At 36.7% G+C, this 72089-nt stretch overlaps 1 protein-coding gene across 8 annotated transcripts; it reads left to right on the forward strand.

The window, feature by feature from the left end:
- The first annotated feature begins 25881 nt into the window (after window positions 1-25881).
- On the forward strand, window positions 25882-50038 carry LOC141439310 (synaptic vesicle glycoprotein 2B-like). 8 transcript variants are annotated; one of them, XM_074103575.1, is made up of 11 exons: window positions 25882-25970; window positions 29644-29866; window positions 30932-31150; window positions 33981-34143; window positions 35811-35992; window positions 38120-38304; window positions 42923-43083; window positions 43904-44078; window positions 45351-45625; window positions 47512-47639; window positions 49902-50038. In XM_074103575.1, exons 2-11 carry the CDS (start codon window positions 29839-29841, stop codon window positions 49967-49969), a joined length of 1584 nt encoding a protein of 527 aa, XP_073959676.1. In that variant the 5' UTR covers window positions 25882-25970; window positions 29644-29838; the 3' UTR covers window positions 49970-50038. The 8 variants fall into 8 exon arrangements, with proteins under 8 accessions (XP_073959676.1, XP_073959680.1, XP_073959679.1 ...); XM_074103579.1 differs by having other exon boundaries at window positions 25887-25970; window positions 29708-29866; XM_074103578.1 differs by having other exon boundaries at window positions 25892-25920.
- The last annotated feature ends 22051 nt before the right edge of the window (window positions 50039-72089 follow it).

A 72089-nucleotide genomic window follows, 5' to 3' on the forward strand; every position in this document is an offset into this window, starting at 1 on the left:
GCTATTAGATTATTACGGAGTTTGGTTTTGTATCCGGGTTTTACTATGTACCTTTACTACATTTATATTTGTGTTTACTTTGCCCAGGTCTTCGCGTATTTGGGTAAGGTTGGGTGAAGGCTCTAGACTAGAAGAATGTGATATTTTATTCATCATATCGGCACTGCAGTATGACGTCCACTGCAGGACATTAGGCGTCCACCATATACCACCAGTTACTTCAATTGGAAGCAGCATCTACCGTAAACCTGCGGCAGCGTTCATTTATAAACAAATTAAAATAGAAAAAGTCGACATAGTTAAGAGCGTTTATACCTGCTGAGCTGGCAACGTTGCATTTTTGTTAGTTTTTCTCGATTATTCCATAAAAAAATAATGAAAATTAAAAATGTGGTCTGATAGAACTGTTCTTAATATAAAAGTTAATATGTCTACTCCAATAATTATTCGTGACAGACTTTTATATTCTTTAAAAACGAAAAAATGTTTATTAACAGTTTTTAAAGAAAATAAAAGTCTATCACGCATAATTATTGGAGTACACAAATGCAACGTTGCCAGTATAGCAGTTTATACCTTAATGAGAAATGAGAAAATATTTACCAGAATATCAATATTCGTATGGGATATGAAAAACCTTAAGGTCAAGGCATTTTTTAATACCTGACAAAAAACATTGCAGCAATTAGGCCTAGGGTTGAAGTGGGCAAGTTTGATTAGATATCGACGTCAAACGACGAAGTCGACTGGGAAGAAATGATTTTTTTGGCCATCATAATGTTACTTTACACACAGTGCCAGAGAAAAAAAATACATCTTCGTCATAGTCATATATACATACATATCCAACCCTAACTAATGAAAAAAACGAAAGGAGAAAACTATATTATTACCTCGTAGCGTATAACATATTATAATAGTTAAATTGGATAACCGGTATCACATAACTCACATATGGAAAAAACTGATTCAATATTCAAACTAAATTGATCAACAGGGTTTATTCGATTTAAATCGAGAAAAGCGATCTAGGAGCAATTATGGATCGACGCCTGCGGTTTTCTGATAAATTATGGGTGTAATTGCCAAGGAAATGGCCCACAGTCTGTGCTAATTGGCCCATTAACACTTTGGGCCAAATTACGATCTCCTTCGAGTGTTGTAATGTGGCCTAGTGCGGGGCTCGGCCGTAATGTAAGCTAAGCGAGTATTTTAGACGAGTCTATTTTTCACCGTAAAAATACTACATAATTATACATACATAAAATCACGCCTCTTTCCCAACGGGGTAGGCAGAGACTACATCCTTCCACTTGCTACGATCTTGGCATACAACTCTCGCTTCCTGTACATTCATCAATCTCTGTGAGTGCGGGGAAGAGGAACAGACAATGGAACACATCATCATACGCTGCCCCTTACACTCCTATCCTGGACCCGCCGAAGACTTGGATGCACTAACGCCTGATGCAGTCGCGTGGCTTAGTAGTTTAAGTGTTTTGCTCTAATACCTATATTTATAAAATGCCATACGATTAAATAAATCAATCTTTTCATGCATGCACGTCGGTTTAGAGTACTCCTGACCCGACCTTTTTTCAGAACGTCCTCGATTTGATCGTGGTACGTTCGTCTAGTTCTTCCTCTTCCAACGTTCCCATTCACACTTCTCTTATAGATCTGCCTAGTCAAATCTGTTTTCATTCATTCTCTCAACATGCCCAAATCATCCAAGCATCCCTATCTCAATCCGTGTGACTATACCTTTATTTACACCACAGCGTTCCCTTATCGCACTATTTTTAATTCTTTCACTCAATTTCACACCTAACATACTTCTTAACGCTCTCAATTCTACCGCATTTATTCTACTCTGATGCCTTTCCTGCCACACCCAACTTTCACTTCCATACATGTACATTAATGACGTGAGACGACCGGCTGACCAAGTGGTTAGAGAATCTGACTACGAAGCTTGAGGTCCCGGGTCGATTGCCGGCCGGGGCAGATATTTTTATGAATGTTTGTTCTCGGGTCTGTATGTATTTGAATATGTATTTATTTACATAAGTATGTTTATCCGTTACCTATAGTATTCATAATACAAGCTTTACTTAGTTTGGGACTAGGTCAAGTGTGTTTTATTTCTTTATACATATATTTATAACGGCTCGGTCACAAATAGACGTGATAAGCATTGAAATATTCTTATTGCTGTTTTCGTTTTATATATTTATCGTATAACATAAAAACCTCAAATTTGAAAAGATTAAAATATATAATGTAGGAGTGTCTTAAAAGTGCTCGCCGCGGTACCGGTCGCGCGTTGTCATGGCCATGCCGAAATATCGATCCATTTCGTAGAGTTAGTGGTTAGTGTTCGAGGGTTTGGAATGCTCGCTTTGAATTGTGACCGGGGCTTTATTTGTGACGCGAATTGCTTCATCTAATGACCTCTGACTAATCTCTTATTTATAACGCTTTATCGTCTTTGAATAAGCTTTATGGGCTATTGAATTATTTATTTTTCATTTAAAGGATTCTAAAGTAAACGCGTTTTGAGAGGAAGCATCTGTCCAGCATTTGGACGAATTTCATCATCATATCAGACGAAGGACGTCCACTGTTAGACATAAGCTTCCCCAAACTCCACTTGCTTCGGTCGGCACTGTGAACCGTGGCTTTAACCAGGTCATTTGTCCATCTTGTTGGTGGTTGTCCTTACGCTGCGCTTGCCTATCGGCGGTCTCTATAGAGAACATTTCGGTCCCAACAGCAATCTGCGCATATTTGGGCGAATTTAGGCCGGAGATAAAAGATGAAAGAGAAATTTCTATGAAGCAATTATGAAAACTAATTCATCTCCATACCCAGGACATCAAAAACGATCAAACATTGAATTAAAATTACTGAATAACAACTGTTCTGTTCAAGCAAAATCAATATTATCACGATCCCAAAACTTATTCAGATGTACGTTTGCATAACAGAAAGATTTTCCTTCGGTTGCCTGACTGTTGATTCAGGTAAAAGATTGGTTCAGCTGTTCTGGATAAAGTTGAACGTTTATTTCTGAACAAGTATCTTTATTAACACGCCCGGATCGGGTCAATTAAGCTGCTTTTGTTCTATATCGTATTGCGTAATTAAGAAGGCGTTACTTACGTAGGTACATTAATTAACTAAGTATTTTTTAATATAAAGAACAAAATAGTTCAGTAAAAATATTAAGCAATAATTTAATAATTTTATAATTTAATTTAATTTGACGACCAGAGGGCCTAGTGGTTAGAGAATCTGACTACGAAGCTTGAGGTCCCGGGTTCGATTCCCGTGTCGGGGCAGATATTTGTATGAAAAATACGAATGTTTGTTCTCGGGTCTTGGGTGTTTAATATGTATTTAAGTATGTATCTATCTATATAATTATATTTATCCATTGCTTAGTACCCATAACACGAGCTTTGCTAAGCTTACTTTGGGACTAGGTTAATTGGTGTGAATTGTCCCGTGATATTTATTTATTTATTTATTTAATAATAAGTAGTAGTGAGTAATGATAGTAAGTAACTATATTTACTTAGGTACTAAAGTGTTAGTTCTAATTTATACTCTTAAAGTTCGTAGATTTTCCATTTTACGGTTTATAAGTTTTATCATTTATTAGCTATCGCCCGTGACCTAGACAATCAACCTATTTTAGTTAAAATGCCGCTAAAATTCGTTTGTCCTTATCTGTCACTTCGACATTTGTATTTGTTAGAAAGGGACAAAGCATGTTAACTTTTAAATAAGGTCTATGGCCCTCAGGAATAAAATTGACCTATGTTAACTGGAATAGCGTTTGAACTTTTGTGTGGTCTATCTTAGTGACAGATCATTTAAAATAAGTTATTCCCAAAATGACCCCCTTTGAACAAAAAAACCATAAACAACAAAATTTACCTTTTTACCAAATTATTATTATTAATAAATTTGATACTTTATACATTTTTATCTATAAAAAGCTTTGCGTATTGAAATATTATTTCGAAAAATGTTGTTATTTTATAGTCTATTTATTTTTAATAATATGTTATTGTACTTATTGTAAACGCGAAAATGATAATGTATGTTTGTTTGTTATGCTGTAACGCTTTAACTAGTGAACTGATTGTAAAAACTTTGATATATGGAAATAGTTTAAGATCCTGAGAAGAACATCAGGTAGCTTTCCCTCCTTGGAAAATAGTGTTATAGATCCCGCGGGCGCGCAACAAAAAAATTCTTCATAGAAAATGTCGTCAGCAACAGTTAGTTTTACTATGTACTTTTTAATATTATTTTTTTAGCTTCTATAATATAGTTTTGTGAATTCGATTCATTTAATAATTTACATACTTCATTCTAATATTATTGTTCATCCTGAAAAAATATTATATTGTCGTCTACATAACTAATAAAACGTAAAAAAATTGAAATCGAAGGAGTCACCTCCGCAAATTATTTATATTACGCCTAAACAAAATAAAGTCGCAGTCAAGAGTGCAAATATTAAATAAACAAGTCACAAAAGACTCGTTATGAAAATTTAATGTTGTTTTCTTATTTCTCATCCCAGTCATGCTTTGTGCCAAACTTGAAGAGTTGTCTGAATGCAAAGTAGCCGCTTTATTGCATTTCACTGAAGAAAGGAATGTTAGAGAGACTTTAATAATGTGTTGTATGTATAAGAATGAATGAAAGGTTCGGTTCACATGTGTGAATATTGCTTTTCAGAAAGACGCGTGATATGTACAGTCAATGTAACTGAATCGGTACCAGTGGATAGTTTGTGCTACACTGGTGTCATATTGTCATTTCATATAACTGCCAAAGAAATCTTAGTGAAATTGGCTATTGAAGAACTATGGAGGACCACCCTGATACGCGATTCATTTTCCTCGTACAGTCACGGAATGTCATCTTAAAGTCTTCTGTTTGTAGACAAGTTGGTGACGTCAAGAAATTTGATTCATGTATACCTTCCGCCTGAAATCTAAATTCGACATTCAAATTTTAGTCATTAGCGAATAAGTTTTGTCATTTCGTTTATTAGAGATTATAATGGCAAGTCAAACTAATATAAAGGTTTTCGCTCTGGCATTGATAGTGTTGGCATGGCCCCCGCCCTTTACCACAGCATACCACACTGTGTACATTAGGCTTTATTTTTTTTAGGCTCTGCTAGCACTGGACCTAAAAAATGTAGACCTGGTTGCGTCAGTTCGATTTGGACTTGGCTGGTTTTGTTTTCACTATTATTCATAAAAAAAACTCAGCATTATTATTATTTGTATTGTGTGAAAGTGTCGAGCTTCAATCAATGATCTTACAAGGCAATTTCTCAATATTATAGTCAATAGACTTGAGATTGTGTACTCACTCAGACTAGCAAAAAGGATATTAAATATCGGGGTTGACTCAGTAAGTTGTTTGCACGAGCAAGTCACAGGAGTAACACGAGTATAAGAAGGAAAAAGGGTTGAACGGAAACAAATAACAAGACGGTTTCTGTTATAGTTAATGAATTATCTTAATTCTTAATGGATACATAGATATAAATAAAAAGGAGTAGATTGAAGTGTAATGCCCACTACTGGTCTTAGTAACTCGGTCTAGGGCGTAAATGTTACACGTCGGATACCTAGGTACTGTTAAACAGACAATTGAAAAACGACATTCAAAAGTAGGTATTTATGAGGCGCACAAATAGCTACAGACCAAAAACAACGCCCATCGTATAAATTTCCAATCGTAAGCATATCAAAATTAAAAATTTCTAACAATTTGTACAATTAAGATTGGTTTTTGGAATCTTTTTATTTTTTTTATTTCAATTCTAAATTTTTTGTTACTTTTACGGTCATCCCGTGAAACCCATATCGAAAATACAAACTGAAATATAGATGCATAGAAAATCAAGAAAAATAAGACCAGCGTTGCGAATCGAACCCAGGTCCTCGGTATTCCGTGCCACGTGCTATACCACTGCACCACCACTGGAACAAAAAATTTGGAATTGAAAAAAAAAAAAAACCAAGCTTAATTTGATTGCTTAATAACGACATCTCTTGTCCGCGGTTAGTTCCAATGGGGTGCTGAAAGTTTCTCGATTTCTCCTACAGCATAGATGTCGCTAGTGTCGCTGCTTAAGTGACTAAATAAGAAAACAAACAGGCTGAGATATGTGATTCATAGGAGAAATTCGTGTCTGTATCACTGTCCAGTGGTGGTGTAGTGGCATGCACGTGGCACGGAATGTCGAGGACCTGGGTTCGATTCCCAGCGCTGGTCTTATTTTGTCCAGTGGTGGTGTAGTGGTATAGCACGTGGCACGGAATGCCGAGGACCTGGGTATTATTCCCAGCGCTGGTCTTATTTTTCTGGTTTTTTTATGCATCTATATTCAGTTTGTATTTTCGAAATTTGTACAATATTATAATTATAGTCATACTCTTTTCTTCAAGATCCCGATGTTTTTTTTTACGGCAAAGATTTTTTCCTCATACATATTACTTTTGGTATCTTGATGGGCAGTAACAATAAAGTTTAGATTTGTAAGCGTAAAAAGTTTTTATGTCACAAAGAGTCGCAGCAAAAGCAATTAATCAGATTGCGATGTCAAATTTTGCAGTTTAATTTTGAAAACAAGGTGAACATTATCATGTTGCTTTGATTATTTATATGCCATTAAGGATGTTAATTAATTTGCAAACCAACACCATGACTGCATCAATATAATTTCAATCACTTAATATTGATCAATTTTACTACTGAAACCCGATTTGCTAAAATTACTGACAAATCATTGAGCAAAATTACCATTAGTAACAGTCTGCTGAACAAATTTCTACCAATTTCATGAATTGTAGTTTGAAATTCGTGTTGATTTGGTTGAGATATTATTATCCAATGAGCGTGTTTATTCTAAAGTAAAATTCTATAAATAATCTTATCTGGTTTTCGGGATGGCCTCTTATCAGATGGCCAGTCTCTTGATCAGTTATTGGCTAAATTATAATGAAGGCTAAGGGGCTTTCACCACTTGATATCTGTGATGCCGTCTCTGTTTATTTTGTCCGAATAAACAGAGATAGCATCATATTTATCCGTCACGTAAAATTTACCAATGAATGGTGAAACAGTGTAGATGAAATTCCAATAGAAAATTGCTAAACTCCTGGATTTTTTTGAACTATTTGAAAGCTACAAGTGAGGCTTAATAAAAAAAATCAACGGTATTATTTAGGACCACGGTAGTTGTAGTTTGGACAGTACATATTATAGGTACTCTACAAAAATGTGTAACTACGTCGCACAGATTTCACTCATGCAATAAAGAATAATGCAAGCGTTTTTTATTTTCCAAATATAATCTTCATTGTTTAACAAACCGAGTTGGAAAAGATGATTTAAATATATTAAAGAGAGAAAGATAGGCCTCGACCACATCGCTGCTTAAAAAACGGTGACGGTACGGAATCGCAGTGACGCATCATAATGCGCACCGTTTTTATTGCATGCTCTCCACACCGCTACTTAAAATACGCAAACGGTGCGGAATCGCAGTGACGTGCCGTAAACGTCTGGACTTTACCGCATGCTCTCTACCAATAGTCGTGACGTTTACAGCACGTCACTGATTCCGCACCGTTTGCGTATTTTGAGCAGCGGTGTGGAGGGGATACGATAAAAACGGTGCGCATACGATGCGTCACTGTGATTCAATCAGCTCTCTTACATCAATCATTCGAATAAAAATTCACCTTATTTATATTATTATTTACCGCTCTGCTCCTCCGTGTTACCGCTCTGCCATAGAGTAATTTGCGCGCATTGCGTGATTTGCAGCAGCCGTCGTGGCGTGTGATCCCAGAGGAAGGGCTACTTTTACATGTTGAGCTAAACTCGACTTAAGATGTGAGGTACCGGGTTTATTTCACTAAATATGAGTGAGTCTCACGGCAGTTTCATGTTCAAATTCACCATCATTCCCACGTTTATGTAAAAATGTGCACGTAGTTAATTCCATCTTGTCGTTACATGCAACACTCATACTTCGTGCTACAGTCTACAGTGTAGACTCTACACCATCAATAACGCCATCAACACGAGCCATTACGATACTCCGAATGGATTTACGAGTACCACGCCATCTAGTGGTTAAACGGCGGTAAATCAAAGCTCGAGGCATTCACAGATGGCCGGACACAGTCGAGTGCAGGCGGGAATCCACGCGGAAAGATCTGGATACTACAATATGGTCGTGATTTGCGGCTCTATTTCTGATTGGACTAGGAAACTTTCAAACTGATTGTATTGGAATTTATTTTGTTCTTGAAAATTTTCTACGAAACGGGCTTAGGTTTGACATAAATTTCATGTTTTAATAATTTATTGAATCAGGCGTTACTTTGCGGAGGTCCATTTCAATCAACTAAAAGGTCGCGGTATTTAGGTATTAAGGTCGCGGGTGAGCAAATAAATTCTTTTAGTTCGTTTCTTGATAAACTTTCGTTTTTAATACAATGTTTTTTGATGACTGTCTTTTTGTTAACAGCAACTGTACTTGCATTGTCATCTAACATCCTACTACTGGGAATGAGGCAAAATTAGCTGATTTAAAGCAAAATGAAAGCTTGTATAAATGACTAAGAAACAAGCTTTAATGATATAAAACTCGAGTGTCTTAACTTTAAAAGCACGAGTATTTATATGAATGAGAGACAATTAAAAATAATCTTTTGAATATAACTATCTTAGTGTAGATGTGACTCTATATGTCCATTATGGTTTCGCCGGAAAACCAGCGCTGAGTCCATCCGAGAAGTCTGCATTTTATGCTGAGGCGGGACCATTTCAGGCACACAACATAGTTTCACTTTGTAGGTTACTTTATTATTTTTACCCTTTTTATTTATTTTTATTTTGATATTTTGCCTCGAATATTTTTTTTCATTTTCATTTCATATATGATACCGATTGTGATGCACTAAACTAAGGAACAAATGCGATTTACTCTCTCTCTCTTTCCTTCTCTATATCTATCTACTTTTATTTAAGTTAACAAATTACTTCATAATATAGCCAAACTATTTTGGAAGGGCGAATAGAAGGCAGGCGAGGCAGGGGAAGGCCGAGACGGTCTTTTATAGATCAAGCCAAGGAAAAAGTCAATGTCATGTCGTATCAGAAGCTGAAAACGCTGGCAGAGAACCGAAAAGAGTGGCGATTACTCCACCGACAAGAGCTAAGCTCTTAAATTAATGATGATGATGATAGCCAAAGCAACAAAACTGCAGTTCAGCTGGTACTCGCTGCAACTAGTACCACATTTTCTTGGACAAACTGCTCGTATAATGGCCATATTGGCGACTCATAAGGATCTCTATAGGATTAACGGTTGTTTTATCTCTTTCAAGAAAATGCCGCTCTCAAACTTTTCAACCACAAAAAATATATATTATTTGAACTACCGCGGGAATGCTATCAGCCTTAGCGCCACTCTTTCGTAGGGAAACGACATAAAAGAGTAGGTACTCTAATACTCTTCAGATTTTTTAGGGCAGAAATTAAAGATAAAATCAATTATAACTTGAAAACTGTAAACATCAAAATCTGAACGTAAATTTCCGACTTTGATAGCAGCCACTCCTTTTAGGTTTGTTTTTTGTTCTTGGTTCTGATAACTTATACAACGAATCACAAGGCAATGAGGGTTTTCACAGAGGCGAAATATCGCTAGATGGCGTTAGTGTCATGAGGTCCGTTTGTATTGTAACTCTTTATTGTACATAAAACATATGAAAAAAATTACAATCAACAAGACGTTTGACGTTTATTCGTGATTGGTAAAATAAATAAATGAGCCAATCGCAAGCAAACGTCAAACATCAAACGGACTTAACGATACTAACGCCATCTAGTGATATTTCGCCTCTGTGAAACCCTCATTAATACAAAATTAAAGTAGTCCCTTTCCAAGGTTTAAGATTCTTTATTCCCGAGAACTTAATGCTATTTAATACATTACTGTTTTATGGAATGAGCAAAAAAAAAACAAAGAGGGTAATTTAACAAAAGTAACAAATATCTGCCGATACACTTCAACGTAAACAAGGTGAGGAAAGCTTCTATTAGTAGTTAAAATAAATATATGGTTCAAGACACGGGACAAGGTGGATACAGGCCGCAACCAACCGAAACAACAGAAGGTCTATGGGGCAGGCCTATGTCAAACAGTGGACTTCCTACGGCTGATAATGATGATGATAATGAAATAATCATAGCGCCCTGACGGAATGTCGTTGATACCCTGGAAGACTGGCCGTGCGCTGGTGTGGGACGCTACCTGTACAGATACCCTGGCGGCGTCCTACCTACCAGCAACTACCAAATGTGCGGGGGCGGCGGCAGACGCCCGGGAACGCCTCAAGGTCACAAAATATAGCTGTCTCTACGCCCAATATCATTTCTTTGCTTTCGGCGTCGAGACTAGGTCCTTGGGGTAAGGGAGCTCAGCAATAGGTTAAGGGAGGCAAGCCTCGCGCCGGCAGCTTCCTCGCGCAAAGAATCTCAATCGCAGTTCAACGCGGGAATGCTGCCAGCGTGATGGGCACCATGCCAAGAGGCCCGCCTCTCTTTTTTAATTAAAGTTTTAGCTTTAGTTATTTTAATTTAATAGTAGTTTTAGTGCTATGGATATTTTGTATTTTCTTAATATTTTCTTAATAAATCATACCGTTGAGTAATTATAATTATAAAATATACCTAGCGTTTATTAGAGAAACATCAATTAAAATCCTAAATTAATACACTAAGGGAAACAAAGCAACTTCCCAGAAAGTTATATTTGAAACGTACGCTAATAATAATTAGGAATTCACGAAATGAGAATATTTTTCTCGATAAAGTCGTTAAAGAGCGCTAACAGGTTTCATTAAATTTGCATAGCGTCATGGATTGTTCGGTATACAATGTTTCAGAGTACGGAACTGAAAGAATACTCTGACCATTTATATACAGACTCTAATGCACTAGTGGTCACTGGTCGGTCATAATGGAGCTGAATTTCACCTCAGTCAACGTATCAGCGACATAATCAATTTCAAGGTTGTATTTAGTATCACCAATATCTGACGAAACCAAGGGTTCATAAATATCTGATACGACTCCATTTCTAGTCAGTCAGTAGGACGTGTCTATTTTGCACCGTTTGCTGTGGCAGATCTTAATGTAGGTGATAGTTCAAAAATGAGATTGAGATATCTTCTTTTAAGTCGCCATATTCTTGACGGAGTGGGCGTGTTCGTCGGTCGAGCATCAGTTGCAGCTGTGAACCTTAACAAGGACTGTCTTGGGAAAATAGTGTGGTATTGATTTCCACACCACAATGCGCCCACTGCCCACTTTCACATCAGAGGTTGTATAACGCGCAGGCTCTTGCCATTACTTTCACCATCTCTTTCTGTTAACATCTTACACCATTAGATAGAAATAAATAATGAATGCGATAGCAAGCGTCCGTGCGGAGACAATATAAAATGACAGTTCTTGTATGCGAAATCTGTCATTTGATTGCGATCGCGAGCGCCAGAAACGTAAGGTAATATGGTCTATGGTCCCTTAGTCGCCTTTTATTATACCGATGCGTTGGTTCGGCAAGCGATGACTCTGTCCTATTCTATAACATGACGCATTTCCCTTCTGAACAGACTTGACAGCTATAAAAGACAGTAATGTTTTTAAATAAAAGTAGATGAATAAATAGTCTTAATTTAGTGTTCGTAATCATTTCCACAATTAAATCTCAATACTGAAACCAATTTGTGTATTTCAAAGCTCGTTCGTAGAGCGGAGCAAATTGAAATTTTAAATTCAATTGGCATCGCCAGGCTTAAGGATAGAAGAGAAAAATGATTAAATTGGACTCGATTCAGTTAAACGGTAAAACCATAAAAACAACTAAAAGTTGATGAAACTGATTGAGTTTCGGAGGTAAAAAACGCTCAGTAGGTACCTACCTTGTCATCATAGTCATCATCAGCCAGAAGGCGTTCACAGTTCAATAGAGGTGTCCTTAGAACGACAGCCGTCCAACTATCCCTACGGTTGCCATCCGCCATCTTAAAAAAAAAGTTGCAAATGGCGCCGCCGTATTGTACGAATTCTCGCAAGTGGCATGCTTTCTGACAGATAACCAACCAAAAATAGAAAATTGTAGAAAAAAATATAACTCAATAAATAGTAGGTATTCATTCTGCAATTTAATAGTTTTTACGTATTAAATAGCAATAAAAACCATGCCTTCTACGGGAATTTTGCTGGTCTTGATTAAATCTCGGATGAAGCGCTATATGTTCCGGTGCGAAGTTGCTACTCGACAAACCTTTTTTTTTCTTTTTTTTATATGATCCCTAACTTTTCAATGATTTTGATTTTCACCCTTTGCCACACTTCTGACTTCCACTAGCTTACAGTGGTCCGTAGTCGGATCAACTTGAAATTTAGTATACGTTGTAAGTTGCATGAAAAGTACAGTCAGTAAAAAATACAATACCCACAATACAATGACTCTTTATTGTACACCAGAAATAGTAAGCGATACAGAAAATAAAAAATAATCTAAAAAAAATAATTGAAAAATCTTGTAAGTATTAAAAATTATTTTTTAATATAAACTTATCTATCACTGTATTCGTCTAGCATTGACTGAGCTCAAAATATTAATTTTGAATCACGTAAAATACTTCACCTGTATACAGCGTGAAAGTGCACTCTCAAACAGTTTGATGTTTCATTTTTATTGAACCCCTAAAAAGCGGACACGAAACAGAAAGGGCCCGAAAGCCTTTTAACGAAGCCTTCCACCCATTATGCTAGTTCTTTGTTACATTTTGTCCATTCAGTGGCCCGTTTCGGCACTGTCATTCATCATTATCCTCTATTGAATTTGTTTGCAATATGTTTTTAGCTTTTATTATGTGTTTAAAAGGTATTTACAGAAGCAAGACCCTTTTATAGACCGTCTTTGATGTGTGTACCTACAGGTCCCCATACATACGGTACATACGGATTTTGTCGTATTTGAATAGTGATTTAAAGACAGAACTACGAAACGTCACGCGAGCTAAATGTGCGAGGCACCTATCTGTCTCAAAAGCCAGATATTTAGCGTTTATATTAATTAGTTAGCATGATGATAATACTCCTCATTCAAACAACTATTGCTTTGCTCACCCGCGAACTTATAGCTAGGTCTATGCAACAAGTGCGTGTTCATGCAGTTCCTCCATCTCATTCCAATCACACAAACCAAACCATCTCCACCACCACACTACACTGACGCGTTTCGAACTCAACCAGAGCTCATCCACAGAGCAACACTACTTTCCCCATCCTACCAGATGTTAGTCTAACATGATGTTTGAGGAAACAGACAGAACGGTCCTCCTCCGGTACCTCCTCCTTTTGTTAAGTCGTTAAAAAATACTAGCAAGCACGCTAGCAAGGGTAGAAAGCCTGTGACATCGAAGTTTCTCGACAAGGTTACAGAAACACTTAAAAAGCGGCATCGTAAAAAACTCATTGGCATTTCCTATCGCAAGCACGTCTTTCTCGTACCACAATAGCATTTAATTTACCCCAAAAAATACCTAAAAAACTGGCGACAAAAAATAACTTTCCGAACAAGTCAACGTTGATATTATCATAATTTTTGACCTCGGCAATAACGGGCTGCTTGAAATTCAGCCGTGGCTCTAACTTTTACAAGTCCCCGCTTGGACTGAATGAGAAATAAGGCGACTTAACGAATGGTAGCTATTACAGTAGGCAGACAAGTTTCCCATTATAAGTGCAAGTTTTAGGGTTTCATCACACGCGTGGTTTTTTTATATAAGAAGGGGAAAGCGAGCATGCGGGTAGGCAATCCCGGCTGCCCATGGACACCTGCCAACTCGAGGGGTATCACAGGTGCGTTTCCAGCTCTTTGAGAGATTGATAGGCTCGTTTTTTAAAGATCCCTAAGCTGTACTGCTCCGGAAACACTGTCCCAGAAAACTGGTTTCATATTTAAGTCGTGCCTGGAAAGAAGTTTCGCTTAAAGCGCACGGTGCTAGATTGCCATTCATCAAGGTGATGAGGATGAAATGAACTGACGCCTGCGCGAAGTACGGTAGTGAAACCTACTTAGCTGCAGATCTCCGACCTCTTGGTCTCTGATATGCGCGTTCTGTTGCCAGTGATGACATATTATATGGATCCGAGACGTAGACACTTTTGAATTGGCTCAGAGATGCTCAGCGAGCTATAGTAATAATAAATAAATATCATGGGACATTTGACACCAACTTGCCTTAGTCCCAAAGTAAGCAAAATTTGTGTTAAAGGTAAATAGACCCATACCTGAATACAATGTTAAACACACAAGACTCGAGAGCTTCTTGCCGGATTCTTCTCAACAGAGGTTTTAAGGCATAACTGCTTGTTATAGCCTAAATTGAATAAAGATATTTTGAATTTGACTTTTGACTTTGAGAGAATATTTGCATCGCCCAGGGATCAAACCCGGGACTTCGGGTTAGTATCATTTCGTCTAAAAAGCAGTTGGTCTATGTAGCAAATTAGCAATTGGTCTAAGTAGGAAGTGGCCTAAGAAGCAACTGGACTAAGTAGCAACATGTCTAAGTGTCAAGTGGTCTAAAATTCTTTAACTCAGAGTCGACAGAGCTCCGCAAAGCGGAGCTCCTACTCCGCGTGGCTGAGGCGCTTCGCGCCTTGACGCAACTCAAAGCTAGCCTAACTTACCTATGCCTTTTCAAGTTTACGACAAAAACAGATTAGGACCAATTGCTTTTTAGACCACTTGCTACTTAGACCAGTTGCTTCTTTGACCACTTGCTACTTAGACCAGCTGCTTTTTTAGATGAAATGATACTAGCCCGAACCTCAAGCTTTGTAGTCAGGTTCTCTAACCACTGGGCTAAGTGGCAGGCCATGCACGTAGAACGGTATTGGCGTTGGAACCGAAAAGTTCTCATATGGAGACCGCTGATCGGCAAGCGCAGGCAACGCAGCCTAGGACGGATGTGCTGGCTAAAGCCGCAGATTGAATGTGGATGCAGGCCGCTTCCAACCGAAGCTACTAGAGGTCTATGTGGACCGCCTACGGCTGACATGATGATGATGGTGATGTGATCTAATGAGCGAAATAAGCAGAAACGTGATTGTAAACCTCAGTTTAGACCTGCCAGAAATCGCGCAAGTTGCATTAAATTGTGAAGCTGGAAAAGCAACGAGTTTTACGTGATCAAGCGAGCGCGGTAAGCCGTGGTGGCCGAGTGGTTTGACCTATGGCCTCTCAAGCAGAGGATCGTGGGTTCAAACCCCGTCTCGCACCTCTAGGTTTATCGAAATTCATGTGCGGAATTACATTTGAAATTTACCACGAGCTTTACGGTGAAGGAAAACATCGTGAGGAAACCTGCACAAACCTGCGAAGCATTTCAACGGTGTGTGTGAAGTTGCCAATCCGCACTGGGCCCGCGTGGGAACTACTGCCCAAGCATTCTGAGAGGAGGTCTCTGCCCAACAGTGGGACGTATATAGGCTGGGATGAGGATGATGAAGCGAGCGCGGCAACTTGCACGTTTTTGGAGATCTAAATTGAACATAAGTAAAAAAGTGGTTCAAGAAAGAGCACAACTAGGCTTAGTGTGCTATTATTTTCAAGTTAAAAAAAAGAGATCCATAGAGGGGTTTTCTTATGATCACATAATAGAAACGTGCTATTATTGTTTCAATTATCTTAGTAATAAATAAACAAAAGGTATATTCAAAACATCAAATATTAATTCATATTCCAATGCAGTATCAATTGCGTGCAATTATTGCATGGGTACGAAGACAATCATTCTAAATTGTATTTGTCACGTAAAAGATTGTTCGTTATTATTAAGCCGCGTATCCATTAGAGCAGCCTCAGGCCGAGCACCGCGAGGCGAGCCATATTTTGTCGGTTTTTTGGCCGTGCTCAAAGGAGCCTCAGTCTGAGCCGTGCCTTTGGCAGCGTCTCCACTTGCGCGGCCTCGGAGCGAGGCAGCCGCTCGGCCCGAGGCTGCCTCTAGTGGATACGCGGCTAAACGATTTTGTTTTTTCCTTTCAAGTTTAGAAAGCCAACTACTGTATCAATAACTGTATCAATTAATACAAACAAGCTAACTTGCTTAATCCATACTAATCAATACTAATATTATAAATGCGAAAATGTGATTGTTTGTTTGTGTGTTTGTCCGTCTTTCACGCCGTAACGGAGCGACGGATCGACGTGATTTTTGGCATAGAGATAGTTTATGGGCCCGAGAGTGACATAGGCTACTTTTTATCCCGAAAAAATGCACAGTTCCCTAAGGAAAAGCGCGCGATAACCGAATACCACGCGGGCGGAGCCGCGGGCAAAAAGCTAGTAAAATCATGAAAAGGTTCCCACAAAACCTCACACCGTAAACATACTAAAACATAGCCCCTAACATCCCTAAAAACGCAGATCACGTATCCGTGGACGTTTTTAAAACCCCCGCGGGAATAATTGAAGGCCCAGTGGCTACCAATAATTTAGTGGTCGCAAATCTACTTGAGACTTTTGGGGACGACCTTTATGTTTGAATGGTGCTTGACCGTTCCCTAATCCGATCTTAATGAGAATTTTTTCATTACGTTTTTATAAAATGCTGGCTGGAAATGATTGAGTTTTATGAGAAAATTTTGAATAGGTATCTAGTTTTGTGTATCAGAGATACGTTTAAGAGTCATTGAAGGAAAGACAGTGATCATCATTATTTCCTATACGAGGTATTTTGAAATTAATACTCAATATTTCAACAGGTTGTGTTAGTTTATTTAAACACCACCGTAAAAGAGGGGTGCGATTTCAATGTAATTTTATAATTTTCAAAAGGCATAATGTAATTTGGCATAATTTTTTAGTTATAATTTTTTTCCGCTGTAAACAAATAAATGTTCTTTCTGTAGAGCTGTACAAGTCAGGTTAGGTTTGTTTTATAAAGGTGTGAAAAATTAATGGATTCATAGAAAGAGTTATTATGACAAACAATACATTATGACAAACATAAAATTATGACTTTAAACAATTTTATTATGCGAGCCAATATGGACCCCTGTAAAGCTTTTCGATCAGAATTTTTGATTTAAATGTAAACTAAGTATTATACAAAAAACATACATATTTTCCAAACATTGAGTTACTTGTACAAGGGCTAACTTATCCCTTCAATACCAGTCAACTTTTAGGTGGATGAAAGGAGCATTCAATTCAGACCAAACGACAGAAGACCAAAAGAGAGAGCAAACCTCAAAATGACATCATCGAACCGTAATCAACACATGACGTTGCAGAAAAATAGTTGAAAACATCAAACTTGAAATTTCACAACTATTCGCTACAAATGAAAAGATAAGTACGTGACTGCTGAAAAGTATTACCAGTTTAATTCAATTAGAGCAATGCGCTTTATGAAGACAAAGTACGCGGAGACCGAAGCTTGGACAACTTGTTTCTTGCCGCGGCACTTGCAATGAAACATTGAACGTGACGGAGAAGTTATACAAATAAAATGTTATTTGAAAGAAAGAAAGAGAGAAAAACATTTATTCGTGACATTTTTTACAAATAAAGAAAAAGAAAAAAGGAAATAAATTTTGTCACGAAATGGTCCCATCCCAACTCAGCATGATGTCAACCTTGCGGCCATTTTTGCGGCGGTATTTTTACTTCTCATGGCTGTTAATTTTGCACTTGTGCTGAATCTAAGCGATATAAAATGTTTTTTGTGGTCTAGTGCATAAAGAAAATTTTTCGTCTAAAACCAAGGCCATCAAGTACGCATAAAAAGTTTACAAAAATCTTTTTTTTCTCATAACAATTCGTGTTTTTGTTAAATTCAAAGTTAACGCAATGAAAACGAACAGCCATTAAAAAGTTCATACCAGTTTTCCTAAAACCTTGACGTTTGCTATGAAATGAGCTCTTATAGTATAACCTAACCAACAAAAAGTTGAAAAACCCCCGACTATGTCCAAAGCTCAATATCTCAAAAACGGCTAAACCGATTTTGATGAAACATGTCTAAAAACCATTGCTAGAAAACCTGATTTCAAATTAAAAAAAACTGCATTCAAATCGGTCCACCCGTTTCGAGCTACGGTGCCACAGACAAACACACATAGCGGTCAAACTTATAACACCCCTCTTTTGGCATCGGGAGTTAAAAACTTATAACACCCCTCTTTTTGCGTCGGGGGTTCAAAACCAGGTACGATTGAGGTGAACTAAACAGTAAACTAATTATATTTGACTGTTAAACCCGCATTCATGATTGAATATTGTAGTCTTTTATCGGTCCACATTCATGGTCCTAATGAGTATGGGTCAAAGACGATTCTGCTGGTTTATTTGCTCCGTGGCAACCGCGATAATTAAACCGTTTCACTCGTCATCCGGGACAAACTCGGGCCTTGTAATTAATGACCGATCCTAGACCTTTTGGTGACTGAACGAGGTTCCATTGTGAGAGACGCAACGGACGAAGTAAAGCGAATTCCAGAAAATTAAGTTAGCAAAAATCCATACTAGGTATATATTATGCATTATAAATTAGAAAGTGTGTGTGTGTGTTTGTATGTTTTTGTTTGTATATTGTTTTTTGTCGAAACGGAGCGACGGATCGACGTGATTTTTGGCATAGAGATAGTTTATGGGCCAGAGTGACATAGGCTACTTTTTATCCTGGAAAATGCACAGTTCCCGAGGGAACAGCGCGCGATAACGGAATTCCACGCGGGCGAAGCCGCGGGCAAAAGCTAGTAATAGGAATAAAAAAACATCAGACGCACTCATATTAAATGAAATTAATTCGGATAACTCACGCCTTAAATCGAGATTCGTAATCGCACGAGCTAAACTCGATTTATGACGTGAGTTATTCGGAATAATTTAATTATAAAAGAAGCAGTATTCAGTAAGTCTTAAAATAAAAAGTATGATACTTAACTGATTGCAGTAATGTCCAGGGTTGTACTTTTTACAAACTTTTATTTAATTTTTAATGTTCAGTCAAGGTCGTAACTATAAATGTACAGTCGAATAAATTGAATCATTACCAGGGTAGAGAACCTTTGTGCTACTCGTACTAATGTCATTTTGACATCCTGTACTTTTGTCAAGGAAATCATAGTGCTATTGCAAACCCGCTGCGCGCTCACCTCAATTTCAATTCGTCCGCCAATCCCCAGTAGTGTAATATGGTTTCGCCAGAAGACCAGCGCTGACTCCATCCGAGGATTCAGCATTTATGCTGAGGCGGGACCATTTCGGGCACACAACGTAGTTTTACTTTGTATCTCACCCTTTTTCTTTTTGTATTTTGATATTATTTTTTGTCTCGAATAAATTTATTTCATTTATTCATTTTTATCAGTCATTCATTTTTTTCAGTCATTCATTCATTTCATTCATTCATTCATAAGACTAAGGATACAATGAAAACGCACACAGTAATGCGGGCGGTGCCATCTTGAATCATTCTATTCCATTTGTTATGTACGAGTTACGCAAAACAGTTCCCGCTTCCAAACAAAAACTCGTTTCGCTCTAATTCTTCGAAAATTCCCTTTCTTAAGTCAACGTAGAAAATTCCAGGCTCTACTCCAGCCAATTCTTTAAGAAATCGATGTTTACAAAGAATTTATTATCCCAAAAAAGCAAGAAAATTTAACATTTTCATGGATGATATGAATAATTTGCTTTCGGTCTGCTTTCGATGCAAATTACGGAAGACTTGTTGTTTCACAGAATCAATTTGGGAATTTCAACTCAATTTTAACTTCTTACACCAATCCCAAGGGTGTTCCTTTAAAACTCGGTAGCGATACTGAATTTTTGCTCACAATTTCGTTATCCCTGTTTGTATCTTTCAAACACGCCGACTTTTTGCTGAGTAAATTAATTGGGTGGGATTGTTTTTCTGACCGAAGTCAGCTTAGTAGATGGATGGCTTATATATCGATAGAGGATGAATGTGTCGCCCACTAGCCTTTGGCTGTGGTTTTGTTCAGTTTAACCATTGGATATGGCATTTAAGTTAAAAACAGCGCGGGAATTCGCTGAAATCACTACGTATCTACCCTTAGTTTTTTTTTAATGTAGCCCGTTATATGTCCCACTGCTGAGCAAAGGCCTCCCCTTTCCTCCGCCACCCTTCCCTATCCTGAGCATGCACTTGCCAATCGAGCTGAAATGCGCTCAGGTTGTGGGTCGCCTCTTGGGTTTGCCTCTCCGCACCTTTGGCCATCCCTCGGATCCCGTTCGGTAACGATTCGTGCCCATCAGTCCGGATGCATGCGGTAGATATGCCCAGCCTAGTCTCACTTCAGCTTGGCGGTCTTCATTAATTTTAATGAACTAAAAGAATTTCTTTGCTCAACCGTGACCTTATGTATGATAGCCACGTTTATGCAAGATATGCGTGTTCATGCAGTTCCTTCACTTCCTCACACTGTAAAAACACACACAAATCACACAAACCCATCTATCATCACCACCACACTAAACTGACGCGTTTCGAACTCAAACCAGAGCTCATCTTCAGAGCAACACAACCGTACACCATGCTACCAGATGTTAGTTCATTTATTTTCATAACTTAGCCGTTAACATTTCGGAATTTTATCCCAATCCCGTGGGAATATCGGGAGAAAACCGGTGTTCGTGAAATTTAATTTGCCTTTTTCTAATCTTGATCATTAGTGATTACTAATTCAAATAAAAAGTGTATTATGTGAATGTACCTACCTATTTGAGATTAACATTTTTGACTTTGTATTACTTGAATGAATTATGTATTTATATTTTTACCAGTTCTTCTTTTACCTCCTCCTCCGCCTCCGTATACCTCTGCATCGATCACCGCCTCCGCTAAAAAGTCCTCCGTCGCGACTCTAATTTCAACTAATGCAATTAATCAATCCGCTACAATACAATTCTATGGAAGCGCACTTTAATATCGCCAAGTGTTACTTTTGCCATAAGAACCAAAATGGCTGGAGATTTAGTTATCAAAATGTTGCTTCAAATTAATCTGCACTTTTACAACCACATACCAAACGCACGCTGAATCTCAATTTTTTAGAGTGCTGGTCCTATACTACGAAGTGCAAAATTCGACCTTCGTATCTTGCCGTCTCTCGCTGACGCTTATATTATTTAATACAAGAGTGAGAGGGACGGTACGATACGAACTTCGACTATTGAATTTCGTATATAGTAGCCCCCCAGTGCAACGATGAAAAATCAAGCCAAACGTTTCTCTTTTGTACTTTTTTCGTGTGAACGTTTATTTCTTATTTTACGGATGAAGGATTTTATATGGACACTATTTTTTTTATTCGTTTTTTAGTAGTATGCGGGATGTACAATCATCGTTTTTAAGGCATTGTTACGAGTTGTTTACAAAACTTTCATAAACTAACTGTTGCCGTGTTGATTAGTTAGGTTATTTTGCAAATAAAATTTGACTTGTTTCAAATGATGAGATTGACTTGAAATTTGCTATTAACTACGTAGAATGTACAATACAGACAGCAGAAGAGCTTGCTAGTCCTGCTGCCAAGCAGGATTGCCTTCATGGAGAGTTAGACAGGTGGTAAAATTACAGGTCCATGAGTTTTTCGTTTTAGAACTCTAGGCGGGCAATGCATATCAGCAATTGTCTGTTGTTGCGGGTATCCATTTGCCATATAACTCAAAGCAGAAGTTTTTGTCCAAAAAATATTTTTAGTTAATAGAATTTTTGTTATGTTAATGCTGGACGTACTCGTAAATAGACACACTACATTTTATTACGATTTTTGAAATGATTCCAATAACATAATCGTATAAAAATCATCACCATCATCATTTCGCTCGCTTATTTCCGCGTTTGCATATTTATTGCAGTTTTGATTGAGTGTTTCCAATCCTGCTTCTTTGTTTGCTTCTTTCCATGTTTGTAGCTTTGCTTGTTTTCATGCTTACAGCTTCGCTTGTTTTGATGTTTACAGCTACTTTCGCTTATTTTCATGCTTGCATTTTTATTTACAACTTCGCTTGCTTGTTTTCATGTAGTAGGTTGCCTGGAAGAGATCGCTCTTAAGCGATAAGGCCGCCTATTGCTCACCTTGTATTTTTTTCTCTGTGTATCTGTTTTCTGTATCGCTTACTGTCTGGTGTACAATAAAGAGTCTTTGTATTGTATTGTATTGTAGTTCGTCCGAGTGTAGCCGCGGGTAAAAGCTACTTGTTTTTTTTTTACATTTTGACAAGTTGTGAGGTAAAGGTTTAAATATTAATATAAACTTCGAATAGGTGCCTAAAAGAAGTTTTGTATTTCCGCGGCCTGTAGAAACAAAATTAAGTTAAATTAAAATACTTTTTCGAGTCCGCAATTTAGATTTTGGCCTTAATTATTTTTGCTTGTTCAGCTTCAGTTTCGGGAAATGAAATTAATTTGTAAACCTTCTTTATTTGGATGGTTTTGTTTAAAAATAACTAAACCATATTATAAATATGCTTAGGGAATAATATAAGGTGACGTGTGCCCATTAGGGCAGGCCACATAGGTCAAAGAACAAAGAATTTCTTTATGGTGATCTTCTCTTCTATACAAAATTTTATCTTAGTCGGTTCGGCGGTTTAATCGTGAAATGGTAACGGACAGACAGACGTACTTGCTTTTCTATTTAAAATATTAGTATCTTTACTAATATTATTTATTTATTTTATGTTTGTGTGTCTGTCTGTCTGTTATTTTAAGGATAATAGACGTAAGGAACGGATAAGGTAGAATGGGGATGGGATCATCGTAATTTTTGGGAAATCTCATAGGTTTTTTTGTAAAATTTCGAAATAGCCTAAAAGCCGAATGGTTTACGCGAACAAAGTCACGGATAGAGGCTAGTTAATAATAAAACAATAGTTATCTCTATTACGATTTCTGCTCAAAGGATTTACCCAAAGCTTTCATAACATCTAAAACATCGTGGAAAATGTAAACCAATTTCGGTACTGCTTTTATTAAATTTGAATAATACAATTTTGCAGGCAAATGCAGGGCGGCATGATAATACTAAGCATAACTTTGCATTTGCATTTGTGGACTAGGTTTGCAGGAAATACGAACAGTTGTCTAAAATTGTCCAGCTGAGAATTTTAGCTTCAAGATTACTTACGTTAAAGCAGGAATTAGTTGGGTAAAGTCAATCAATAGCCTTAGCTATTTTTAAGGCACAATCATCACAACTTTTGCATTTAAAAAGCTACAGCTAGACACTAAATTCTCGCTTTTATTTAATTGTTTTTAGTTTTTAATTTTTTTCGAGATGCTTTGTGGGAAATGAGGGTGTGCAGTCGGGAAAAATCCATCATGGACTAATCGGAGGGGAGAGTCACGACAGTGCCGGACTCACACCAGCTAAAAACCGTGGCGCACGTTGACAATCCAGTTGTTAGGTGGAGATTACTACAGGGAGGAGAGGGTCAGGGAAGTTTCTTATCTATCCACGGAGTCTTGCTTCAGCCATTTGCTCAAGCATCATCGACGGCCCTCGCGAACAAACATGTACAGTTAATAGCTCTTACACAATTTTTTTTAATGCTGAATGACGTTCTTTTAGCTACTACGGACTATCTGAATTTTATTCAAGTAAGTAATAAATAAAGTATTTTAAGGCAATGTAAATGTTTTTCTAGGGAAAAAAGAAATCTACGAGTATGTTACACATAGATCTCGTCTGTTTTAAACAATAACAAACGTGTATCATTGGTATGGAGCATCTTGGGATTTGTGTAAAAAAACTACTTTACACGTTTATTCGTGTCGTTTATTTTATTGCACGTTATTGTATTGTCTCATGAATAATGCATGTCAATCAATTAGCTTGTGTAATAGTCTATGTTCTTCACAGTTTCCATGTGTTAGAGTTTTTGCATAATATATAGTAACTAGCAGGAATAAAAACTGCAACAGTTAGATAGCAAAACAGGTGATATTAAAAATTCACAAGAACGTCCCTGCAAGCGTTTGATAACAATCATTATCAAAACGAATTTCCTACTTGAACATTAGTGTATCGGAGTGATACACTAATGTGTGATTAGAGCAATTTATAATTTGAAGACGCGTGAATCTTTAAGATCTTTTTTTAAGGAAACGGTATCCTAACCCTGCCGTCGCTGTATGTTTTTGAAATAATCATGTATGTAAGGAAGAACATATGTGATTTTCCTACTAACGTCGATAAGCCAAAGGCTACTAGAAACACAGGGAAGCTTAAAGTTCCATCTTACAGGCTGGCTAAAACCAAAAAGTCGTTTCTGGGAAATTGCATAGGTTTTTATAATAAAATTCCAAAAAATATTATAAATGAAACGGATACAAAATTCAGATCAATAGATCAACTTGACAACAGTCAAGAAGACATTAATATCTAAGGCGTATTATAAAGTTAATGATTATATCATGTACAGGAAGGTATATTTGGAAATAATTCCGATCCCCATTAGCGATCCCTTCAAATAGCGAACCTACTGTGTTAAAAATAAAGTTGTGTTAAATATTTGTGATGTATCATTTAATAATATTGTAAATCTGTTTAAAAAAAAATATACCTCGTTGAGTTTCTTGCCGGATTCTTCTCAACAGAGGTTTTACCGAACCGGTGGTAGATTTTTGGTGGTTTGACATTCATATTTTTATAGCCTAAATTGAATAAAGATATTTTGACCTTGACTTTGACTTTGACACATTTTCGACCTTTTACGGCTTTAACATGAATAACAGTGTAAAACATCTTTGAAATAAAAGTAGGTAAAAAAAGAATTTGTGTTATTTACATTTACTGGTAAGGTGAATTTACAAAGTTCAGTTTTCATTAGAGGTGTTTCCTGCTTCGCCTCAGGAATGGAATCTTTATCAGTGAAAACTCAGAATAATTTTTAAACGGTGTATTTTATAAAGAAATAAATGGCCAAGAAAAGGGAATCGTTTACAAGTTGCTTGGCTGAAGGTAGGATGACAAGTAAAAAAGTTCATAAGATTATGTACGGAGGCAAATAAGTGCCTGCGTTTAAAATAGAGCAAAAGCTCCACCACCAGTCGCATGGTGTCGAAGTGAAGGCAGGAGCCGGAACGTCCTCCCGCCCATTGAAGTCGAAGCACTTCAATCCTCTTCAACAGGAACCAGTGGACAAAGGCGAACCAAGGGCCGGCGGACGACCTATCTGACACAACAAGCGTGCATAAATTTCTGATATGACTCTATATCTGGGGCCGAAAGGACGTGTCAGATATTTTTGCACGCTCCGCTGTGGCAGATATTAATGCTGGTGACGGTACCAAGAACAAGGTGAATTGTTAAGATTTTACTAAATTAATCGGTTCAACACACGATTATAAGCCAAGAAGAGTCCGTTAATAAAACAATAATTTTAAATGTTTGTTAATTAATAATGGTTTAATTTAGTTACTTTATCAATGTGTCTCACGAGAGTTGAAGTAATATTAAGGCAAATTTTCTTGTCATGTTTATTGATTTTTATTATGACTTATCTAACCTTCGTATTAAAATAAATACTGTAATTCATGTACATGTCATATTTCATTTAAACTAAAGTGTGAAATTGTTGCTGTGTCACTATTGAGCTGAGTGAAACGTATCATGATACAAACAATTAACAAATGTCAAGTGCGGTTCAATTGCAGACGTTTTATAAATCATTCACAATTGCGGTTACACGCCAGCAACATCATGAACAGTCTCTACACGCAGTTCACTCTGGCATCATACGTTGCTATATTTATATCTCATTTACGCTGTACCATCTGCTCTGAAATTACGTAATATGAAGTTTGAACAAAATTTAATGCAAAACGTCTGTCTCATTTAAAAATATATTTAATTTTCATTCTAGTTTTAGTGTCTCATTAGTGAATGCTGTTGTTTTTATTTGTGATTTTGGTGTTGTTGTGTTGACAGTTTTTGTGTTTTAATATGTTATAGTTTTTGTATGTTAATTAATTTACAAGAGAGATTTGGCCGTGAAAAACGTAATTTTGTATGCGTCATTTGGTTTATTAGCTGTTGGTAGAACTTTTGACTTTTTGTGTTGGTTACTGTTGCTGTTGAAAATTGTTTCTGACAGTGACAGTTGAGAATTTTAATCTAGATAAGAATCAGAGACGCAAAAATAATGTTAACTGTATTCATTAATGTACCTACGTACGTTAGTAAGGGGAATTGAATATTTTAAACTTTCGTGATTTTCACTTATAGTCAAAATACCACAAACGGGAATTATCACGCTAACACACACGAGTAATATTTACCACATTTCTAGATAGTGGAAATACCCCTTCCGCTGGAGTAGTGTCCAGCGGTGGTGTAGGGGTTATAGCACGTAGCACGGATTGCTGAGGACCTGGGTTCGATTCCCAGCGCTGGTCTCTTTTTCTGGTTTTTCTGTGCATCCATGTCTCAGTTTGTATTTTCGATCTAGATAGTAAAGTCTACTCGTGACCACGGCCACTGTAACGTGGTTGAAACGTTGAGGTAAATATTACTCGTGTGTGTTAGCTTAATAAGTCCCGTTGGTGGTATTGTGACTAAGGGGAATTAACACCGTTTTTTTAACTTTAACATAAACCGGTTGCAGAAAATTCAATACAAATCTGCACACTGCAAACTAGTAGAGACAATAGAAATAATAATAAAAACTATTTTTGCAGACAACTTAATATGTTTTAGTTCTATTTATTGCAACACATTATGCAAATATCTTGAAAGTACGATATAATTCAACTCACTTATCTCTTACAGTTTGGAGCGTGTATACCTTAATTGACCAAACTATCTAGCGTTCTGAAATTGCTTTTATTTTAATTTTGTGTTCATAAAGCTTTCTATTCTGAAATGGAAAAGTGTTTATTTGAAATTAACATTGAAAAAGACGACAATTAAAACAAATACGGAAAGTATTTTTTAAGACAAATTCAAATAAAAGATAGTGAAAGAATAGTACGGTAAAAAGCATTAACTATCAATATTATGTTTGAATAAATCCACCTGTAATACCTAATTAAATTTAGTATGTACAGTCAAGTGCAAAAATAAGTATCTATTCGAACCACTCAAAAATATGTGACTACGGTCTTACTGCGTCGGAATAAGAGTCTGTGCTTTGAATAAGTTCATAATTTTACACTTGACTGTATGTATTTCGAGCATATGTATGTATGACTAATTCTTTGGTCTTCTCTGTAGCCCAACTGGTTGGATGGTTAGGTAGGTACATTATGTATGAGATATTATTAGATTCAACAAAACTTTTAGAGTGACATATTATGGTATAAATAATACTTAAAAATGGCGAAGGAAGAAGTTTGCTTTCTCTGTGGACTGATTTAGAAAAAATAATTGCTTGGTTACACAATCGCAAGTATTTTGATGTTTTAATGTTTTAATGTTTATTTGGATACAAACGGTACAATATGGCTGATTACAAATGAAAACTTAGCTAATACACCAACCAGTAAAGTTACCACAGGTTAATATTACATAGTGATGAAACGCGATAGTAATTTTTTTACATCTAAAATGAATTCATATTTTTGTTTGAAGAAAACTTTAATAAGTAACTTTAATCTCATTGATTTTTCAGGACAACATACACGAACGCTATGTATTTAAAATAAGTAGTGGAAATTACCTTCTGAAACACCATTCCTCAGGGTTCTTATCAAAGATAAGTAACCAAACGGTTGTATTTCCAGCGAGCTATATTTAAAACAGAGTCGCTATTCGCAATCACAATGAAAACCACAACTCATGCTTTCTCCACACTTTTATGTCATTAAAACTTCTGAAAACGTCATAGCCTCCTAATAAAACTTGAAACACATAGAGAGCGGTGGCGGGGCACGGCGGCACGGCGCGGAGGCGGTACCGGTTGTATTATTCGAGCTAACATGAAAGAGGCCACACAAAAACCGCGCGGTATTCTGTGTGGCCTATTTCACGTTAGCTTGAATATTACAACCGGTACCGCCTCCGCGCCGCGCTGCACCGCTCCGCCTCCGGCGTCAGTTTGTTTCTAGCTTAAGAGCCGCATCACACTGGCGTTTTTGCATATAGTCATGGGCCACCATGAAACCTTTTCAAAGGAAAAGTCATTACGACTTTCCTTGTTAATTAATGCGATGTCACTATGATGTTTACTGTGAAATGGTTCCATGGTGGCCAAAAAATTAAACTCCTTGACCGTACTCACGGTTAAGTCCTTGACTGTAGGTACGTACAGCATGGCTTCCCATGAGTACGTACTGGCCCTATAATACTACGAAGTGCAAACTTCGAATTTCGTATCTTGTCATCCCACTGACGCTAATATTATTTAATATGAGAGTGAGAGGGACAGTACGATACAAACTTCGATTTTCTAGTAGCCCCCCTGATCGCGGACGCGGCGAACTCGCTGCACGCTCGCCTTGCTTTCAACTCGTCCCCAAATCGCCAGTGAGATGAAGCTCTAAGCAGTGATGCGCCCATTTCTCATCAAACAAACGGTCATCATCATCATCATCATCCCAGCCTATATACGTCCCACTGCTGGGCACAGGCCTCCTCTCAGAACAAGAGGGCAAACGAACGGTGATCTGTACGAAATGAGGGTTAGATGCTCGAAGGAAAAATGCTGATGCGAGTCTTCCCCGTTATGTTTATTTAATTTTGATTCTCAGTTCATTAATAATAATTTGTTACCATTACTATTGAGTCTTGAAAATAAAACTTACAATACAAGGAATAGAAATGTCACACGAAGCCCAAAATGGCCAAAATGACTTTTTATTTTGCAATTCCAATTAATGAAATGGACTCATATCATAATAACGACTAATGCAGATATTGTGAATCAAAAGGGATTAAATTTCACTTGTGATTAAGTACTACAATTTACCAAAACATATTATTAAAACATAAGAAAACCGTTGAATTAATAGCTGGAGAAGCGACAAAGTAAAATAAATATGATATCATAGAAATTATTTTTATTATAAAATCTTTGACACAGTAAAAAAGATATCGTCGTTGAAATTACCTTACAAACTGATCTTATCTTAAAAACCTAACGAAACCAGAAACCTAATCAACAAACTCAAACAATATTACAATGTTTATGAATCCGTGCTTAAAACTAAAATCACCTGATGTCAAGAAATATAAAAAAATACGAGCACATTTAGTCAAATGATAAGCACCACCTTTATCTCTCATATATTTTTGAATGATTTAGGTCGCCAGTTTTGCTCACGCCTCATCTACAATTAACAAAATCTCTGACGGTATACCACGTTCCTTGCTACAAAAATCTCTTATTTTATTTTTGAAAAGTCATAACCTTTCCCATTCATTAATCGTCTGATTTCTCATCACTTCTTCCAATAATGGCGTCATCAGCCACGTCAATGTTTTGCTTATCACTATCAAAATATTTACTTATAGCTTTTCCCCCAGTTTTATTTGTATTAAGTTTACGTTAAAGTATATGAATCTTGATAAAACAACGAGCTGTGAATAGTCTTAAGTAGTGCGCGAGATACTCTCAATCCGAATATTTGTGTAAAATTTAAAGTGACTGGAATTCAAGGCTGTATATTTTATAAATGTTATACTAGTGCGAAGTTTGTTGCTGCAAAGATTGTTTCAATTATGAATGAAGACAAAGAGAATGGAAAAGGTGAGTTATTTTGCATATAATTAGCATTGTTTTAACTGCGTAGTGTATTTATACTAGACATTGATATTTTAAGCTCTAAAAGAAGACGTTAATGGACGTTAAATACGAGAACGTTTGCTAGAAAATTCATGTTCTTTTTTATTACTTTTTTGACAAGGATGTTTATTGTATAATAAATATTAGTCAACAGGCAAATTTCAGGTAAGAAAATGATAAAAATATAAGGAAACTAGCGCACCGCCCCGACACGTGCACAATGTTCAAAAAAGGTCTCAAGTGTACTTCACACATTTTTCAACTCCATTTACTAAAACTATACCCGCGTAAAGCCGAATATCCGATTTGTATAATTCAAAAGTAATGTACAGGTATTTAAACTGTCTTGAATACAAAATGTTTTTTTTTATAAAGATTAATACAAAAGTATGGATAACATGGTCTGACCTGATTTTTTCAAAAATACACATAAAAAAAAACAAATCTTTCAAAAATACAAATAATAGGTATTCGTTTAGAGCATCAATCATAAGCTGTCAAATCTAATTTTTACAAAATATTTTATATAAAAAAATAAGAATTTATTAGTTCAGATGTAGTTATATTTTTATATACCTAACTAAAACGCCGATTTATTTGCCGTATCTATGTGAATCGATTAAAATATTATTTGTTCGTTAATGTACATCTCAAATTTTTTAGGCAGTATCGATTACGCTATTGTCAAGTTTCATTTACATTTTTTTACAATGAAAGACGATAAATATATGAATGACTGCCAGCATCATCTGATCATATTTTAGTTAATAATTATCTAATCCCCTCCTTACCCTGCTCTTTTGTGATTTAATTTAATTTATTTAATTCATGATCATGATATGTTTTAATATTGATTGTAATAAAGTAGATTCTTCTGCACGTTTTTTGTAATAAAATTAATCTAAATGTTGTAGATAGGATACTGAACGGAAATTTTCATTATTTTCAAAAAGAAAGAATTGTGTGAAATAAACGTTTAGATTTTATTAATAGCACATTAATACAGTCACAAATTTCCTCGCTTTCCAGAAAATGGAAGTACTGTCACTCCCATGCAAATACTCGAAGAAGCCCTGGAATTATGTAAATTTGGCCGTTTCAACTTCAAACTTATGTTTGCCACGCTGCTGGCGGTTTTTTCATACACAAGTGTGACCACAACATCTTCGTATATATTGCCGAGTGCAGAATGCGATCTTAATATGAGTATCATGCAGAAAGGATTGCTAAACGCCATGCCGTTTGTTGGTATGTTCTTTACTTTGACTACATAGTAACTAATTAATAACCTTTTATTTTGTAATGCTTCAATTCAATACTCGGAAGTATAGCTCCGATATCATCGAGCCAAGGTTGGAAAAGGCACCATATGTTAGACGTTGGAGGTAAGAAAGTAAGACAGAAATAAATTTTTTATTCGACATAAACAGTAGGTAACATTGTCATCATCATCATCATGTCGGCCGAAAGACGTCCACTGCTGGATATAGGCCTCCCCCAAGGCTCTCCACTTAGACCGGTCTTGTGCTTTCCGCATCCACCGCGATCCCGCGATCTTAACCAGATCTTCGCTTCATCTTGTTGGAGGCATACGGACAGCTCGTCTCCCTCCCGGTTCGCGGCCATTCGAGAACCTTCGTAGGTAACATGTACACTTATAGATAGCCGGAAGGGCTGGCAGCTCAGCAATGCTGAGGTACAAAACAACAGCGCTGACTTTCAGCTTCAGTCAAAATATACATTAAACGAAAAAAATGGAACATGGCTATTTGACACCTTGAACAGCTTGAACACCTTGTAACATTTTTACATTTTGTGGTAATGCTTCTGTTACAAATGTTCTGGTGCAAAATATCATAAATATATTCCTTACGTCAGCAAAGTAACACATAAATCAATCGAACTGAATACATATTTACACACTGCTATATCTATATACCGATATAAAAGGCAAAACTGACTCACTGTATTATACTCGTATATCAACGCACAGCCTTGAAACTTAAAATTTGGTACAGCGGTTTCTTTTATGCTGTTATTGAGCACTAAGAAAGGATTTATCGAAATTCCAACGGAATAGGGAATAAATGGGATTTATATTTTCGCTTCAAAGTGGCCCTAACTCCGTAATTATAAATATGAGAGACTTCAAATGCAGGTAGATAATATAAAAAAAACTGTTTCAAAACATTTCCGAAAATCCCACGGGATAAAACGAATAAAGAGGATTTTATATACCAACTGAATCAGAAAACGCACAAGTTAGGTAAACTAATAAAACTAGGGATTGAAAATTTGGCAAACTGATGTAAATCTGGTAGCAATACAATAATTTAGCAGTGACATCGTGCTCACATTACACTGGCGCGTTTCGAACTCAACCAGAGCTCATCTTCACAGCAATACAACCGTTCAGCATGCTAAAGTATGTACGTGTGGAGGTGGTGGAACTGCATGAAGACACATTTCTTGCATAAACGTATCTTAAGGTCGCGGGTAAGCAAACTAATTGTTTTAGTTCACTGATATAGACCTATGCAAAGTAACGCCTGATTCAATAAATTATGTACCTTAATTTTTGATGTGCACATCACTTGAGAGACTGAAATATACATATAGCTAAAGATATGAAAATAAAGTTTTCAAAAACAAGCTGTACCTATAGCTCCTAAAAAAACCAAAACAAACATTAAATACCCTCCCTACGCCAAACCAATCAACTTATTACATAACAGTACTGACTGTAGTAGTGCAGTAGTGACTGGCCAGCCAATAACTGACAGACAACGAATAGCCAAAACACTTGAAATTTGGCATAGATGGACCTTAAATAATACAGAAGTGCACTAGGGAAAGATTTCTAGAAAATCCCATGGAATAGGAAAATACGAGTATCTCAACTATGTTTGTTACTTTGTTTGTTGGGGGTAATCTCTGAAACTACTGAGCTGATTTAAATAATTCTTTTACCAATAGAAAGCTAACCTATCTCTGATTGACAGACTTTTAAAAAAATCCTCAGAATAAAAATAAGTGAATACAATTTCGGGGCAGATTTTCTAAATTCTTTCAATAATACAACAATGTGTCTCTCATCGACAATTAAAAATATTAAAATAGATCATAACAGTAATTCATGTCCCGCGGGAACTTATTTCTCGGGATAAAATAATTATAAACCTATATCGTGTATGAAGTCGCGGGCAAAAGAAACACGTAGGTAGTACCTACTTTAACGTTTTCTAAAATTCCACCCCTGAATCAGCGAAACAGGGTTTCAAAGTCGGTACGAATTAATTTAAGTAATTACGTATGTAGGTTGATTTTTTAATTCCATAATTTGCACCATCTGTCTAAAACAACGTCTGTCTGTATTTGTATTTCCATGTAATCCACCGAAAAATCAATCAAAACACGAAAAAAGAATAGCAGAAAGTAAATGTATGTACCCCAAAATTAACGCGAGCGAAGCCGCGGGCAAAATCTAGTACATAATATTAACAGAACAAATACTGTGTGTAACTCATGTCTGCTTAAGCAGCAATATTGAAATTGATAGGTTTTTTTTTTCATTACGTTGTACCAAATTTTTTGGGGCATAGTTTTCTTTCTAGGTCATAATGGTATTTCCGAAAATTCTGATAGACTCAAAAAAAACATGTAAAAGAGCCCTCTGTGATACAAACTTTAATTTAGATTCATAGGTTGGTAGGTAGATGGGTAGGAGCCTATCGATCTCTCAAAGGGCCGGCAACGCACCTGTGATACGCGCCCTTGTGTTGGCAGGTGTCCATGGGCGGCGGTGATTGCTTCCCATCAGGTGACCCGCATGCTTGTTTTCCCCGTCATATATTAAAAAAAAGGTAGTATAGTGCTTGTCTCACTATAACTTCTGATAAAACCAAATAATATATTCATTCTAAAAAAGCCGATGTAAATATAACGTGCCCTTCGAAAAGTCGGAAGTTCATTTCCAACAGAGGTCAAGCCCGTTTTTCACAGCATTTCCACGAAGAAGGATATAAGATATGGACTACAGTCCCTAAAGATAATATAGCGATATAAATCTCCCTTCCAGGGCAAGTGGGGGCGGCCCTGTTTACAGGGTTCATCACAGACGCGTTTGGCCGGAAGATATTCCTTGTCTGGGGCCACGTCGGCATGTTTCTTTGTAACATCATCGAGGGTACCAGTCAAACATACTGGATGCTATTGTTTGGGAAGCTACTTGACGGCATATTGTGAGTATATTTTGCTTTACTGTTACAATATTCAGGTTTTTTTTCGTACTTGCGCGTTTTTTTTTATAAATCCATCTAACCCGATCTTTTCGGAACATCTCCAACGATTACGATGAAATTTGGTTGTCGGGGTTAACAAATCGATTGATTATTATTATCATCATTATTTTTTGTATTTTTTTTCATTTAATTGTATAATATAGTTTTTAAGTATTTTATTTGTAATTATATTATTATGAAAAAATGACTTTCTGCCAAGTTTCTTGCGGCGCATTCTTCTTGGCAATGATAGTCTTTCCGAAAGCGCTGGTAGTTTAAAAAATGACGTGTAAAAGTGCCCATTGCGGCCTATTTACTGAATAAATCATTTGAATTTTGAATTTGAATTTGATCTAGCTTGGTCTTATCTCTGGGAAAACGCTTTTTGTCGAGTTTTAGCTCGAGCAAACCTCGGTCGCCCAGGTACATTACCTTAAACTAAAACAGGCCATGCTGATGGCAAAGTTAAAGAAATTAAATTGGAATGCTCTTGTTTGTGCGATTTTTACATCTAGAAAACTAAACAAAACAAAACTGAAAAATAGTACCCTAAAACTGATAAATTGTAGGTATTTTAAAGATACTATAGAAACTAAAGATACTGTTACAGTGCATGACGTGAAAGAAAATAATGGCCAACAGATTATTTATTTTTTGGTTTCTTTTAACAACGGTGTATTGTAATTTCGAAGATTTTTGTGGTATTATTAATAATAAAAATGACACTTAGAAGTCTCTTGTGAACGCCAAATATTAAGACTCTTTTTATAAAGCATGCTATAAACATAAAAAAACAAGTTTCTAATTATTCACTGTTATTTACATGAAACATAATTAAATTGGGAGCTCATTAAAGGCGATCCCGATAAAGATAAAGGTCCCATAACAAATATATTTTATAATAGCTTTTACTCGCGACTCCATCGGCAAAAAATCATTTATCGCTATCCCACGGGAACTATACAATTTTCGGGGATATAAACTATTCTCTGTCTTTCCAAGTACCTATTTTAAACTATCTTCATACTAAATTTCATATAAATCGGTTTGGATATAAGGTAACAGTTATATAAATACGAATTTATACTACATTATATTAGTTTGAATAAACTTAGATATACCCAAAGTGGAATACTACGAGTACTTCCTGTCAATCCAAGTCATAAAACAACTTGCGCACACAGTAATAAATATAATAAAGGTCTCATTGTTAACGTAAAGTCATCGTGACATTTCTTACATAACAAGACAGTTATAATCTCAATTACACTATGTGAAAAAACCTAAATCGCAATAAAATCTGAGAGCATGAATAGCACTACTGTAGTTTACAACTGCGTTATCAAACCCCCCTTATTACAACTATCATAATGCAGAATGCTGCAAAGGAACGATTGTAAAGCTTATCTGAAGCAAAGAAGGACAGTAATTACAGTACACAGATTTTATCGTTAAGATAATATTTATATTTCTATGAATTAGTTAAGGGGATTGATTGGAAGGCTTGGCTTAAGAAAAAAATTGTTTGAGCATCTTAATGCTTCCACGTCGGTTATATAGGGAAATGTCATAAACGTGACAATGCATTTCTATTTTTTTTATACAGTTTGCGTTTATTTCCTTTTCAGTATAAGTTTCACCTTCAGCGCCACAGCTGTGATGGTAACAGAATTCACTCACAAAGGTGTAAGAGACAGAGTGTTAATGGTGTACTCTTCATTTATGTCTTTTTCGCTGGTTCTGTGTGCGTTAGTGGCTTGGGGTCTGCTACCCCGGCCTTGGGATTTCATAATTTCCGAAGGATATTTTGGTAAGCATGTAATATTAAAGAACTAGTCATTATCGCGAGTGCTGCCTTCTGGCCGAAAGACGTAGTGTTCGGCGGTTCCGGGGCACCATGCCGCAGATGAATGCGACGTCAGGGGTTTTAAATTATTTTTAAATATTATTGACTATATGTATGTTAGTCTGTAAGGTATGTATGGGCCAAGATGCCCGAAATAAAATGATTTATTATTATTACCTGCGGCTTCGCTCGCATAAACCACTAGATCTTGAATTCGGAAACAAATTCAAGGATTTTACTAAATTCTCACGGGGATTGCCACAGTTCAATAACTGGCCACCTTACACTAAAAAATAATTCTAGTCTCCTATAAGTCACCTTATAAACAGAGTTAATTTTTAGTACAAGGTGTCAATTACTGGCCATTCTTCAATAACTAGCTCCCTTGTACTAAAATAAATTCTGGACCAGAATTTTAATATTTATAAGGTGGCTAGTAATTGTCGATTTACCCCAAATACCGTGCAATTTCATGACTCTAAAGTTAGCTTATGATTGGTTTTTGGAGTCGTTTTGTATTTTTTATTTCAACTCCAAATTTGTTACTTTTACGGGTATCCCGTGAAAACCATATCGAAAATACAATACAATAAAATTTATATTTTCGATATGGTTTCACGGGATACCCGTATAAGTAACTTTGGAGTTGAAATAAAAAATACAAAAGAAAATTTTTAACAAAAAGTAAAACCGACTCCAAAAAAAAATAACAAAAATTGGAACCGACTACAAAACCCTTGAAAATATTTTTCTAGGTAAGTAGGTACGTACTAGCTCGAAGTCGGTGACTCAGCACGACCCAGCAGGAGGGATTGAAACCCATAGTATGTAGGTGAGGTAGACTAGACTACGTACTACGTACTAGAGGTACGACTATTGTGAATTGTCCCACTCCTGCTGGCTCGTGCCGAGTCACCGACTTCGAGCTAGTACGTACCTACTTACCTAGAAAAATATTTTCAAGGGTTTTGTAGTCGGTTCCAATTATTATTTTTTTTTGGAGTCTGTTTTACTTTTTTGTTAAAAAATTTCTTTATTTTTAACTTTTTAGTGATTCGTAGCCAAATAACATCTCACAACGATTCCATTAAGCCCAAACACGACTTAGTTACGTTGTTTTATAACAGAGTTCCGTTGCCTACCTTCTGGCTTCAGCATCAGATCAGTTCGAAAGAATCATTAACTTAAAGTATATTAATCATGATAATTTAAATTTAACCCGTGAAATACTTGTTATTGATAGTAGTAGTTCCGTTGGTCAAATCTGGTCTTCATCATCAGTTCCACTTCACCAAATTATGATTTGCAAAAGCAAATGCACGAGTTACTGCTAAATATATCCAAATTACCATAGAGGTAGGTGTCCCTGCAATATTTGAAGAGTTCCCTCGATTTCCTTAAGATCCGATCATCAGATCCTAATTTGCTGCTTATGGGACCTAATTGAAAGCATTCCTAGACGAACTCAAGAATTTTTTTTCAAATCGGTTCATAAATGACGGAGTTCTGAGGTAACAAACATTAAAAAAAAATTAAAAAATACAACCGAATTGATAACCTCCTCCTTTTTTGAAGTCGGTTAAAAAAGACTTCAAGAACCAAGCATAATTTGATTGCTTAGTAGCGACATCTCTTGTCTGGGTGAGTGGTTAGTTCCGAAAGAATGTGAAATGAAAGAACATAGATGGCGCTAGTGCTGCTGCATAAGTAGCGTAGTAGTAATTAAGCAACCTGAGATATGTCTGCATAGGAAAAAATCGTGTCTAGATTCCTGTCCAGCGGTGGTGTAGGGGTTATAGCACGCAGCAGGGATTGCTGAGGACCTGGGTTCGATTCCCAGCGCTGGTCTCTTTTTCTGTTTTTCCTGTGCATCCATGTCTCAGTTTGTATTTTCTAAAGTCAGCGGCTAATTTGGGAATTCACGTGGATTCTGTAGGAATTTCGGGATAAAAAGGCCGGAATGATGATACTTGTGACGTAATCTTGAGTCCACTATATTTTTTTCAATTTTAAATTGTCATTTACTACGGTTAGCAAAAAAGCTTGTATTAAAAATGTTTTAAAAGTAATTATAATTATTGTCTTTTGCAGAATTCCACTCTTGGAACATTTATTTATACGTATCTTCGATCTCGAGCTTGGCGGCAGCATTGATGTACTGGCATTTGCCGGAGAGCCCCAAATTTCTTCTAACATTAGGCCGCGAAACAGAAGCTTTGGATGTAATTAAACGAATATATCATGAGAACAGTGGACAGCCTAAAGACTCTTTTCATGTAAGTGACATTTATCTGCAGCAACTGCAAGCTGTGGATGCAAGCCACTTCCAACCGAAGCAACTGTAGGTCTACGGGGGATGCCTATGTCCAACAGTGGACGACCTACGGTTGATAAAATGATGATGATGATGATGAAATTTCTCCAGTTCTTCAAACTTTTGTGATACATGCTAAATATCATGAGCTCAGTAAAGGTACCACGGTCTATGTCTGTAGTAAATAGGTGTAGGTACTTATACAAAGTTAAAGTCGAAGTTAAAAGAAGTTAATTTATTTGTTAGAAGAAAAGAATACATAGCAATTAAAATAAAACTAAACTAAACTTGAAATACCTTTTTCATCACACTTGCTCGTAAACAGTGTCGTAACATGCAGGCTACCTTGGCTGCAACCCCCCAAATAAAACCCTCGACCTTAATGTGCTTGTCATGAAACCCGTGGTCGGTAAATGAGTCATTGCGTGTACACATTTTCTTGTCATGAAGCCCAAGGTCGGTAAATGAGTCGGTGCAGGACTACATGGACCACCACATGCACACGCACGTTGCGGCGCATGCCGAGGGAGGTAGAGGGCGACGCTGCCAAGAGCACAGCCTAAGGTATCGCCAATATTTGGAAGAATTATATTTTTTCTTTTACAAATATAAAATTTTACTTGCAAATGTGATGAAAAACATTGTATGTCGCACGGGCGGTACTAGAATTACGAACATCGACTCATTAAAGCCCTCAGTCTTCGACTTAGGGCTTCTAATAGACTCTCGTTCGTAATTCCTTATTTACCGCCCTTAAGACACAATGTATTATTTTTTTATTCGACTGGATGCCAAACGAGCAAGTGGGTCTCCTGATGGTAAGAGATCACCACCGCCCATAAACATCTTGTTTAATACTTACATAAAAAAGACAAATAATAATGATAATAATGAAAACTAAAACAAACGATTTAAACCAGACGCCATAGGCAAGGTTCCGAAAATGCTAGCAGCTTTCCATTTTTAAATTGCTAGGCTATCTTTGCTCGAGGAAGCTGCCAGCTCTTCGGTCCCCTTCTTTGTCCGAGGAAGCTGCCGCAATCCGTGGGATCCTAGCGTTCTGAAACTTTACAAAGAATATCGAAGAGGTTAGTAGTTAGACGTCACAGGGGACCGAAGAGCTGATATCTACATAAACTAATGAGGGTTTTTGATAGATGCAATATCGCTAGACGGCGTTAGTATAGAGATGTTCATGATGCTGTAGCATGTAGTCTTGCTTGTGATTAGCTCATTTAGTTGTTTCATCATCCCAGCCTATATACGTCCCACTGCTGGGCACAGGCCTCCTCTCCAGTGCGGATTGGGAACTTCGCACGCACCATTGAATCGCTTCGCAGGTTTGTACAGGTTTCCTCGCGATGTTTTCCTTCACCGAAAAGCTCGTGGTAAATTTCAAATGTAATTCCGCACATGAATTTCGAAAAACTCAGAGGTGCGAGCCGGGGTTCGAACCCACGACCCTCTGCTTGAGAGGCGATAGGTCCAACCACTAGGCCACCACGGCTTTTTAGTTGTTTAACCAATAACAAATGTGACACAAACGTCAAAGTTGTTAAGCACCATTCATTTTACATTTTAACATTGCCTTACCTACTATTAGTTTCTCGCAACAAAGACTTGAAACCTTTCAATCCGTTTTCTAAAACATAGTTGTCGAGTAAATTGAAATACGCACCGCTAGTTTCGAATACGGCTGAAATTGGGAAAACACATAACGAGCGCCAGTTAATGACGGAACCCTAATAACGGAACCCTTTCAAGCCCCCTATTGCCGTCTCGTTAGTTTTATGCTTTCTCCCGGTTTCTTTTTGCTTGTTTTGTATTTTTTACGTAATTGTTGCTTTATTGGTTAGGACGTGTTTAGTGGTTTGTGACAAGTTTGGGTTAGTCTCACTTCGTCTAAAAAGCAACTGGTCTATGTAGCATGTGGTCTAAAAAGCAGCTGGTCTAAGTAGCCAGTGGTCTATAAGGCAACTGGTCTAAGTAGCAAGTGGTCTAAAAGCAACTGGTCTAAGTAGCAAGTGGTCTATAAGAAAGCTGGTCCAATTAGCAAGTGGTCTATAAAGCAGCTAGTCTAAGTAGTAAGTGGTCTATAAGGCAACTGGTCTAATTATCAAGTGGTCTATAAAGCAGCTGGTCTAAGTAGCAAGTAATCTATAAAGCAGCTGGTCTAAGTAGATACTTGTTATTTTTAATTCATTAGTAACTAAGTAATTATTAATTTATATCATATTCATAATACATTATAATTCTGTAAATTTATTTTCCTCACAGTCGAAATGAAAAGTAGAATGTTTAACTCGGGTAAAATTAAGTATACCCATTTTACCCTCGAACTATTTGCGCCAGAAATATCTCAGGTGGGATGGTTCACCTTCCACCCTGGTTATCAAACTAAAAACGAAAACTGCAGGATTTATTAGAAATCATATTTCGAGTAGAAGCTATCCTATCAGACTATCACACATAAGTATCCATGCCAGCAAGCAATCTAAAATTCAAACTTTATTACGTGTATTTTATTGTTTATTCCGCCTGCAGTTTGACTCCCATTGATTTTTGATGTTGTAAGTTAATTTAATTTTATCCCACAGGAACACTTTACCGGGATAAAAATATTCTATGTCCTATCCTAGAAGACACACACTGAAATTTTGCACCGACCTACCTGCGTGCAAAATTTTAGCAAATTCCGTTCAGCTGTTTACGCGTGATTGTAACGAACAAACAAAGTTCGCATTTATAATATTAGTGTAAAGTCGTAATGAAACCTACTCAAAAAGATTTCGTACGTATGGTAGTGAGTATAGGGAGACTAATTTGTGTTTAGACCAGTTGCATTTTAGACGAGAAGCGTTTTAGACGAGTAGCGTTATAGACGAGTTGTATTTTTAGACCAGTTGCGTTTTAGGCGAAAAGCGTCTAAGACCAGCTTCCAGTTGCGTTTTAGACCACTTGCTACTTAGACCAGTTACCTTATAGACCACTTGCTCTTAGACCAGTTGCCTTATAGACCACTAGCTACTTAGACCAGCTGCTTTTTAGACCACATGCTACATAGACCAGTTGCTTTTTAGACGAAGTGAGACTAACCCCAAGTTTTCCTCTTTCCCATTCCAGTCATCATCATCATTATTTATGACTTGCATTCTTCTCGATTTTCTCTTTTAGTCTCCATTATTTTGGCTGGCGTTGACGTTAATCGACCTTTATTGAAATATAAATTCATTTATAAGTCTTTTTTTCCTTCTGTTTAATTTTCGCCTATTATTTATTTTAAGAAAAATCGGTGATCTTTCCGTCCTCATTAATCATTACTATTATTATTATTTATTATAATTATTTAAGAGATAAGCAGAATAGAAACAAATTTAATCTCAAATTAAAACAACAAAAAGGCTATAGAATTCCAAGTAGTAAAATGCGATGACAGTCAACCTTAATAGCAATAGGTAACAGAGCGTAACGATTTAGTAGGTATACAAATTATGTAAGGCGCTAACAAATTAAGTCCCAATATTTTAAGAGATGTTAAATAAGATCAAAAAAATAACGTTAAATAAAAATTAAGAAACCTTTTATACGATATTTTTGTTTTAATTTCCTGTAAAAGTAAATTAATTATCATTTCGCACAAACATAAGGCTGTGCATTTGCATGAATGTCAATCTTGTTTTCAACACTTTCTGTCAAGTGAATCGTCGTTTGTCATAACCGTCAACTACTAGCGGGAAACCTTTTTTTTTCTATAAATATGGCTCTGTCCTCTGTCCATTGGAGGACAATTTTGCCAGTGTCTAGTAGGTTTCTCCGTTGTATGGTAAAAATTAAAAAAAAATGAAATATGAGAGGTTATGGTGGATGAGCGATGACAGCGCAAATCCTGGAAAAACTTTTAGTAAGCATTATGTTTAGTGCACATTGAATCTGCGTATATATGAAATTTAATACACAATTTAATATCTACGAAATTAGCGGGCTTAATTAAATTTAATGTCGATGAGGTTTAGAGCTGAGCGTTATTTTCTGAAACTAATTCGAGAAACAATTTGTTATAAAGTAACGAAGTATCAGTTTCGTGCCGAAACGAAAAACAGTTTCCTTAGACATACACTTTGACTTGAGAAACGATACCACGACTATCACATACATGCGTAGACTTGAGGAAATTTTCTCACAAGAACGAATAACAGAATAAATATCTTAAACTAGTTCCACAACAAACGTTTTATAATATAAAAACTGTTCCTTGAACCAAACTGTTTCTTGAAGCAAACTGTTCAAATATCCTTAAGAGCTTACACTTGATAAAAAATTTCGTTTCCTTTGAAACGAAACCAAGCCGTAGCAAAGAAACCGTTTTTTAAGTAACTGTTTTTTGTAACTGTTACCTGTCAAAAAGAAATTGTTACGTTATGTTTCACAAAAAATACGTAACGACCCAGCTCTAGCTCTAGCTCTATCAGTAGCCTGAAACCACAATGAGGTTTCAAGCTACTACCAACTAAGTGCAGAACGCGTATAGATTTTGCAAACTAAAGCTTATTTATAGTATGTTTTTTTATTTATTTTTACAGATAAAATCACTCAACTCTATGGGAACTTTTGTGACCCCGGATAAAATCAGCATAAAGAAACAACTGACGAATGCCTTGTATTTGTCAAAAGAACTATTTCAGAGGCCTTTAATTTATCAGCTGATAATATTTTCGGGTTCAACGTTTGTTAATTTATTAGCGTAAGTATCTTTTTTATATTACCAAAGTATCTAAATTATTTAGTATTTTTTTATTACCATAAGGTTGGGTAACTTTGGCCCTTAAGGGTAACTTTCGCCATTGGGATCAACTCGGTTCATGTTTTACTATTGCATATAAATTACGGCTCATTGTCATATGGTTGGTTTTATATAATAGTTGCCCACCCACGTGTTTATGTTCTTACCTATTAGGCGCTTGCATGGGTATGTGGTTTCATATGGGCAAAAGATACCCTCAATTGGGTCAAAGTATACCGACCTTAGGGTAAATCAAATTATAGTAAAGTTTTAATTGTTTTTTTTCCCTTTTGCATTGCTCTTCGGTGTATTATAATGTATATTAAGTATTATCGAAAATACAAACTGAAATATAGATGCATAGAAAAACCAGAAAAATAAGACCAGCGCTGGGAATCGAACCCAGGTCCTCGGCATTCCGTGCCACGTGCTATACCACTACACCACCACTGGACAGTGATACAGACACGAATTTCTCCTATGCACCACATATCTCAGCTTGTTTGTTTTCTTATTTAGTCACTTAAGCAGCGACACTAACAAAAACCAAAAAACACAAAAAACACAACAAAAAATTACAAAAAATTTGGACTTGAAATAAAAAATACAAAAAGATTAAAAAAAAACATCTTATTTAGTATTACACAAATTGATGTTTAACTGGGAAATATTGAACTTTTGTTTCAATTAAATCATTTAACTTATCACACAAACTTGTCGGTTAGTGTCTTCGTCATATGTTCGTTTTTGACCTAAATAATAACCATCTTCATTTGTCCAGGTATTCTTCACTCAGACTGTGGTTTCCACAACTTTCCACGATCGTAGAGAACTTTCAAAGTAAGCACGGCGGTGAAACGTCTGAGTTTTGTATTATGATTGATGGATACACCAGCGAGTTGGCCAGAAATGTATCTTTGGCTGCAGAAAACAGTGTTGCAGATATATGCGTTCCGGTGTGTAGAAAAATCATAATCTTATCTCATGTAAATAGAATACAAACCGGTCATGTGCGCCGAGGATTCCGTTCTTTGTAGGTATCTATGAATATCTACTATTAGCAGCAGAGCCCCTCTCCTTATCAAGTACCTAAGCAGTGTGGGGTCATTTTATATGTTTATTAACGCAGACAGACATAAGAAAATCGATTTTTAAGACTTTTCTAATTGTTTTTTTTTTGTTAGAGGAAAACGAGCAGGGGGTTCACTTGATGGAAAGCAATCACCGCGGCCCATGGGCATCCATAACAAGCTGAGTTACGGATTATAAAGATACCAAATTTCAAGTTTCTAGGCCAACCAGTACCCTATAGGTTTTTAAGTTTTTATTTGTGTGGAAGTACTTATTTTCGAGGATTGGTTTTGTTAATTTATTACAAAACCAGAATTATTAAAAAATAAAAGCTATATTTCATAAAATGTATCGTTCGTGGCTGTTGGCATCTGATTGCCTTGGTTTTAGACAAAAAAAATACTTTATGCACTACATCATAGCAAAGTCATTTTATGTCATTTAGATCCAGCATAAAGCAGCGTTTCCACCAATAATGTGCGAGAATGTATTTTCATTAACCAATAGAAACGCTTCATTTACCCATCATCGCTCCGCTCAGCTGTTTCCACCAGAGATGTACTGTGGGAGGATGGGTTAATGAAGCTTTTCTATTGTTTTATGAAAAACACATTCCTCGGAACACATCCTCGCACATAATTGGCAGAGACGCTGCTTAAACACGAAGTTTATGAGCCTGAGAAGTGAAAAAGTATTTATCTCAAACATGACATGAAATATTGACGTTGTGTTACAAAATATAATAGGCTGAGAAGTATCACGCTGCAGGCGCTGCGGCTCGCCTGCCTGCCCGCGGTCACTCTAGCGGCCTGCAAAGAGATTTCATACAACCTTGCAGGCCGCTGGCCGGCAATGCGACCGTCTTTTGTTTCAACGCGCGCTCTGCGACACAGCGCACGCCCACACCCAGCACCACCGCCCGCAGCCGCCCGCCAGCAGCCAGCGCGACACGCGCGCACACAACAGGGCGACCAGACTAGCGTCCCGCCAGCTTGATTTCTTGTTTTTTTATTTTATTTCATGTCATGTTTGAGAAAAGCACTATACAAGCCTCGGCCGGAACGTGGGGTTGCCGGCCTCGCATCCCTATCCTATGTCTGCTTGGCCGGCAATCCCCTACTTCCCGGCCTCTACAGTAATGTACTATTTCATTCCAGCACCCCAGTGGCCAAGACACTTACATCAATGGAATAATTCTAGGCGTCTTCTCAGGAGTCCTGATCGGTATCAGCAGCTCACTAGTCGATATACTTGGACAGAAACCTCTCATGTTCGTGTCCTTTCTCGCGTGCTCAGTTTGCTCAGCCGCCCTGTATTGGACAAATTCATCGATACAAATCGCCCTGTTACTCGCAGGAACTTGTGCAATCATGCAATGTGCGTTGAGTTTGCAGAATAACGTTTTTTTACGAGTTGTTCCTACTTCAGTAAGGTACGTCATATTACCGTAAACTGCTTCAACTTTGCCTTCTGGCCCCAACATTGCCTGATTCGATTTAGAGTCGATAACTTAGCACTCTTATAGGTTTTATTAAACTTTTATCTACACGGGAATTATTATTACGGGGGATAAAAGTTTTAAAACCTAGCACCTTTGTGCTAACTAGCACATATCGACTCTAAATTGAATCAGGCAATGTTGGGGCCAGAGGGCAAAGTTGAAGCAGTTCACGGTACATTAATAGAGTTTACCCGCGGCTTCCGTACGGCGGTACCCGTAAACTATTCGATCTGGTAGTTACAATTAAAATACCGGGATTTTACAAAATTTGCCTAGGAATTCCCAAATTCGTGGTCTTCATTGAGGTTGTTGTAAGAAGAACTTTTCAAAATTATATCCCGTGGGAATAACGGCATTAAAAGTAGTCTATGTGTTATTCCAGAGGCTACCTACATACCAAATTTCATAAGTTGAATTAGTAGGATCTACCAGCCTTTGCCCGCGAATTTGCAGGTTTAAACTACTTATTAGGTCGAGTTTGGTGTCAAGTTTCCCGTGATATTTATTTATTTAGAAACCATCTGCTGACAAATCCTTTTTGTAAGTAGTTGTAAATAACGTTGAACAAATCATTGTGTGCCGTAATTTGACATCGACATAATGATGGGAAGTGTCAATAGTTCAGTTTGACAGAAACATGCTTTATAATTAAAGGGAACTTTAAATCTTGCCCTTGAAGAATCAAACACAAACCAGAGAACAAAGAGCAAGTTCGGAGCTACCACCAAAGTTTGTTACTAACTAATTATAATATCTCGATTAAACAATTGGGGATGAGCGCGATGCTAACTAGTCAACATCACTCAAAATAACAGTTTTTTTTTAATTGGTAATATTCCAAAATCCAATATACAGATTTCGACTACATCACAAGATTTTGATACCTACTTAAAGTAGTGAATGACTTTTTGAGTAGCATCAAAACGTGAAGCGCCTTAACTGAAATATGTAAATAGGAGCTCCGCGTTTATTACTGTCTCACGAGAAATAATATTTTTTTCCGGGATTGAATTATCCTCTTTCCTATCTGGATAGGTCTGAGACTGGAAATCTCCTCTTAACAGTTCATCGGTTTAAACAAGAAGAGTTAACAGACAGAGAGAGACTGAGTAACTGTCGCATTCATGGTATCCTCTTATTTTATTGTGCACATGTCTAATTACCGAACCGATTTTTAATTTTTTAGTACTAATTAGACTTGAGTGCACAGATAAATGTAAATAAATATGTATGTAGATAAATGGCAGCCTTTTCTAGATGTGCACTCAGTCCCAGTGCCGTGTCGCTTTTGCATGAAAAAAGAAGTGGTACGGTAATTAGACAGGTGCACGATGTAATGAGAATTACTGTCATAATGTTAGTAAGGCAGGATAACAAGAATTGAGCTCTTTCCCGCGTAATCTCTTTGTAACATCTGTAACCATACATTGTGGAAAAGCAATAAAATATTGAGTATTGAGTACCTATCCATCTAAAACAAATGTTTCAAACTTCCGCGGTCTCAAACTATCTCCGTACGAAATTTCATCTAACTCGGTGCAGTTTAAGCGGGAAAAGGTAAGAAACAAAGAAATGAAGAAAACATTTATACATAACAACATGGAAAAAAATTACAAAATGTGCATGTCACAAAATGGTTCCAAATCAGCAAACCGCCACTTTCGCACTTTACTTTCTTATTTATAATTATTACTAAGCATTGGTAAAGGAGGATATTTTTTTTAACTAACTGACACCATAATTTACAGTTGATAATTAACTGTCACTGATTACTGAGTACGGCAGTTTTTACAAATTACCCTTATGACATTTTCCAGGACTTTAGCCCTGTCATTCAACATAATGATTGGGAGAATTGGATCTCTAGTGGGGAGCGTTCTGTTCCCCGTGATGCTACAAGGAGGCTGTATGGTGCCATTCATTTCTTTATCTATAATTACGCTGTGTAAGTTTAATTGATTGTAACTTTTATCCTTCTGTTTAACCTCCGACGCAAAAAGACTGTTGTTATGAGTTTGATACCAATGTCTGTCTGTCTGTTTGTCTGTGGTATCGTAGCTCATCATCCCAGCCTATATACGTCCCACTGCTGGGCACAGGCCTCCTCTCAGAATGAGAGGGCTTGGGCCGTAGTTCCCACGCGGGCCCAGTGCGGATTGGGAACTTCGCACACACCTTTGAATTGCTTCGTTTGATGTTTTCCTTTACCGTAAAGCTCGTGGTAATAAATTTCAAATGTAATTCCGCACATGAATTTCGAAAAACTCAGAGGTGCGAGCCGGGGTTTGAACCCACGATCCACGGTATCGTAGCTCACTTGACAATATCACGATACTCAATGTGCGTAAGTCTGTCACACAGTTAGAGATAATTAGATAAGCGACGTTATTTTTAAATCAATTGGTAATATTTCAACAAGAGTGGCAACTCTGAACAAACCACTGTAATAAGTTTTAATCGCTTGTCATTCATGATGATGATGATTATTCCACTTAGAACATCTATTAAGTTTTTTTCTACAAAACTAATGCCGTAGAAAGCCGTTACGATGGTAAAAAAGTGCAAATTGAGTTTTTTTTTTTATTTGACTGGATGGCAAACGAGCAAGTGGGTCTCCTGATGGTAAGAGATCACCACCGCCCATAAACATCTGCAACACCAGGGGTATTTCAGATGCGTTGCCAACCTAGAGGCCTAAGATGGGATACCTCAAGTGCCAGTAATGTCACCGGTTGTCTTACTCTCCACGCCGAAACACAACAGTGCAAGCACTGCTGTTTCACGGCAGGATTAGCGAGCAAGATTGTGGTAGCAATCCGGGCGGACCTTGTCGAGTTGTCGAGTTCCTAAAGCCATGTAAGGATATGGCGTTAGTAATATTTTACAAACATTATAAAAATATGCAGAACTTTCTATTTAAACAACAATGTCCAGTCTCACTTCACAATTGCCTGAAATAATCTGGGTTATTTTGTAACACAGTAGGTATAAAAGCATTTCATTTCATTAGATAATGAAAAAGTATCCAGACCTCAACAAAGTGGGTTGTCCTTGTCCTCTTCGTAACTTCCCTAAAAAATTGGTCTCAAGACCACAGCTCTGATTCTGCTATCAGTAGGTACGTTCATTGGACTAAAGCTGTGGCCTAAAACCTAGGTACTTAAATCGTATCAAATCAAATCGAACGTATCAAAATGACCAGTATAATATGATAGCGTAATTTTAACATCATTTAAAATGTCGTTTGTAAAGATGTACTCGTAAGGCCGGTATTTTTACTTTTTTTGGTAAAGTACGAAAAATACCGCATTATACTATACCCGACTCTATTTTTGGTATTATTAATTTTATAAGTATTTATTGTTGTTTTTTTAAAAAATAGGCAAGTATATTATATACTAAAAGAACATCAGCGAGGGATACGCGCACGGTAATAACGAGAAACTTCGACAAATAGGACATTTGAGAAACAATTTTTGTACAGTCATCTTTTTTCGGTCAGAAATCAAATGAATTCAGAAACTACACGGTACATGTACTACGATTATAATTTGTATGTTTGTATTATTCATTCACCTTTTTTTCCCGTCGTATTTCATTTTATTGTCATTTTATTTTAGTTTTAAATGTATCGTTCTATTAATAAGTCACCAATGATGTGTGAAAAATCGAAGAACATTTAATTTATGTTTTAAAACATAAAATACGAAAAATACCATAGGTCACTGTATAATAAGTAGGCCAGTTATAATACATGATCATTTGGTATTTTATTGTATTATACAGTATTTTTACGACACTAGTCGCATGTACACTTAAACTTTTCTCGCTCAAAAAACGAACAAAAGATATAAGATTCTGTGTGAATAAAAGAGACACATATATTAATAGTTGATCGCTGGCGGTTCACACTGCCGGCGAGAACTCGCTCTTACATCATTTGTCGCAGCGACAAGAGCTATACGACTCATCGTCGGCGGTGGGACAAGTGCCTGAAAGAAAACATCAGTTTTTTTTCTCATTTAAATTAGGAAAACGAAAAAACTGGTGTCATCCATTTGGCATTAGCATGCCAAGTTGTTTTTTGGGACATTATTTGTATATTAAGTGCTTAGTTTTTCTGTGTACCATTGTGCGACATTTTACTCTGTGACACGTACCTAATCTAAGGGATTCTGGAAGCAACTGAAATTGTATCCTATTACAGGTGTTGCTGCGCTGGTCTACTTTTTGCCCAACCCAAGCAAACAGAATAGCGGGACAGGCGACAAGTGATATTTAGTTTAATAAAAAAATTAAAAAAACTCACCTTTTTTAAAAGAAATTACAATACGATTAAAATGTTATGTTTTTTTATTGGTCTGTAATAGTACACTACTGTTGCCGTATTGCCTAACGTTTCTGATGCTTGCAATCGCAATCAAATGATTATATGCGAAATAATTTGATTGCGATCGCGACCGCCAGAAACGTTAGCTAATACGGCCTCTGTTGCCGTTCTGTTGTCTTTCTATCCCAATCCTACACCGTGTGATAGAAAAAAAATGGTGAAAATGCGTAAGAATGATAACGTCTTTTGACTGACCATGATGATGATTAAGTATCTCTATAACAATCGGTTTCAGCCACGTACGGGACATAAATTATGTTTGTGTTGCTCTAATACAATACAATACAATGACTCTTTATTTTACACCAGAAATAGTAAGCGATACAGAAAACAGATATACTTACAGAGAGAAAATTACAAGGTAAGCAATAGGCGGCCTTATCGCTTAAGAGCGATTTCTTCCAGGCAACCTTTTTTACAGAAAGAAGGAAGACTAGTTTACAGCAGGTGGTGCATCAAAAGTAGATCAGAAAATTAAAACGCAACAATAATACATCTACAAATACATACATAATTATTTCGTACATATATAATACACATCTAAAATAAATATAGGCAGTGAGATAAACAGCAACAAATAAATAAATAAATAAATTATCAAAAAGCTATTTATTACAAGATGACAGATAGTATTCCATAAGCATAGATTTTAATAGTGACAAAGATTTTGCTCTGATGATGAACTCTGGTTGAGTGCGTAACTTGTCAGCGTAGTGTAGTGATGGTGATAGTTGAGTTTGTGTTATGCATGTGTATTCTTTCAGCGTTGAGGCGGAGTAGCTAAGCTACATGATCACATTTGTTGCATAAACGTAGCTATCGTAAAGTAGCGGGTGAGCAAAGTAATTTTTTATAGTAAATTGATAGGACCTACGGAAGTAACGCCTGATTCAATAAATTACTTATCCACTCCACATGCTTTGAATTTTGAGTTGATAGAAATCTATTAATTAACAAAATAAGAGCGTTGATAGGTAACTAGAGTTGCCAAAAGATGGGATATGACGTGTCCGTTTTAAGAAACTAAAAACGCCTAAATACTCTTTCTCACATTGTGCCGTATATTTGTCTCTCTTACGACATGGCGCAGCAAGAAATAAACAATCTGATTCGTTCATTGGGATTTACTTTATTCCAAGACCTAACAACATAAATTATGTAAAATGTTCAGGTATATTTTCGTTTTCCAATCCACTCGTCTCAAATCATTCAAGCTTATAGCAAATATTATAACTGATGTCGGGCGTATTAAAAATAAAAAATCCAATAGCTCAATAAATGAACCTTTTTATAGGACAGTCAGAGACAGACTGATTGGATCAATACGGAATGATGTTCAGTGAGCAGTACCCAATTCCCTGAGCGAGACACCGATGGGCCACCAATATAATTTTGGTAACTATTGACTTATAGTATTTACTTTGGCCTATATCGGGAGATTAGTCGAGGGATTTCTAATAACGCGTGAGCTCTAATACACTATTTGCTGCTAATAACATAGCAAATAGGTGAAGTACATAGTAAACAGGGTGCGCCTTGAAAATGTTGACAAACTATTTATTTATCAAATGTCATTTCATCGAAAACAATTCATTAAATATTTAATACTAATATTTTATCTTGGAGTAATTTCACTACATCGATTATTCATTACATATTAAAACTTTTATTAGAACAACAGTACCTACACGATTATTATTTGCTTGAAAAATACATTTCACCAACTATTCATGAGAAAGAACAACTAAATATCACTATTTATTTCTTCGACGTATTATTATAAAACACCAGAAAAGTAGGTAAGGTTAGGTTAGAACTGTGGCTCTAAACAAATAAACCGGTACCTGAAAAATAGGTTAGGTTGGGTTAGAACCGCGACCCCAACAAAAATAAATCGCTGCCAGAAAACTAGGTTAGTTTAGGTTAGAACTGCGACCCCATCAAAAAGAAAGCTGCAGCGTGGCTTGGCAGCGTAGGTAAAAAACAAAAACAAAGATGACGACTGTTCTCAAATTTATAGTCTTCCATGTAATTTACTTGTTCAAGTACCCTTACAAATTTTAAAGTTCGCATTTGCATGACTGTGGGTTTAATAGAACTCAGAGACGTCTTGTTCTAATTAACGTTACCTCATTTCAAACTTAAACCACCAAAGACGAACGAAAGTTTTGGATAAAATAATGAAGAATGAGTTGGATACAAGAAATATTAAATGACAAATTAAATAGTTTAACTTTAATTAAACAGCCATGTGCAAGTCAGATTCGAGCTTCGGCTTCACATAATTTCTATAGAACACAACTGTTTTCTTATAACTGACGTAATGTTTTGCAGGTGGTAGGACCTTGTGCAAACCACCATTTTGCTCGCTAATCCTGCCGTGAAGCAGCAGTGCTTGCACTGTTGTGTTTCGGCGTGGAGAGTAAGACAGCCGGTGAAATTACTGGCACTTGAGGTATCCCATCTTCGGCCTCTAGGTTGGCAACGCATCTGCAATACCCCTGGTTTTGCAGATGTTTATGGGCGGTGGTGATCTCTTACCATCAGGAGACCCACTTGCTCGTTTGCCATCCAGTTGAATAAAAAAAATTTTTGAACATTTGGTCAATATTTTTTTGCGTTTAGTGTTCAGAAGCATACACACCGCCACACTATCTGTCTAATGTATCTTCTATCTATCTGTATACCTAAATAAAAATGAATTACCGAAATGTATGACGCGCATTACTTCCGAACGACGGGACGAATTGGATAAATTATTTTTTGTTGTGTTCGTTATTGTTACGACAAAGTTTGTGTGGGAAAAAAAGACTGGAACGGGATAGAAACCGCGGGCAACAGCTAGTATACAATAAACGAGTAGTTTTTTTATTTATACCTACTATTTCGATTAAATTTTCTGTGTGGGGATTTTTGTGGGTGAAAAATCGATCTAGCTTGCTTTTATCTCTAGAGAATCGTGTTAAATATCCACCAAAATTAATTGACCACTTCAAAAGTACAAACGACAATTCCGATGGTCTTATAAGTTTTTTTTTAGATAACGTTAAAATGATACCCCACACTATAGGGTTGGATGAGAAAAAAAAACACCCCTACTTTACGTTTATGGGAGGTACCCAAAAAAAAACGTTTTTTTAATTTTTTACTGTACCATTTTGTCGGCATAGTTTACCTAGATATATATCCGTGCATAATAACAGCTTTCTAGCTTTGATAGCCTCTGAGCAAAGCCGCGGACGGACGGATAGACGGACAGACAGACATGGTGAAACTACAAGGGTTCCGTTTTTGCCATTTTGGCTCCGGAACCCTAAAAACCCTAAGAGGACTTGTCTTTTTTGATTGGCATTTTGACATCATTCATTCATTCATTTCATTGAATTAAAAGTGATGGCCTAGTGGTTTGACCTATCGCCTCTCAAGCAGAGGTTCGTGAGTTTTTCGAAATTCATGTGCGAAATAAAATTTGAAATTTACTACGAGCGTTAAAGTGAAGGATCATCAACAGGAAAACATCGTGAGGAAACCTGCACACACCTGTGTAGTAACTCAATGGTATGTGTGAAGTTCCCAATCCGCACTGGGCCCGCGTGGGAACTACGACCCAAGCCCTCTCATTCATAGGCTGGGATGATGGGATGATGATACGGTACGCTTTTCTAATGGTCCTTTACGATATAATAAGCATTATGTTGTATGATATGTTTAGCCTGAATGACATAAATCCAAAAATTCAAAATGGTGATAGGAAAATGAATTGTTATTGCAATAATCCAGCGTTACTAGCCAACAAACCTTTCGAATATACAGATTCAACCTGTTTTTTTAAGTTAATTGAAAATCTTTCAGATAAATTAAGGTATTGTTTGTTTTGTGGAACGGATAATGAAGTATGCAAAATTAATCATCTACGTATACGATCGTGAATAAATTGGAGATGCATGAAAGTGTATGCAAATTTTAATTGACCGATTCAGATACTTTGCAAAGGTCCATTAATGAATTACCTTATTTTTAACCCCCCACGCAAAAAGAGGGGTGTTATAAGTTTGACCGCTATGTGTGCGATTTTTTTATTTGAAGCAAGTCTTCTAGCGATGGTTCTTAGCTTAGACATGTTTCATCAAAATCGTTTCAGCCGTTTTTGAGGTATTGAACTTTGAAGTGACAAACTTTTTGCTGGTTAGTTTATTATCTTACTCCTTTTGAGAAAAAAACCGACCAAGTGCGAGGCGGACTCGCGCACGAAGGGTTCCGTATCATCTATACAACATTCATTAGACATAAGCAAAAACGGCAAAAAAATCACGTTTGTTGTATGGGAGCCCCACTTAAATACATATTTTATTCTGTTTTCAGTGTTTGTTGTTACAGCGGCCATAGTTGATAATCTGTGAAATTTAAACCGTCTAACTATTACGGTTCATGGGATACAGCCTGGTGATAGACGGACGGGCGGACGGACGGACGGACAGCGGTGTCTTAGTAATAGGGTTTCTGTTTTTACCCTTTGGGTACATAACCCTAAAAACAACATAGTTCATATGGGGCAGAGTTTTCTCAACAATTGCTAAAAGCAATAAAAAATCCTTTAACGATTTAGAACAGTCAAATTAAAATGTCACATCTTACTTTAAATCTCATCAATCAGGTATACTCGTTGGTACACTATTTACATTATATACAAGGTATTAATTAAACAACTGAAACCTGCAAGCTTTTGTTCAAAATCGTGAGTAAGATCGATTAGGTACACAATAATTTAAATCAGGCTGCTTTCTTTAAGTTCTCTTTTACTACGACCAGTCTGAAAGTTAAATGTGTTATATAAGTAAAGAAAAAAAATCTAAGATGCTGTTTATTCTTGGTTGCCCTGAAACCCAACACAAAAATTCAGAGATCGGCATTTGCTGAGTGGCATCCATTTTGGTGCTTCGTTAACTATGGTTAAATATTTAGATTAAGATTTCATGTACAAACTTTTTTAAAACCAAATAAATCAATTCTATTCTATTCTATTATTTGCATAATATTAAGATAACCGTTTTCCTGTCAGTATTGGTATTCTAAAACAAACATTGAAGTGCAACAAGTACTAATGGCTAACGTTAATCAAACCTCTTTTCCTATATTCGCTCATACTCGTATATACCTAAACGAAATTGTAAAGCAAAACTTTGCTTTCCGGAATTTTACTCCATTATTTATTATGCAAACTCGTATCATTGGTTTTACCTCATCATCATCACGACGCTCGTGGCCCATTTAACGCCCATGCCCATCTAAGCCATTCAGTGTTGCCAATTTAGCGACTTTGTCGCTAGAACTAACGACTTTTGCTTATGTCTTAGCGACCAAAAAAAGTTTTGACGACAAAAATGGTTTAGCGACTTGTCTGGCGACTTTTGGAATACAAATTTAAACAGTTCTAGGACCAATAATGGATACATTTTTTCAACTCGACAACGACGATAATTATACAGTGCCAAGAGATCTATATGGAAAGCGACAAACGCGCTTGCGCACCAAATTCAAATTTTATTTAATTAAAGCTCTATTCGTTTATGGTCTAGCTTAAGCTATTTAAAAAAATATTCAAATCATTTTCAGTGAATTCGGAAATCTTCTAATTTGTTGTTTTTTTTTTCACATCCCAACCTTTCAGACCACCAGTGGCCTCTTGTATCTCTCCCAGACAAAGTCCTCAGTCTGCTCGCTTTGATTTTGAGTTTAGCGACTCGAGTTTTTAGGAGTTGGCAACACTGAACCCATTCAAGCTCGACGAGCTCTCGTCATTACCAGGAGCTGTGTATATTTTCCATTTGATTTTACGAAAAATGCCAAGTTTACATGAACTTAGTGACAATGTTTAGTACTTAAAGCTTATTAGTAGGTAACTTGTAAAACACTAGATTTAGAGGATCTTAGCAACTCATGCTTAGTAATTATAATTTTCACATTTCACATGTAGTTTACACAATTATTTTAGGTATAACTTTACTTACTTTGGAGGTCAATTTCTCCGAATAAGTTGAGTTTGGGTTAGCTAAGAAAAACGTGTTCAGTATCTTAGACTACTATCTAACATATTATTATATCAAAATAAAACAGATCGTAGTTGCGTACCTTTTTTTGTAAGTATTTTGCAGTTATTGTGAAACATTCTAGCTTAATAAAGTCGATAATTTCGATTATTTATTAATTCATCAATATAAAAATACATCAGTTAAAAACATCAGTAGTCCAATAGTAAGTGCAAGTAAATAAAAACTGATCTTGTTTATGAAGAGACAAATACTCCAGCTAAAAATATTATCTTCACTTGCCGAGTGATGTGAACGTCAAGTAAATATAGAAAACTGAAGACTATGATACCTACTAATCCATTCTCTCATGAGACACCCTGCTGTCATCTCTATTGCTAATTACATAAGATTTAAGATGCCAACTATTGGGACAGTGACGAGCACTCGTACGTTTACCTTATGTGAACAATCCTACTTATATTATAAATGCGAAAGTTTGTGAGTGAGTGAGTATGTTTGTTACTTCTTCATGCTGAAACGGCTGAACGGATTTTGATGAAATTTGGTATGTGGATAGCTGGACATCTGTAATAAAACATAGGCTACTTTTTATTCCGATGATCCCACGGGATAGGAATAAAATCTCAAAACAACTACCGCTGGGCTTAGAGTAATGAAATTTGACATGACTGTTTTTAATGTAACGTCAATGAAAACCACGATTTAATTTTGCCTTTTTAATTTGATAAAATCCCTAAATTTCTATTCAGCTGCTGAATCTAATGATTTACGTGTGCGTAGCCGCGGGTAAACATTAGTATCTTGATATTTGTCACTCCGCAGTTAAGTCTCTGGCCAGGAACACTAATGAAAATTACTAAACTCATGTAAACCTAGCATGTCGTGTTTGTTAATATGTACATCTCCAAGACATCAAAAATACCTACACTCTATGTCACTAACCATAAGGTCGTGTAACGTTGAAACGATAGCTGTATAGATATGTAAGATCTCGACTGCGTACAACTGCGTATGTGTAAGTTCGTTTTAGTAAGTTTCAGTGCTTCATTAAATAGAACATCAGAATTCCATTAAATATTTCGTTATTCAAAACAAAAAGCTACTGAGATCGCGAATTATATTTTATCTAAGTAGTCTACATCATTAATGACTTAACAATTTTAATTCAATCAGTATATACGTAGTATTTTCGGATTAATATATTACCCATTTAATTGGATTTCCATCAAGTGTTTGGCTGAGTGCGTTAATTTTTTATAATGCCCCTCGACTTTTTAATTCCTTTTTAGTCGAAGAGTTTTCATTGGTTTCATCGTTTCAGCCTTTTCGTAAAAGTTATAAGTAAGTTTATTGAGTAGGATATTATTATTTTTTACTTGATTTTATTTAACTTGTAATGTTTGTATATCTTTTTTTTATCAAATAGCTGGCAAACGAGCATGCGGGTCACCTGACGGTAAGTGATCACCGTCACCCATGGACACCTACAGCACAATTAGGACTGCAGGTGCGTTTGCGGCCTAAAGGGGGGGGGATATCTACATGTATAACTAATATATTTATGGGTTAAGAGAGGCAACAGGCAACCCTCGCGCCGGTAGCTTTCTCGCGCAAAGAATCTCAATCGCAGTTCAACGCGGGAATGCTGCCTGCGTGATGGGCACCATGCCAAGAGGCACACCTCTCTTTTTTAATTAAAGTTTTAGTTTTAGCTATTTCGTATTGTCATTTGGAAGTAAAAATATAAATCCCATTTATTCCCCATCCCGTGGGTATTTCGAAAAAAAAAATATTAATAAATTATTATTGACGTTTTGACCACATTGCAGTGGCCGCGATTAACTCGTGACCGTTCTTTATTAAATTGTTATTGTAAAAATACATACATGTATGGGTGGTACAGTGGTACCAAATGATCCGATGATACTTAAACAGGTGATTGTGTTGCTTAAACTGAACAACTTTCTCCAAGGAATATAGGTTAAAAAACTATTTTTTTTTCGCCTTTCCTTAGTAAGTCGGTCATCTAACATTTTGTACCTATAGGAGTATGAATTTATTTTTTCGTTTTTTACCTATGTTCCTTGGAGAAAGTTGTTCAGTTTAAGCAACACTATCACCTGTTTAAGTATCGTAAGTTTATGTAAATCGTGCAAGTTTTATTACATTTTTTTATGTAGCCTGTATTATGTCCCACTGCTGGGCAAAGGCCTCCCCTTTTCTCCGCCACTCTTCCCTGTCCTGGGCATGCACCTGCCAATCGAGCTGAAAAGCGCTCAGGTCGTCCCGCCATCTCCTCTTGGGTCTGCCTCTGCTCCTATGCCCATCCCTCGGATCCCATTCGGTTACGATTCGTGCCCATCGGTCCGGGTGCATGCGGCAGACATGTCCAGCCCAGTCCCACTTCAGCTTGGCGGTCTTGACACCCACATCTGTGATACGAGTTTTAGAGCGCAGTATCGTGTTTCTGATTCGATCAGTTCTTCGAACACCCAGAATACTGCGCAGTTGTATTACATTGCGAGGCCGTAAAGCCAACGAGTTTGTAGTGGTCAATCGAGCGCCGCAATTTAATGCACTTGCACGATTTTTTTTGCAAGTCTAAAAGCTCGGCTTAACGACAAACTACCTTAAAAGCTCGCAAAATATGAGCGCGGCGTCGATTCATACAAAATCCTCGATCAGTATTCCAGTCTCGTCCCTGTAACTCGACTCAGCATGAAAGCAATTAGCCGAAGAAATAGTTTTTCCTGGCCAAACTGGTACTGATTCAACTCACGCGCCCACCTTGGGAAATAACAAAGTTTAGCCGTGCTTGTGGAAAGTTGTAGTATTAACCACTTAATATGGCATGGACATTATTTATGTACGGTGTAGTAATTTGTTCTATAGGGTGGATTTGCTTGAAAAATTTTATGCTTACGATGGCAGAAACTTTCACCTTTAATATTAAGTAATGGAAGACAGGGAAATTTATGCACACGACTCAATTGTTAACGGCGTAGAGGCGTGTTTAGATATTTTTGATTGAATTTTTGCTCACAAGTTTATGAACTCGACTGTATTCGACGCCTGTTTTTTCAGTAAAAGTACGTTGTATTTAGGTATCATCAGCCAAATATGTGATCTACCATTCTAAAGTTGATAATCGTTTGCACGTCATAAAACAATAATGCCAATAGACGTGTCTGTCAACTTGAAAGTTCGACTGTAGCGACGGATTCATTTGATAGGAACTTGTTTAAAAATTGATCGACCACTTATTTGGCTGATGGTACGGTTTACTCACGATGTTTTCTACGAAATGCCCGGGCGAGACGTTTGACATGAACTGAATGCCTAGTACCACGAAACTCAGTTCACGCAGTGACAAGTGATGCCCGTCATTCAGTTGGCGATAATTAAGCGACAGTTCCTATTCCGAGACGTTATCATAATACTGGCCAACTCTCGGCGACCAGATTTTGCAGCAGCTATAAAAATGGCTTGAGTAACAAGATACTAAAATGCATTACATAGTCACTGGCTGCAGAGCTTGTCATCAATCCCGACAGTTACCTTAACAAGATAAGAGTTTATATTCTACGCTTCAGCTTTGTTTCTGCTTACTTCAGTAGAACCTAGTTTTTAGGGTTCCTTGGGCCATTAAGCCAAGCCGTAGTAGCCTAGTGGTTTCACCTATGGCCTTTTAAGCAGGATCGTGGGTTCAAACCTGGGCTTCTACCTAAAAGTTTTTCGCAAGTGGGAATTTTCATTTTATTTTAAATTTACCACGATTACATAAGTACCTGCGAATTTTTCAACTATCATTATTTTTTCAATTATAGGGAGAACAATCGACTCGGTTAAACGTTATTACCATCCCACGTGTATTAGAAAGAAAGAAATAAAGAGAGAGATTATTTTGATTCCATCAAACTAGAAATAAAACTATACTTGGTTTGGATAGGTATTTAAATAAATCTAAACAAACTTCAACTGCCAGATAAGGTACATTCAAGGATTCAAAACATTTTACTTTTTTTTTTATTCGACTGGATGCAAACGAGCAAGTGGGTTTCCTGATGGTTAGAGATCACCACCGCCCATAGACATCTATCATTGTAATACAAACTAGACTAGTGTAGGGTAATGGGGGAATTTCAATGTTTAAGACACCAATTGACGTTGTTTTGTTTACATTTAGTTAAATACCTAACCAAACGAAGTATAAGTTACTTGGTGACACGACAGGACACCAAAAAGGGCCTCCGTTGAAATTTGAACATTCAGCATTGTTGCCAACTTGCTATATGTTATGTGCAGTAACACTGGTTTTCTACATTATCAGAACGGAAAGACATGTTGTTAGAATTTAAATCATGCTAGACAGCATCTATATTTAATTGTTTTTAGTTTACATGAAAATGTAATCCAGAACACATCCAAAGAGTATTGTAATGTATAACACATCTCTAAATAATACTTGCCAAAACGGTAATGATGAAAACTTAAGCCTCAAAAATGCTAAATTACCCTGTAGGTAGTTCACCTGTTTATGTACCAGTGTTCTATAAGATGTGAAAAATTCATAAGAGAAAAGTTCCTTTAATTTCCAAAAATACGACATGTAGACTTGACGATTTTAAAGAAAATTAAACTATCAGAAATCATTACGACCCTCACTTTTTCCACCTACGCAGTTAAAATGAGTTAAATTGACTTCGACTTTTCCGGCCGTCCATTGCGGTAGAGTTTTCGGTTAACACAAAAGGTTTTCCATTGTTTCAACTGACCATTGGAAACAAAGAATTTATCTGAATTCTATGAATATTATACACGATGTAAATGTACCTAAATGGTAATTTTGAATTGATTTCCACGTATTCAAATATCAACATTTTTAAAAGCTTTTGTTTAATTTTCAATATACCTACGTATCATGAAAGTAAAGGGCTCGTTTTTTTGCGATAATCGCTTCGTTAAACGCAATGTGCTTGACGCACATCAATTTGCATCAGATAATTTAATTTCCAAAAATTGTCTTACGCGGTGAGCGCAGTGGCAAATGCATGAATGGTACTGAGATTGCGTGGATTAATTGTAACTCTTTATTGTACATAAAACATGTGGGAACCAGTTCGTGAAAAAACAAAGAGCAGTGTTGCCAAACGCAGTAAATTAAGTTCTGTCAAACCATTTTTCGGCAGTATTTTAAACTTCGTAAAAACAACAATAACATAGTGAAATTTTGTTCTACTCCGTACGTCTTCATTCAACGCATGTTGGGCAATGTTCAAATACCAGGAAACTACTACATCGAACAAACTTTAAACGTTCACAAAGATCCTTTTTCTAATATCCAGTTTTTAATATGATCAAAATAAAGCAAAAGCTACCCAAGTTATTAAGTCTAAATTTTAAAACTAACAACAAAATAACCTGATAGTGAAATAAAGGTTGTTTATTGAAGCTAACCTGATAGTGAAATTTTGTTGTTTGTCTCCGTAGGACGGAACTCTTCATCAACGGTCAACGGCATCAATTCGAAACTTGGTGCAGATATATTAAAGTTAGCAAAAATTATAACCAGGAAACTACTACATCGAACAGGAACTTTAAATGCGTTCACAAAGATCAAAAATCCCACAATTTTTTCATTAATATCCACAGTTTTTCCAATATATTTGATCAAAATACTGAATATATTACCGCAACTAAGCTACTGTGCCAAGTCAGGAGTCATTTCAAGGTCCTATGTCCAACTTTTAGGCAAACTAAAGCACAACGCAGCTGCTTTGGAAATAAAGTCCGATTTTCTGTAAGCTGAAAATGAGTAAAGTTAGAAGAGTCCCCGATCTTGTTTATTGAAGCGAGCGCAAATGATACCCCTCGTTACTGCAAAGTCTCGTTAGAAACAAATTAGTCGTTTTTGCGTCTTTGTAACAAAGTAGATAAATAGAATATGGAAAATTAATGTAATTTACAAAAGGACACGAGTAGACACGGTAGACGTAGTTGAATATACATGGAAACGAAAATGATTTTCAGTGGTCTAACTTGGTCGTGTTTCCAGGAAAACTGACGAATAGTTAATTGTTTGAGAGCTCTATTATTTGCTTTCACAAAGCTACATGGAATTCAGCGAACAGAGAAATTTGGCAATATCGTCGACAGACTCTTTGTGGATTCTTGATTAGCTACTCCTCTCATTCATTTTAAGGTTTTCTGGTACAGTTTCCTTAAAGAAGTGAGTTCCTTTTTGTTAACGGTATTAGACAGCTGTAGAAACAGACGATAAATGCGATGGTATTACGAGCGTATTACATGGCTTTATTGCTTTTGACTACAAGTGAAAGAAACGGCTAAGTATATCGGGATCTCAAGCCATATCCCGAACAGCAGGGCTACTACGAAACTCGAAGTTCGTGTCGTGCGGTCCCTCTGACACTTATACTATTTCATACGAGAGCGAGAGGGACGGTACGATACGAACTTCGAGTTTCGAGTTTCGTCGTAGCCCAGCAGATCAGGTGTGAGCTTTTATTTCTATAATCAGAAAACGTTTAAGTTCTTTGTCTAGTAGGGCCACTATGTTTTATTGAATTAAATTTAACTGCTCTAAGCTGTATGTAGATTTTTTATGTTTTCTTTAAAATGTATTAAGTTTGTCATTAAAACAGATTTACAAACTTTCGCATTTATAATATTACTAGCCGTTGCCTGCGACTCCGTCCGCGTAGTACTTGTTTATCGCTCTCCCACGGGAACTATGCAATTTTACGGAATAAAAACTATCCTATGTCCTTCTCGAGTACTCAAACTATATGTATACCGAATTTCATTTAAATCGTTTCAGTGATTTAGACGTGATGCAGTAACAAACAAACAAACCAACCAACAAACAAACAGAAAAACTTTCACATTTATAATATTATAGTGAAATGAGCGTATAGTTTACAAAAAAGTAGTACAAAAAAGCCGTGGTGGTCTAGTGGTTTGACCTATCGCCTCTCAAGCAGAGGGTCGTGGGTTCAAACCCCGGCTCACACCTCTGAGTTTTTCGAAATTCATGTGCGGAATTACAATTGAAATTTACCACGAGCTTTGCGGTGAAGGAAAACATCGTGAGGAAACCTGGACAAATCTGCGAAGCAATTCAATGGTGTGTGTGAAGTTCTCAATCCGCACTGGGCCCGCGTGGAAACTATGGCCCAAGCCCTCTTGTTCTGAGAGGAGGCCTGTGCCCAGCAGTGGGACGTATATAGGCCGGGATGATGAAATGAAAAAAATGTTTTTGGGGTGTCTGAGGTTTTCAGTTATTTAACTAATACCTTGTATAAATATACTTGTATTAATCTGCCCAAATACAGCTTTTTAGTACTCGTAATAATAAGTATACCTACCGAAAATTGTACCATCTGAGATAGTGCATCTTCCCAATAAGTGATCCTTCTAAAGAAATCCACATTTCGGAAAAGCTGGTTTTACAAGGCAAAGCCCTTGTTTTTTTATTATTATTCACTCTAACATCTTCCGCAAGCAAACGAAAAACAAACGTCGGAATCAAAAACAAAACCATGCAATCGCTGCATTCAACACAGCAGTCAGCTACCAAAAAAGTCCAAACAAATGCAAAATCTGTTTTCAATATTCGCTGAGAATTGGCGAATTCCGAAATAGAAAACTGCGGGTATAACGTGCGTAGTTTTCGATATTACGATATTGCATCATAGGAGGCGAAACGACTTCAGAGTTTGCATAATATGGAATACCTACCTACTGAATCTTATTGTTTTCGGTTTGGGGGTAATTCCGGAAAGGCAGAGTTCCAGAAAGGCCCCCAAGCACAAGTCATCATTAGAAATTAGAATGATTGCTAGAAGCCATCACTACAAAACCGATATTCGTGGACGGATTTTAGCTGACATGATGATCACATTAAAAAAAAAACACTTGAAATCGAGTTTTCTCAATTGTAATGAATTAAAGTTGAACGTAAACATCACATCTGTGTGGTAGGTATTTATGTGGTTTGACCTAAAGCTAAGTTTGTTTTAAAAATAAGTTTGATCTAGACTATTATAGCCGACATTCTAAATAGGTATATACAAATAATATAAATGCGAAAGTTTGTGAGTATTTTAATTCAACTGCTGAGTGTGAAACCGCGGATAAATACTAGTTGCATAGTATATAAATTATACAAACATACTACTAAACTTGAAACACACATAGATCCGGTAGACGGCTGGATGGACAGTAGAACCTTAGTAAATTTGAGTCTCGTTATTACCCTTTGGATACGAAACCCTTGTATTTTTTAAACAAGCCTTGTATTTTGTAACTTTTGTAACCTTTCTGTGTATTTGTATTTCTTTTTATCTATCTATTTAATACCTTTAAACGAGCAATTCTTATATATATATTTCGGGGATCTTGGAAACGGCTTCGATGAAATTTGAAATGTAGGGGTTTTTGGGATGAAAAATCGATCTAGCTTGGTCTCATCACTGAAAACGCTTGTTATCGAGTCTTAGCCCGAGCAAAGCTCGGTTGCCCAGGTACTTTTATTTTTATGTGCAATAAAAAGTTTACATACATACATACTTTTGACTACGTCTGGTCCAAACAAGGTGATACTCGCAGCTAATACATTACTTTATCACTTTCCAAGTATTTCAATTTCAATTCACCTCTACAACTGTCGGTTCTAAGCCATCTAGCTTTTTATTTTACTGTATACCTCTACAGTTCTTTTGCAAACAATATTTTTCACCTTTGAATTTCAATTATGCAAAGCTTGTGGCCTTTGAAAACGGCAAAGCTCAACTCATTTTTCATTCAAATTCTCCGTAAAACGATTCTTGAGCGACCGATTCGCAGAAACTTTTCATAGTTCAGAGTTGTAACTGACAGAAACAGGATATATTGATATACATCGTGTTATTTTCGATTTTCGTTAACTTTAAGAGAATATTCAACAGTTCAATAAAGTTAATTCCTCCAACACAAACTAACTTTTTACCTTAAATTGGTATTTAATTCATTTATTTATAGGATATGTCCTAAAAATTCTACTAACCTAGTCCATTACTCAGATAATCAGAAAGTATTAGGTAGGCAGGTTTTTTTTCTTTTATCAGTCAAAGAAAAAATAATGATGATATAGCTAGATATAGTCTGGCCTAGCTAAGTCTGCAACGGAAAATTTGGCAACCCCATATACTAATGTATATATTATGGCAATATTATTTTCCTGTCAAGGAACGTCACCTTCGTGGTGTTTGTGCTGTCAGATTGTTTCCGTTACACATTAGCTCTTGTAATAAAAAGTAAAACGATAGTTAAACCGTACAATAGTGAAGTTCGGGAATTACTATTTTACATGTTGTGTGATTTAAATCGTGTTAAAGAGCACGAGGATTCTGTCCTCGCTCAAAAACGTCATTTTTTCAAAACATCGAGGCGTTGACAGGTTAGTACATTAAACAATTTTAATCCATGATATCATCAGTCATTAGTTGAGAAAAATTATGTAGGTATCATATAACATAGTTTAGTTTCGGAATCTACGATAAATATTATTACACTCGACTGTATACGTACGATAGTAATTTTTGCTACTTCGAAAAACGGGCACCTTTTTTTCAAAGAATAAATACACTCAAAAAAATTAAAAATAATATCAACTATCAAAATTATTAATCCATTATTTATACTGGTTGCCGTATAAAAACTTTTAAATATTAACGATTTTTGTCTTCTGCAGAGTTAGCCAGACTCTAAAGTTCCATGCCACGGCGTTAAGCTGTGTGATACTTTTTAGCATGATGGGACGTCACCGGCCCCCACGCTCGAATTTTGACACGCTTCCGGTGTGGTGTCATTTTTAGGGTTCCGTAGCCAAAATGGCAAAAACGGAAAACTTATAGTTTCGTCACGTCTGTCTGTCTGTCCGTCCATCCGTCTGACCGTCCGCGGCTTTGCACTGATGCATTAATGCTTGAAAGTTGTAATTTTGCACGGATAAACGGATATACAAAATGCTAGGAAAAAATATGAAAAAAAATTTTTTTAGGGTACCTCCCGTAGATGTATTGGGGGGGGGAGGGGTTCTCGACTAACTATAGCATGGGGTATCGTTTGATAGGTCTTTTAAAATCATTTAGGGGGTTGTCCAGCCTCAAATCGAGCATACCCCCCTCTAAAATCTAAACTGTTGGGTGGAAAAAAAAGAAAAAAATCAGGATGATAGTATGTAAGTATATCAAATTCACAAGGAAAACTATAACGCCTAAGATATAAAATATGTATACCTAAATTTGGAAGATACCGTACACAATATGAAAATCCTTAGAAAAATATTACTTGATTTTTTCCTGATGGCTACGGAACCCTATCTTGGGCGTGTCCGAAACGCTCTTGGCCGGTTTTTTGTTTGATGGACGAAAGAAAACTATATGTGTAATACTTTTTGATTATTTCAATAACGGATTAAAAAGAATAATGTTTTCTTTTACTCAGTGAATTATTTTACATTTTGTTCAGTTGAAAACAAATCTGTTTCCAATGCCCAACAGAATACATATTATCGAAGTTATGTTTCAATATACGACCTAGATTTAGCTATAAAGTGCAGCTTATCTTTCATTCTAACTTTCCGATCCAGTATGAAAGTCACGTATAGACCTAACTTTTTGCTCCCAGCGAAGTCAGTACTTAAGTTTTTTTATATTATTCAAGCATGCGCCCGATGTTAATGCTAGAGAAATTTATTTTTGTATTGTTAAGAAATTACCTAATGTTCACAGAGCTGGGTATGTATGTATACATACATGTATGTAAACTCTTTAAAGAAACAAAATACAATTGACTAACTTTGAGATAATTAAATATACATATCTGTAATGTGCAAAGGCAGACTTATCCCTTTAAGGGATATCTACCAGTAAACCTTTGAGAGGATGAGAGGAGTAAACAGTTCGGGACCGACAAGAAGTAAGTTTAAGAATCGAAAATTGTGGAAGCTGGATAAAGTTAACTTAGAATTTATTTTCTTCGCTATTGGTGGCCTCATGGGTTTGCGATATAATCAGTATTTTTATAAAAACATGTAGGAATAGTACATTACTGTAGAGGTCGGGAAGTAGTCGGCCGAGGCTTGTATAGTGCTTTTCTCAAACATGACATGAAATAAAATTAAAAAAAAACAAGAAATCAAGCTGGCGGGACGCTAGTCTCGTCGCCCTGTTGTGCTTGTCTGCTGGCGCGGCGGCTGCGTGGCGGCGGGCGCGGGCCGTGCCGCAGAGCTCGCGTTGAAACAAAAGACGGTCGCATTGCCAGCCAGCGGCCGGGAAAGTTGTGAAGTTCTGAATCTAAGTGTTTATATTATAAGTTTTTGTACTGCTTTATGGTGTGCAATAAAGAATATTTGTATTGTATTGTATTGTTATGTGAAATCTCTTTGCAGGCCGCTAGAGTGACCGCGCGCCGGCAGCCGAGCCGCAGCGCCTGCAGCGCGATACTTCCCGGCCTATCATTTGTGACACAACGTCAATTTCATGTCATGTTTGAGAAAAAGCCATTTATATTATGTTCCAGTGTAGTACGTATGCGACTGTACAGTTCCATACGTATGTAGCAGTGGATGCGAAAAAATATTGTGATTTTTAAATTTGCGATTTTCAAATAAAACTAATATTACGATTGACTTCATCTGACTGAGATTGAAGAAAGATTAGCTACGACCCCCACACGCGTTCTGTCTTATTGAAATAGCCATTTCCTAAGATTAGGTACTGTAATATATAAATCGATAAGTAGTAAACATGTCAATATATCCATTATAATTATTCCAAATTTAAAATACCTACGTAAAATAAACAAATTATTTAAAGTAGCCCTCTTATGATTAAACAAGTGTCCGAAGATGCTGGCAGCGTTCCCTATTTGAATAAATAACGACATGCCATGCGATAATAATATTATTATGAACATAAACTATGACCGTACATATGGAACAATCTTCAAACAAACATAAGTTGTACTGAATAGATCTTTTGTGATAAGACGGCTAGCAGGAAGTTGATATCTAAATTATGGTTTGATTTCGGTTCACTAATGTTTCTCAACTAACATTTGGCAACCTGATTCAATTCGCAACTTTTCATTTCGCAACTGTTTAATATTTCTGAAAATGTAAAAATTTCAAGATTTTTATAAAACTAACCTAACCTTACCTAAAGGGTTCTACACGATGGCCCTGGAATAAATCCTGAAATATTTACAAATTTAAGGGTTGCGAAATGAACCAGGCTGCCAAACGTTAGTTGCGAAATGAACGGATACCTTTAATTTCAATGTTTAAATAAAGAGCATAAACAATGTACTGGCGCATATTTCGAACTCTTACCAATTAATGGTAACATTTATTTACGAAAAAGAATTACCTATTGCATGCATAACACTAGAAGATCAGTGTGAAAGACAAAATGTTATAATGTCTAACCATTGGTAAACTTTAAACGTTAAAAAGTGATAAATGCGAAAGTGTGTGTGTGTTTGTATGTTTGTCCATCTTTCACGTCGAAACGGAACGACGGATCGACGTGATTTTTGGCATAGAGATAGTTTTATGGGTCAGAGAGTGACACAGCCTACTTTTTATCTCGAAAAAATGCACAGTTCCTGAGGGAACAGCGCGCGATAACCGAAGCCGCGGGCAAAAGCTGGTCTTATATAAATAAAATTAATTGAAGAAATGTGTGCCTGCGGCTCATTTCAGAACAGCTATGACAGAAAATGTTTACCCACAAAATAATATGCATACAAAAAGTAAGTGAGTGAGACTGAAGATGATTGCACAGCAGTGGTCGTATTGTCTAATGCTCTGGCGCTCGTGAATGTGTCACCATCTCTTCCTACCCTAACCCTACACCGTGTGACAGAAAGAAGTAGCGAAAACAGCCATGACGCGTCATGATTTCGAGTGCGTTAAACAATAAGGCCTCAAATTTAGTACCATTTTCGTCATTACATATGCGAAGCGGGGGCGGGAGCTAGTTTTAAATAAAAATGTGTTTTATAAAAAAAAAACAACGAGATAATCGACCATGTTTTGTCACACGCTTCGCTCTTTATTGGAAATTCTAGGGGAAAATAATATAAATATCTCTGCTGTATATCTAAAAGGGAATGTCAGTCTAGAACCCCATTTAATACCTAGAAGTATGTATGTTATAAGCTCATGCGTCGTCTTAAAGCTTGACAAGCCAATTGGTCGTGCAAGATAAATTACATTGCTGAGCTCTAGATCCACTTACGAAAAGTCTAGATAAATGAGGCATCTAGAACCTATTTGATACAATTTCAGAACTTAATATCGCGTATCAAAATATCAAATAGAATGGCGGAAGCGTGTTCACGACAGCTACTAGTGGTAGACAGTTGACGCCTTTACCCAGCAATCAAAGTCAAAGTCAAAATATGTTTATTCAATTTAAGCTATAATAAGCACTTATGAATGTAAAAGCTACCTCCACTACGCTACTTTACTCGTGACCACGGCCACTGTAAAGTGGTCGTAACGTCGAGGTAAATATAAATTTACTTGTGTGTTTAGCGTGATAAGTCTCGTTTGTGGTATTTTAATTATGAGTGAAAATCACGAAAGTTTTAAACAAAACTACCTCCAGTGAGACTTTAATAGGCAAAAAAGAATACAGGGCGATTCTCTAGACGTCATCAGGACCAATCTTTTTAATTATAGGCTAGGATTCCTTACTAACTTAGTTAATTATAGGCTGGATCTGTTTATAGTTTTTTGTCAAACACACACTCTTGAGAAAATGGTTGGCAGTTGAAACCTTCAAGACAATATTTTTAAGAAAATAGTATGTTGTTTTCCCCTTGTTTTCCACACCACAGGTTGGGAATCCGTTGTAATTAGCGATAAAGAGTGCTTCTGCCCAGTGCCCACTCTACCATCAGGTCCCAAATTCGCTTTTTACTACTCTTATCGAGAAGAGAGATGGGTCCGATCTTTTATAAAACCGGATACAGCACGGCTGGCTTCGAGTTGTAGGCTAGTAACGAAAGAAAGAGAAAGAAAGAATTTATTTGAAATATAAAAGGGTTACAATTTAGATTCATCGGCGGACTCCGCACTAGACTCTGGGCCTGTATCGCGGAGACCAGAGAATTTACAATTTACAGCAGTTACTTAAGTAATTGAACTACTTAATACTAAGTTGACACAAAGCAAATTCTTAACCTAAATTGGGCGTGTGTGTGTGTGTGTGTGTGTGTGTGTGTGTGTGTGTGTGTGTGTGTGTGTGTGCGCGCGCGTGTGTATATGTGTGTAAATTTAATTACAGGCTGCCTGCAATAACCTCCTCAGTTTCATCGTAGCTAAGAGTCATCAACCAAGTTTCAATAACTTTTTTGAGATTTTTTTGGGATACATTTTTCATATTTCTTATATGCTTACACGCTTTATTGTAAATGTATGTATGGGAGTAAGGTGGCAATCGCCTCGCAAATGTTGTTCTTATGGTCGGTGTCGGTATTTTATATTTACGTTGTTTGGTAAGGTTTGCAAAAGCTTTGGATGAGACAGTTAACTTGTGGATTACTGTAGTTACTTTTGAGATAAATAATTGACGTAAACACAATAAAGTTCATTAGTGGGGAATCTGCGAGGTTTACTTAGCATGACCTTAAGCACTGCTCGTTGAGCAGTCTCCAGTTCTCGCAAAGTAGTTTTAGCGATGCCACCCCTAACGTTCCAGTACCATTCATTACAAAACAAAAAAAGTGCATCTCTAACGTAAATACGTAACTATTTAGGGTTCAATTCCAATAGAAAAATATACTTTTCGCCAAGTTTCTTACAGCGCACTTTCTTGGCAGATGGTTTTCCGACAGCGCCGGTAGTTAAAAAAGTGACGTGTAAAAGAGCTCTTTGCGGCCTGTATAATAATTTCAGAACCATGTCTAGCTAAAAAAACATTTTGTGGTTAAATATTTTCATCAACAACAGAAATAAAATAGAGTGTATTGAATTTCAAAGCCACAATCGAAGCTTTCAGCGGATTTATGTTTGATTGATTGTCTCCTAACAGTGTTTTCAACCTTGAACATTGTGATGACAGAAATGTCAATAGATTCAATGTATTTGGATATTTGGCAATCAGAATGAAAGGTTTAGAATGTAACAAAACATCATTAGCTGAGTTTGCTCCTTTTGCCGCAGGACAGACTACTATCTTGTATTGTTTATATTGTTGTCTTGCATTGTTTGTACTGTTGGCAATTAAATATTTTCTTTCTTTTTTCAAGTTTAGTGTAGATTTTAAAGAGTTACAATCGAGGCCTAAAGTACCTAAAATACCGGGTATATACTGGTATTTCTGCTACCGCTTTCAAACTCTAGCTCTACATTACAGATTTTATGGTTGACCCACCAAACTGTGTCTGAAAAATAATGATTAAGTTATTAAAATGTAAGTTTAGATCTAAATAAAAGTATAATTAATTATAAATATTTTACGAGGAACTCAACTAACCGTAAAATGGAACCCATGTTGTGTGCAGTGAACCTAATTTAAATGGTCCACGCGCGATAAGCAAGTGATATATCTACCTACACTTTTTTTTTTAATTTTTGTGACAAGTGACAACACATAAACTCTCGCATTTATAATTAGCAGTATAATATAATGCCGTGGTGGCCTAGTGGTTTGACCCATCGCCTCTCAAGCAGAGGGTCGTGGGTTCAAACCCCGGCTCGCACCTCTGAGTTTTTCGAAATTCATGTGCGGAGTTACATTTGAAATTTACCACGAGCTTTGCGGTGAAGGAAAACATCGTGAGGAAACCTGCACAAACCTGCGAAGCAATTCAATGGTGTGTGTGAAGTTCCCAATCCGCACTGGGCCCGCGTGGGAACTATGGCCCAAGCCCTCTCATTCTG

The sequence above is a fragment of the Choristoneura fumiferana genome, chromosome 20, assembly GCF_025370935.1.
Source record: "Choristoneura fumiferana chromosome 20, NRCan_CFum_1, whole genome shotgun sequence".
Lineage (NCBI taxonomy): Eukaryota > Metazoa > Arthropoda > Insecta > Lepidoptera > Tortricidae > Choristoneura > Choristoneura fumiferana.

What these genes read in the sequence shown, in the direction of transcription:
- LOC141439310 (XM_074103575.1), top strand. Translation starts at nt 29,839, where the DNA reads ATGAATGAAGACAAAGAGAATGGAAAAG. An exon ending in AAGCTACTTGACGGCATATT is followed by an intron (nt 34,144 to 35,810) that starts GTGAGTATATTT and finishes TTTCCTTTTCAG; the next exon opens with TATAAGTTTCACCTTCAGCG. An exon ending in AGCCTAAAGACTCTTTTCAT is followed by an intron (nt 38,305 to 42,922) that starts GTAAGTGACATT and finishes TTATTTTTACAG; the next exon opens with ATAAAATCACTCAACTCTAT.